We start from the raw sequence: 72,089 nt of genomic DNA, 5'->3' as shown, positions 1-72,089 counted from the left end.
AGAACAAGAAACTGGAAACCACCTAAAAATCCAGTACTATGAAAATGATTATGTAAATTATGATATATATTCATGTGAAGGAACAAAGTACAATCATTAACAATTATATTTATAATGCTTGTTATAATAATGAAAATACTTATGATATAGCATTAAGGAAGGAAAGTAGGTTATAAAATTATATTATCTCAATTATGTAGAGAAAAATGCTTAGTACAAGGCTAAAAAATAGACGTCTTAAATATTAATGATGGTTGCTTCTGGGCAGAGGGAAGAGGTGATTTTCTTCCCTGCTTCACTGAATGTCCATGATTTCTGAATTTTTTATCTTAAGTATTAGTTTGCTAACCCCGAGGAGATTTTAAAAATCATTTTTTAAAGTGCGTTTTGGAAGTAGAGACAGTTTTACATGTAAACCCCAATGCTCCCTCCTCTATATTATATCCTCTGAATTAAAAAATAATAACTCCCTCCTTTTATACTTTGTCATTTGTTAATTTGTCCATCCTGCAAAATACATGTTACACTCAATGCTTGAAATGGGCAATGTGACACATATTCTCTGCCTTAAAAGAGCTCCAGTTTATGGGACAGGTAATCATATAATTAACAGAGTGAATGAAAACCATATATAACACCCAGCGCATATATTTCTATAGGTGCTTGAGACCACAGAGAAAGGAGGGGCTGGTTTTGCTTATCTGGGAGATAGATTTGAGTTGGCTTGTAAAGCTCTCAAAGACATTCACTTGTTAAAGAATCAGCCCTGGGAGAGTAGGGACTGGTAGTCACAGGTAAGAGGAGATACAAAGTTTACATTGAAATTGCATGTTGATGGAAGATAGACTACGATTAGAGAGGAATTAGTCTAAGTAGACTGAGGTAGGTAATTTATGGACTCGTTCACCATAACATGGTGCTTGGGCTTGTTCGATGTGTATTGTGTAAGTGGGAACCTTTGGAGGTTTGATTTAGCAGAGAATTGACATGACCATTTTCTACTTGTTTCACTCAGTTTCACCCTCAGCACAGTCCAGGGTCTGGCACACAGCTGTTGACAGACGTAGGTCTCAGCAAATGGTGGAGGTGGAAGAGGACCTGACTTTGGCCACAGCCATGCTGTGTCTCCGGGGGGCGGAGATCTCTTGCGGGTGTTTTGGAATCGGAGTCTGAAACAAGGATGGACGATAGCTCATGGTTGGGTTTCTCAACATTTTCCTCGTTATTGGCTCCCTAATGAGCCTTTTTAGAGACTTTTTACTTCTGGACATCCCCGTGGAATTTGAATAACACTGTATATTTGTTTAAAAACTGTTTATCTATGCCTTATACATAAAAAATTTGTTTTTTCATCTCTGCTTTTCAAAACCAATCATTGTCCCCTTGGTGGTGATATCATCCCTGTTAGGAGGGTATGAGTTAGAGCCTTTTAATTAAAAGTTTAACCATGATAAAATACACATAACAAAGTTTACAATTGTGACCATTTTCAGGTGTGTAGTTCAATAGTGTAAGTACACTCATTTTGTTGTGCAGAACTCTTTTTATTTTGAAAAACTGAAAATCTGCATCTGGGTAACAATTCCCCATTCTCCTGTCCCCCAGGACCCCACCATTCAACTCTTTAAAAAAATTAATTGAATTTATTGGATTACATTGATTAATAAAATTACATAGGTTTCAGCTGTACAATTCTATAATACATCATCTCTATGTTTTACTGTGTGTTCATCAGCCCAAGTCAAGTCCTTCATCACCATTTATTCCCCCTTTGCTCTCTTCTAGCTCCCCTCATCCCTCTAACCTCTAGTAATCTTCTTACTATTGACTGTGTGTATGAGTTTTGTTTTCTTTTTTGCTTAATCCCTTCACCTAACCTCCCAATGTCCCTCCCCTTGGAAAGCTGCCAGTCTGTTTCCCATATCTATAAGTCTATTTCTATTTTGTTTGTTTGTTTTGTTCATCAGATTCCACATATAAATGAAATCATATGATACTTGTTTTCCTTGGGTTGGCTTATTTCACTTAGCATACTAGTTTCTAGCTCCATCTATACGATTGTGAAAGGTAAGATTTCCTTCTTTTTTATGGCCACGAAGTATTCCATTGTGTAAATGTACCGTACCATTTTTATCCACCCATCTGAATTTGGCCGGTCTTGGTACCTCCCATAGGTAGAACCACACAATATTTTTTGGGACTGGCATATTTCATTTAGTATATGTCTTTAAATTTCATCCCTGTTGTAGTGTAGGTCAGAATTCCCTTTCTTTTTAAAGCCTTGCTAATATTCTCTTGTATGTAGATAGCACATGTTATTTATCCATTCTTCTGTCACTGGATACTTGGGTTGTTTCCACCTTTTGACTATTGTGAATAATGCTGCTATAAACTTGGGTGTGCAAGTATCTCTTCAAGACACTGCTTTTAAGTTTTTTGAGTATATACCTAGAAGTGGGAATGCTAGGGAATAAGGCAATTTTATGTTTAATTTCTTGAGGAACCACAATACTACTTCAGATAGTGCCTACACCATTTTATATTTCCATCAACAGTGCACAAGGGTTCCAATTTCTCCATATTCTCACCAACATTTGTTGATTTTTTTGATAGCCATCCTAATGGATATGAGGTGATATTTTATTGTGGTTTTGATTTGCAATTTTCTAATAATTAATGTTGAGCATCTTTTAACATACTTGTTGGGCATTTACATATCTTCTTGGGTAACTGTTTATTCAAGATTTCTGTCCATTTTTAAATCTTTTGTTGTTATTGAGTTTTAGGAGTTCTTCATGTCTTTTGAATAATAATGCCTTATAAGATATACAATTGGCAAATATTTCCTCATATTCCATAGGTTTACTTTTCACTGTGTTCACTGTGTCCTTTGATGGAGTTAGGGCTTTTTAAATTTCAATGGACGTTTAAGTTTTCCATGGCCTTTGATATTCTTTTCCCATTTCTTCTTCCCCTGGTAACTAGGAAGTTGGAATCCAGATGGTGGTGTCCTGGGCCTGGGCAGACATTGACATTCAACCTGGTACCTAGGGCTTGGGGACCGTGGTGCCTTAGGAAAATTCTAGGCACAGGATCCTATAGATTTCTGTATCATTTAGAGAAAGGTGGATATTATCCAGTGAGTCAACCTAAGCAGAGCGCGATGAGAAGGATGAATCACACCACACTCTTAAAACAACAAGAACGGAGAAGAGCCATGAGTGGATTAAAAGTAGAAGTACCCGGACTGAGAGCAGGCATTCTCTTCTCCATATTCCCTTTTTCACTCCATTTGTTAATTTCACAGACTGTTAACTGTTAGTTTAAAGCTATTTCCACTTTGTCTACATAATCAAGCTGTTAACCTATCTTATTGGCGTTTTCTATATGAACCTGGAGGCACCTTCCTTGAGGTTTTCTTTTCATCTAGACATTTGGTCAGAACCAACAGTTAGAGGTGAGCTCTCTGGTAGACAGCTCCAGTCAAAGCCCAGCCAGAAAATTAATGCCTCTCAGGAAGTGAGGAAGTCTTGACTTCACTCTTAATTTATGCATTAAGCCATCACCTTGTATGAAGATTAAAGTTCTTGCAACAAGAGGGTAAAAAAAATTCTTCTTGGTTATTCCTATGGGAGAGAGGTAATGCATTTAAAAATCTTTCTAATGCCATGACCATAAGATTAATGCTGTAATCCAGTTTGTTATCTGTCTGCTATGTCTCCTTGTGTCTAGCATAAGTCAATAGAGCTTCACTTCTCTAATTGAAATCTGTGTGCTGATGGAGTCTGTTCGTGGAAATGAAAGGTGGCTGCCATAATCTGTGGGGAGTTGAATTAATCCCCTGGGAGTGGGGCTGACCTAATTACTCCACTCAGAAATACTGGGTTTACTTTTGCTTCTGCAGTCAACAGCCACGGGAAAGAGGCCAACCCGCCATTTGGCCAATCTTGAATTGCTCTGAACCCACCTAACATGCCGTTGTGAGACCTTTTCATTGGACAGTGCTAGTTCTTATGATTTTCACCGTTTTATTTGAAGATATCATTAAATTAAATGAAAGGGCCAATTTGCCAGTCACATAGTAATCTATTTCTGCCCTATATTTGTCAAACTCACACATTATTTATTGAAGTTATGCCTCTGCTGCTTAAAAGTTATGCTGCTCAGAGAGATTATTGGGAGAAATACAAAGTTTAAATCCTCTCAGAATCATTAAGTTTCACACAAGTATTGCAACAACAACAAAAATAATTTTTGAGCATATATCATGACTCAGACACTGTCCTGAGCATGTTGTAAATATTTTCTTATTTTATGCTCACAACAATTTTTGAAGTAGATGCTGTTAATATTCCATATATATGATATATGATATGACATATCTATCTCTATCTCTGTATCCAGTTTTAAGAAATCACTGAGAATTTAAGAATCTGCCCAATGTCACAAAGCATCTTAGTCCCAGAACCATGTTTTAAAGTGAGGTCCAACTCCAGAACTAGGCTGCTACATAAAATACAGAACTCTCAGTTAGGTTTGAATTTCAGATAGGCAATGAAAAAGAAATGTTTGTATACATATGCCTCAAATATTACAGGGGACATGCAAATACTTAAGAAATTATTTGTTATTTACTTGGAATTCAAATTTAATGAAGTGTTCCATGTGGGTTGTTATGCTTGTTTTATTTTGTTTTTTGCTAGAGCTGGCAGCCCTGTTTATAGCCCCTGTTCTTAAGCACTCTGCCATAGTGCACTACCCTTGCACAGTGAGGGGCTGAGGGCTGAATGGGAAGCTGTATCACTTAGAGCCCCACAGCTGATTCATGGCAGAGTAGCTCCTCTCATTTCCACTTCACCCTAGACAGAGCTACTCCCTCCCTTTTCTTATCATTTTAGATCCCAGGTTATCATGCTTAGTTCAATTCTGCAAAGACTTTGGGGTCTTTGTCAGGGAGTAGGTATACATTTGCACTTATCCATGATAAATCTCAGTATCTATTATTGGCCTACATTTTCAACATAGCAGGCCTAACATTTGGGGGTTGGTGAACAATCACTATTCAATGAATGTAGCATTTACTTATTCATATAGCATATGAACATACCTATTTTTTTTGTGGTCCTTTGAAGTGTTAAATATTTAAGTAATGATAATGACATCACAACTAGCATAGAGTATCCAACATAGAATGTTGCTTAATAACTTAATGAAGACTTTGGCTTCATTTAATATTGTTCTCTATTCATGTGCTTCACCTCATAGTGATTAAAACATCACATGCTGATCCCAGCTGGGCCCTTAGATTTTTTGAGACCTTGAGCAAGATTCTTCCTGCATCTTAATTCTATCATCTATAAAGTGAAAAGGGAGACTGGGTGTTTCTCTCCTAATGTTGCTTTTGCCCTTGATAGTCTATGGTTTCAGGACCTGAGAAAGACTGGCTCAGGTGTTTCATAACTGGTTTTTGTAACGAGTATTATAATGACATTCTAGGATGTGTGTTTGTTTCATTCATGTGTGGGTCAATCCTTTAATTATGTTCTTAGCCCTAGGTTGGCTCCTTAAATCAGATATTTTGGCCAGTTCGTCCTCTGTATGGACATAAGAATGGTGTCTAATAATTCTATCATTTTCCCCATGGAAATCAGCACAATTCTGGGTAATAGAAGGTGAATGCAACGTTTTCTATTGATCGATTCATTATTTAATAGTCTGTGGGCACCAGACAACTGAAGGCCCCATACAATCTGCCCAATCCCACTTTTCTTTCCATGCTCTTTTGTCACCAATCAACAGAGTGTTTCAGTCAATAAAATGACTTCCTCTTATCTAAATATGTCACGCAGTGTTTTGCCTTTGTACTTTTGCTTGTACTCCTTCATCTGTAGTACCCCACCTTCTTTGGTTAATAAGGGGCTCACTGCATGCCAGGCACTGTCCTGCATTAACTCATCCAATGATCTCAACAACCCAACTAAGCTGGTGCTATTCCTCTTCCCATTTTACAGGAGTGGAAACTGAGGTATAGAGAGATTCAGTGACTTTTCCAAAGCTGTATGGCTAGTAGATGGAAGCAAAGGTTTCTGACCCAGGAGAGCTTGTTCTGAATGCCATTCTCTTAGCCACTGCACAAAATGACCCCTGTGAAATTTCTACCTATCTGTGGTTGCTAGATAAGGGCCCCTAAAGGTGACCTTGTCCCCATCCTCAGAACTTGTGATTGTCACCTTCCATGGCAAAAGGGACTTTTCTGTTGTGATTTAGCTGCGGTTCTTGAGGTGGGGAGAGCATTCTGAACAAAACAGCGTTGGGGCGGGGACAGTATCCAATGTAATTACAAAGGAGGCAGGAGGGACAAAGTTGAAGAAAGAAATGTGACCTTGGAGTCAGGGGTCATGGTCATAGAGAGATAGGTTGGTAGACACTATGCTGCTGGGTTTCATGATGGAGGACGGAGCCGGAGCCAGAATGCAGGTGGCCCCTAGAAGCTGAAAAAAGCAAAGAAACCGATTCTCCCCGAGAGTTTCCAAGAGGAATGTCGCCCTGCTGGCACCCTGATTTTAGACTTCTGACACCCAGAAACAAGAATAAATGTGTGTTGTTTCAAGCTACAAGGTTGGTGGTAATTTGTTACAGCAGCCATAGGAAACTAATATGCCATCTTCTAAGACCCAACTGCAGTGTCTCCTGCTGTGAGCCTTTCCCTGACATGTGCAGGTTGGTCGGCTGCTCCTCATCTGTGCTGTGTTGCTTGGGGCTGTTCGCAGCCCTTATTTATTATAACATACTCACTGGTTTATGCCTCAGTCTTGTGCACATTGATGAGTTATTACTTTTTGATTCCTAAGATCCTGCCCTGCTCTCTGGTATATAAACATAGTACACTAAGTGTTTGTGGACTGACTGTCCAAATAGTCCAGAGAGTGGATCGGGGTCCAAGGATCACAAGGAGAGCAACCCAGAAACTCTATCGTATAGAGAACAGCTGTGTGGCACACGGTCCTGGGTCACTGACAAGTTGTGCGACATTGGGAAACTGCCTTGACTCCTCTGAGTCTCAGTTCCATACGAACTTAAAATATCTCCTTTACACAGTAGTTATAAAATATTAAGAAAAAAATGGAAGCACCTGTCAAGCCAGCCAGTTAGTTAATTACCTTATCTTCTGCGAGAGGGGAGACGCAGTTCAGAGGCTTGGCGTGTGGTAAGAGTGGACAGTTTCTTCCCCTCCCGTGGCACGACCTCCCCACAGCACCAGTATGATGCCAGCACTTAACAGGCTCTCACCGCACAGTTGTCTGCACAGTGGAGAAAGTAGCAATCACTGCCCTTGGCAAGCACATACTAGGAGTAGGAAGCATGGCTTGTTTTTTGTCTTCACTTTGGCCTCTTTGGTGAACAAGGGCCAGAGTTATGTTTTAAAGCCAGAAGGTAATGCTGCCTTTGGAAAAAAAAGAAATAAGGCTTGTTACAAGACTGTGTACACAGCAGGGTTTGTTTTGGTTTGAGGGGTGAGCTGGAAAAAGCCCGCGGCATTTCTGCGCTCAAGTTTCTGGTGGCTCCAGCAGTCTTCAGGAACGTCCATGGGTCAAAGTCATGGCAGGCCTGTGGTTCTGGGCTGTCCCTCTGGCCCTCCCTAATCTCAAGTCCAGTGCTCATTCTCTTCCTTATGTTTAGAAATGAGGAAATTGAGACTCGGTGCGTAGACAGGAGCTACCTGTCATTACTCTGTGCCCTTTACCAGGCTACCTGGGGATATCAGAGATATCAAGAGGCAAGGAGGGCAAGAGGAAGCAAACACCCCTTCAGAACAGGAAGGAGAAGCTACAAATTGGTGAGAAAGGAGAAACAGCAAAGGGGAAGAAGAAGCCAAAAAGCTGGAGTTTCCTTTTGAATGGACCTGTCAGGCTGTTAGGCTGTTTCTCTGTTCCTCCTATGTGACTACGGTTTTACCTATGCCTGCCTCGTACACACACCCCAGTCACCTCACCAGAATAGCTCCTACTCATCCCTCAAGAATCAGCTCAGGAATTGCCCTTTCCTGATCACATCACCTGGAACACAGTGTTCCCCTCACCTTCCTGCTCTCTGCGTGCCTGCCTGTCTTCTTCCAAGGACCATGAACAACTTAGGCGACTGTATTGTCACCTTCAGAGTTCAAAGACCATATGGTCTAATTCCAACACACCTGGTATAATGAATCATTTGGAGATTTCCGCCAACAGCTCCAATATATGTACTCCTAGTTTGACATTATTGCTTAGCATAGATTATGGGATTAACTGCTAGAGTGTTAATGTTACCAGATTCTGAATGGAACAAAATATCAACGCCAGTCTATCAACATTTATTTGTTGGAATTGGCAATTCATTTATTTATTCATTAACAAAATCACTTTTTCAGTGAACGTTTATTAAGCACCAATAGTTTGACTCATTGTGTTCATTCATTTATTCATTCTACATGTATTTGAGTGCCTGTTAAACGCTAAAGCTGTGTATGTGTTGGTGAATATAACAGGAATGTTTCTCCCATGCAAATCTCATAACATAGTGGAGGAAACAGACAATACAAATGGAAACACACAAATGTAAAATTATGAATTGCGGTAATTGCTTTGGGGAAAACTAAAAAGGTGCAATAATAGAAAATAAAACTGAAAGGGTGATTAGAGAAGCCCTGTCTCAAAGGAAGTGACAATTAAGCCAAGCATTCTGCTAGGCAGTGATCTCTGGAGGAACTGAGAGACTGGTGGGCAATATGCACAGAGGTCTTGAGGGCAGTTGTGCCTGCTAGGGACCGCTGCAGGAAACAGGATGCAGATCAAGAACAAAGTGCGGATGCCCAACTCCAGGTCAGCCCTCCAGGAAAGGGCTCCCGGAGGAAGTGGCGTTTCAGATGATTCCCTCACTCCCAGAGAATGGGATGGTGTATTTGAAACCTTCCAGACAAGGAGATTAACATCTGGTCTTAACTTTTCTCCCACCTTCTGCTTCTCTACTTTCCAGTTTATGCTACAAGAAGGAGCTTTCTAAGCCTCATATCAGAATATTTAGTCCCCTAATTAATAAATAGTTTCCCGCCCTCTATACTGAAGATATAGAATAAACAACTTGGAGTGATGTATTTCAGAACACAGTTTCAATGTCAATAAATGTCCCCTTCTTGTCCTCAATTTCATTGTTACTTAGCAGTAAATTCTCACCTGGGCTCCTTCATGTGTTGGTGGTATCCCAAGATAGTCCCTGTAATTTGACAAGCTCCAATTTCTAGGCTTCCACTTTAAAGTCCAGACGAATGGTCCCCTGGGTGACACCCACCCTTGCCACTCCCTTCACCCCATTCCACCCCACACCTAGAGATAGTTAATCCTCCCTGTCTTGTGTTCTTTCATGATATCTTGTACCTACGTCTATTTTAGAGGTGATCTCACTAGACTATAATTATTTTGGGGTCTGTTTTCCTCACTAGACATTGTGCTTCATGAGGGCAAGTGTTTTGTCTTAGTCCTGTTAATCTTTGTACTCCCAGGACTGGACAGCACACTGATTACATTGGAGGTGAGCAGTCAGTGGTTTCTAATTGGATGGATGAATGAAGAGAAGGGGAATGACTTACTGGGTGAATTCTCATGATAACAGTTTAGCTTAAAGAATACAGGCTGGCAGGAAGATCAGAAGGAAATTAAGAAAGACAAAAAAGACTGTACTTAAGGCTATGAGGAATGTACAGAAAAAAAGTAAAAAATGTTGGTTCCAAATCGCCAATTTTCTGAATTCATAAAAGTCATTAAAACAAAACAGGATTAAATATTCACCACACCCATCCATGGTTACATCTGGGAACTAGGTAGAGCAGCCCTATCTAATAGTTATATAGTTAGAGTCTTGTGTGTAACTTTGAATATTTTAGTATCCACATTTAAAAAATAAAATAGAAATAGATGAAATAAATTTTATTTATTTAGCTCAATGGATCCAGATATTACCATTTCCCCACTTAATCAATGTAAAATATTAATGGAATACTTTAATTCTTGGTTTCTTAGTGAGTTTTCAAAATCTGGCATGTATTCTACTCTTACAGTAGACCTCAACTTGGAGAAACCTCATTTCAAGTGCATAATAGCCATATGTGGCCAGTGGCTACCACTTTGGACAGCTCAGAGCTAGAGCATTTGGGTATTTCCAAATATTTTTCTCTTTAAGGAATTATTACTCACCTGCTTGTTTTCATTGCATAGGCAAGAAAACAATTTTTATTTAATTTTTTTTTACCAGAGGCTTTAATTAACATTTTACACAATTGCACCAAGCTGGTTTACATATGCTATCCAATGTCTTTGGAACTCATATTGCAGGACGTAGGGATGGGAAAGGAAGAAAAAATGTAAAGAAGGAATTAAAATTCCCATTCACAGAAACGTCTGAGTAAAGTATAAATTTGTAGATCCTTCCTAAAAAGTTACCAAGAACCTTAAGGATGTTCATACCTATTATTTGGCATAAGGATCTTACTTCCAGGGAACATTTGGAAGTGCAGACCAAGATTTAAGCAGCGAGGTTTTCATTGGCATTTTATTACACATATTAATGGAGATAATTCAAAGTCCAACATTTTTGGAGAGGTAAACTGTGGTACATACTTATAATAAAATATTATTTTGCCACTAACGTTCATGCTTGGAAGATTTTTGATGATGCTAGAAATGGTCTATGATGTAACGTTAAGCACAAAACATAGGAAACAAAATTGTATAGTCAATATTCAACAAGCTGTAAACAAGGTGCAGTGGAAGACAGAAAGGAAATAAAGTAAAGTGATAACAATATCTCAGAATTGTGGAATCATGAGTGGCTCATTTTTTGTTTCTGCTTTGATAAATTTTTTTTACAAGGCATGTGTTTTATCCTACGTCCATAAGCAAGCAGCAGAAACATGGAAAATACATTACCTTGCTCACTTTCCCACAACCTCCAGAGCTCTAGGAATCCTCCTCATACCCTCTCTCCTCCTCACACACATGATCTATGTCCTCCCCCTGCCCCATGGCTTTGAGGATGATGGGGAAGGGAAATGGCTTGACACAGGGGCCGGGCCTGGAGGCAGCTGAGCCATGGACAGCTCACAGGAAGACAAGGTGGGAAACCAGCCTTCCTGTCTCGGACTCCTAGTGCAGATTTGGAATATACCTCATCACCTGCCTGGATCCTACTCGTCATCTGTAAAAAACAGGGATTGTCATTGCAATGGGTTTTCTTAACTCCTCCTGACTCTTAGCTCCTTCAGAGCTCTCTGACAGAAAACTTAGGCTTAGCAATTTTTTCTCCCCTCCCCACAACACATTTTCAGTTCCAGCTTCTCTGATTCTAACATGACCCCCCACCCACTCCCAAAAGATGATACAAAAGCAATATCCACAGCAATAGCTCAAGAATGGGATCTTGTCTAATTATTACGCGCTGTTCTATAATGTCTCTTTTGGGAGACACGGTTTGCCTTTATATTGCTTAATGTCTACATTTTCTCTATACAAATCAAATTCAAACAAATGATTAGAAAAACTAGTCTCTGAAATGCTTAGAGCTTTATTATAGCTCTGTTACCTAATCTGACACATTGTTAATTCTGTGTATGTGTTTATTGACCAGAACTGTTCTTAGATTGCTAGATCCCAACAAATCAAACTTCGTATCTCTTCTGAAAACTGTGGGATGCAAGGCTGTCAGATATCTCTGCCACCACAGTATCATCAGCCTCCCGAGCTTTTGCTCACTTCTTTTACTAAAATATTGACTTATATTCATTCACCAGATATTTTGGAACTATTGCCCTGGTCACTACTTTTTGACAACCATCAACTATAAGGAGACTATAGAGGAACTTTTGGGTTTAGAACATTAGGATACAAAGTCAAGTTCTTCCTCTTATGAGCTGTGTGAACTTGAGCAAGATAATTTATCTCAGACTCAGTTCCCTTTTCTGTAAAATGGGGGTAACACTACCTGTGCCACAGGGCTGTTATGAGTATTCGATGCAGTCATTTGTGTAAATAACCAAGTTCCTGGGGTCACCATGACATTGTTATTTTTTACGTAACTGTGTTTAAGGTAGGTAGAAGTGGTGAAATACATTTTTTTATGAGGTACAAATGTTACCTCTTGTAATACTTGCATCCTGGTGATGAGAAGATGGGTTACTTTCAGCTTTTGAATCTGGGGAATACATGAATGGGGCATAAAATCTGGGACATGGGGACAAATAGAATATTGATATCAGGAAATACACGTTTGATGCAGTGATGCTGTCTTTGGTTATTAATGAGGTGAGTGTAAGGTTACAGGTGCAGGGATCTTTTGAAAGTAAAATTTCAGAAGCAGTAATGATCTAAGTACGGCCTGCTGAGGGAGCGAGCTAACATTGGAACACGGACTTTGTGCTGTAGCTTTCATTGTTAACACCATAGATCCTTGACCACCAGACACATGCACAAACAAGGAAAACAAGAGGCTCAACACTGTTTGTTTGCACAAGGGTTTCCAGCTCCCAGGTGGCAGAGCTGGGCTTTAAATTCAGGTTGTGTGGCTGAGAAACTCATAGTTTAAGTGCTAAAAGCATAAACTCTGAAATTGCTAGTCATGGATATTATAATAAATGCAGATAACATCTAATGAGCACTTCCTATCTGCCAAGAGATTTCTAAGCCTTTTATACATACTATTATTTAATCCTCATCACACTCTATTAGACAAATAATACTACATTTCTCATGTTATAGATGAGGAAACTAAAGTGAAAGATACTAACTTGCCTGACATCATGAACTCAGAAGTGAATGTGATGAGACCCAGACATAGGCATTGTGGTTCTGGGGTCCTCCAACTGAACACTAATGTAATATTTTTAGAAATCAAACCTCAAATAGGGGTTAAGACTTGAGAACTTTATAACCTATACCTAAATACTCACTTAAAGAATCTATAATTTAGAAGGTAATCGTTTGGTAAAGTTTTCTATATTTAATCAGAAGTGAGAATGGAAAAATTTTCAGGGCAGTAGGTAAAACTAGACAACTCTGCAACTGGATCTGATTTGAATACCTATTTTCTGATCAGACTTGTCTTCATCTAATTTTTGTGTTTTCTAAGGAAAAAATGGTCATAGTTGCTGGCTTCTGCCTGCTTGGCTGTGCGTTTAGAGAAAATAAAATATATTCATTTATCTTATGATGGTGTTGGTCAGCAAGTTATGGGCAACTCATCTTGTTGATATCCTCATCTGATTTTACTTGCTCAGGTCATTACCACATTTTTTAAAATCCCCCTTGATTTTTTTCTGTCCATTTTTATTTTTTTATACTTAGTGAAAGTAGGTTTAGAGAGAAAGAAGAATAATAGATTTGTGAATTTTTGAATGACTTAATAAAGATGGTTGCCATGTTTGACTGTATTGGCTGAATACCACAAAACGACACCATTCGTAGTGTCTGTGATGTGAATACCACTTCCTAGAATTGTGCGGTGTGGTCGTGTACCTGCAATGAATATCGGTGTGTGTGCGGGAAAGGTGGCATTCACGAAAGAACATGTCTGTGTATGAATATGTGACTAACGTGTCTAAGGATTCATGAGTGCACATGTGTGAGTTTGTGTGTGTTTGTGTCTGAGTATGAGTCCTGATTGTGTAGTGGGAGAGATGGGGCAGGAGAGACCAAATACCTTAATCTTCATAAAACATGAGATTGCAGCAAGAGGAGTCCTCTGTGTCTTTTGCCAAACTGAAGAAGTGACATTGTAGCGTGAAGTGTGGAAGGCTGCATTGACCAAATGCCAAATCAAAGTACTCAATAACTATCCCAAATTCCTCCATATGAGTTCTTTTTCAAAGAATGCATCACTTTTTAGTCTGAACAGCATGATTTAGTTTTCTTCAGTATAGCAGAATATTTAACCAGAATTGTATTTCTGAGCTTTACTCATAGCTTCATGAGCATTTTTCTTACTAGTACCTGTTCTTCCACATCTGTAAAAATAGTAAAACCAACAACAAAAAGCCAAATATATGTGTGTATTATATGTTATATATAATATGTATAATTTTCTTGTACCTCAAAGAAGAGATGTAAAATCAAATAATAAAACGTGATAAAAAGTCATTCTTAACTTATGACAGGTCATACAGATGTACTAAATTTCTGATTTACTTCTGTCTTAATGTGTCATTAATTCAGTTCATTCATTCTTCAATAAACATTGTCTGAGCAGATACATTCCTCCAGGCATTGTGGTAAATGTTTGAAATACCCACACCGTCCGCAAAGTACTTAGAGCCTATATGAGGAGACACGTGCATAAACAGACATTAAGACAAAACATGGTAAGACAACATTGTGACTTTGATACACTCACATTCTAATTGGGAGAAGAGACCAATAGTGTAGAAATTCTGATGGACTGAGTGCTTCTCACCATTGGTGGCCAGTCTCATATCATAGCAACAGTACTGAAATCAGACAGATATGGGATCAAATCCTGGTTTTGTTTATGCTAGCTGTGAGACCTTGGGAAACAACCAATTCCTATACCTTTCTGTTTGTTCTTATTTCTGTAAGGAAGATACTATAACCTACCTAGGTTTTCTCAAGAGCCTAAAATGTTAGCATGCTTGATATTGAGTTATGACCTGGAGCATGGTAGACATTGAATAAATGTTAGCTATTGGCTATTTCTGTTATTATGCGATGGGTTTATTTGCCTCTATTCATTTAATTAAATCATGTTTATTTCTTTAAATCTCTCTCTGTATTCCTACTATCAGTAGTAGGCTCCAGTTTAGATCTTCATCACCATTTGAATGCCTACAAATGTCTCCTCACTTTTCCAAACTTGAACACTCAATTCTATTATCTATCCTACCTGAAATTTGTGTATCTAAACCATGCCACCTACCACCAGCTTAATTAAGCCCCTGGAAATTTCCATCTTGTTTCTTGGATTAGGTCCATGTGTCTGAAAGTGAATAGCACATGAGAGCAAATGATGGGAATTACCTTTTCTGAAGAAGACGTACCATAGTGTCTTGATGCAGGGCTTTGGACCATCTGACCTCATTAACTTTCTTTTAGACTTGGGAGTCTTGGTACAGAGAAACATTTCCTTCTTTGCAAAGGAGGTCAGGGAAAGGGCAGTACAGTGTTTTCCACTGATGGAATAACAGTTACAGTGGGAGATCACGTCCCTCTAGGAGCCTGGTGCTTATTTTTAGCTCAGCTCAGAGGACTGTAGCCTATTTTAGCCAGCCCTGGGACTTCCCACAGCAATCTAAGAGATGAATGTCCTGGCTAAAAATACACTCACATATTCTAAGTGAAAGAAAACCGTGAATTTTAAAGTAGAGAGATGATACTCATCGCCAGACTATGGGAGGTATGTTTTGACTAAAAAAGAATTTGGCTTTTTTTGGATATTTGGCTCCAAAATTTCTCTGACAGTGTAATGAAAGGCTGTATTGGAGAGTTGAGACCTGGGTTCCATTCCTGTCCACACCCGTTAGCGAGGACAAGATTTAATCTTGCTGAGTCTCAATGTCCTCATTTGTGAAACTGAAACAATGGTTCCCATCAGAAAGTGTGATTGTGAGAACTGAGTAAGATAAGGGATGTAAGATGCCTGTCACATGACAGGTGCACAGGACAGGAGAGGTACTTTCATCCTTATGAGGGGTGGGTTCTGGTGTGGCTACGTGGGTTTTCATGGGCTGTGTTACTGCAACATCACCTTGGATGTGGTGCTTAGCAAGAAGATACATGAAACAAAGGCTGGTCTATCATCTAGATAAGGGAAATTAAAAGTGTCGTAGGCTGGCAGTTCAGGGCCATGAATCTATTTTTTCTGGTGACTGTTTCTTTTCTGATTAAGCCCTCACAATTTGTTTCAGTCTTTGTAAAAAGGGTTTCTGCCTCACCACACCTAGGTCCTGTTCTTCATTTGAAAGGCCAGTTTATTGTAAAGTGCAGGGTGTTAAGTGACCTTAGATACGGAATTTTGTACATCAAGTTCTATTCATCATTAAGCCCAAATTTATACTTTGGGATAGAATCTATGCTCTATTCTTTATCTGGGTTGAATCTTGCTCATTAACCCAAATTTGTTTACCTGTTTTTCCTTCAATAAATTCTTCTGTTGCAAGCTACCCTATAGCAATCTGTGATGGTTACTTTGCTGTAACATTTTCTAAAGATGAAATAAATAGAAAATAAAAAAACCAAAATTTGAAATAAGAGGTCTGTTTTTGACTATGTAAAGATTTTTAGTTTTAAAAATAACTAAATTTTAAAATAACTAAAGTTTTAAAAATATTACTTGGTAAAAATTAAAATTAATGCATCAAACAATAAACCAGGAAAACCATTTGCAGCATATCTGGCAGAGAAATGATGAGACAGGCAGTCTCTTACAAATTAATTAAATGGAGGTAATCAACCAACAGTATAATAGATAAGAGGCATGAACTCACAATTATAAAATAAAATAAAAATAGCAAATAAACCCATGAAAAATTGAGAAGACTTACTAATAGTAAGAAAAATTTAAGTTAGCACATCCATGATACGTATCAGTGATTTTTATTCTGGGTGCTGCATAGACACAGGGTTATGAGATGGTAACTTGAACTTGGTGGCCTTTGGGTCAGTAGAGGTAAGGCTGGGTTTGGAAGAATGAGCAGTTTGACTATGTATCTCTCGTATCACCCAAGATCTCTTTCTTAGAATGTATTGGGTTTGATCACATACCAAAGATAGGAGTGATTTTATGTCAAAAATATACGTATATCAAAAGAGATAAGGAGAATTGATTTGTATCTTCTTTTTTCCAATGTTACCTGGCTTGTGGTAGGTGTTTTGATACAGCGCCAACTAGTAAAATTGTCATGTGAATCTCAGGTTAGTGAGGTATTAACTCCTCTCATGCAATGGACCAGCATAGAACAGAATGGACACAGTGCCAGAAAAGAAACATTTAGATAAACAGAGAAGCGGACAATCCTTTACTGAGCATAGGCTCTCTGCTAAGAAGCTTACATGTTTCCTTACATGATAGCCACCACAATCCTAAATAGTAGGCCTAGTTATCCTTAATTATAAGTGGGGAAAGTGAAACTGAGAGAGATTAAAATGCTTTCTTGAGGTCTAAGAGTAAGAAGGAGGAGAGCTGGGATCACTAATTCCTGGGTATACGACCTCTTGAACGTTAAGCTTATCGACCCAAGTTTTACGTCCACCTTTAGATTATTCTTCAAGACCTCTGCTCCTCAAAGTTTAAGAAATAGTCCTGATATTGTTTTAAGGAAAAAAAAGTATATTTAAATGTGTACTTTTTGAATATAACTAATGATTTTTTAAATCACCTGGCCAACAGTCCCCAGCTTGGATCTGCAGTAACCATGATGTGCCCTCTGCAATAGCCCTGCCAGCAGGGACTGTTTGCTGAGCAAAAAGTGTTCTCCTTTGAAGTTAGACTCTGCAGGGTTTTTTTCTAAGAGTGACAAAGATTCCATGTGATAAGTAAATGTCCACTTGAAGAAAAATTGAATTATAAAACAGGACATTTTAAACTTTCACCTTGGCATCTTGAAAAAGCATTCGTGTTGAGCTGTAATCACGTCAAACTGTATTCTAACAGAGAATTTTGTGTTGGAGAGTATTCTTTATTACTATGATAAAAAGCTATCTTCAAGAATCCCAGTGAAGAACAGTCTTTGGGACCTTAGTGATGAAGAGAAGGCGGGAGCTGAGCACGTCCAACTCCTTAAGAGAAGGAGATTAGACTCAGGCGGGCCCTTAGACACAGTAGATATTGCCCCTGGGTTTTCTGCTCAGCCCATAAGCCACACCTCCTCTTGTTAACTGACACCTTCCAGCAGGTGCGGGCCCTGGCTGCTACCATTTTACTACATGACCCTATTTCCCCAGCACCGCCCTTTATCGCTTACAGACCGAGAGTAGGCACAGAGCCCAAAAAGGGTCAATGATAGTCTCTTAATTCAGGAATTCAAAGATGTTAGTCAGATTCTGCTGGTCTCATATGAGAAACATGTGACCTTTGGAGGTATAAGGTGGCTGTCTTTTGCCACACACCCAAGAAAGGAGAGAAAACCAGTTTGTAGAAAGAGAAGTGTAAAGGAGACATCTAACAAAACATGGGGTGGGCATGATGTCATAGAGGGAGGGACTGAGGAATTTTTGGCCTTGATGTTTTTGACAGTGTTTTGTTTTGAGCTTTTAGTCTTTTCTGGGTGTGTTTCCTTTCTTTGGGTTCCATGGAATATCCCTTTCTCCTTTTGATAAATTTCACTTTTCCTAGTTTTCCTGCTTAAGTTCATTTGTTTAGCGTTTTTTGTTTTTGTTTTTGTTTTTTGGGGTGCAGCCAAAAGAGGCTTGATTAAGACCCCAGGCTGTCACCCACCTAGACGCCAGCAGAGGCTATTGCTCCTGGAATGCCCATGTTACATAGTCTAGGAAATGAATCAGCCAGGAAGTTGTCTCCAACTTCAAGGCAGCAAACTTGAATGTTGTTGAGCGTGGGCTTAGCTGAGGCTAAGATTCAGGGAGTGCGACTCAAGCTGGAGTCCAAAGGCAAGGACGCCGAGGGATTTCTGAAGTGGCTTATTTCCCAAGGTTATTGTAAAGTCGGTGAGACAATATACATAAAAATGTCTCTTCCTGGTAACGGTGGAGGTAGTTTAGTAGGTTAGGGCACAGATTCTACAATCAAACTCCTGAGTTTGAATGTTGACTCTGGTGCTTTCTGGCTGAGTGACCTTGGGTGGGTTCAACTCTCTTTGCCTCAGTTCCTTTGATCTGTAAACTGGAAATGGTAAAGATGGTTCCTACTTGATAGGGTTTCTTTGTACATTGAAAGAATTTGTCTGTATGAAGTGCTTAAAAGAGACGCTGGACTTGATATGTGCTGTTAATTCTATGGAAGTCTTTGCTATAATTAGATTTTATGTAACTGTATTATTGGCCTTCGCTGTCTCAAAGACAGTATGATACTTGCTTTATAAATAACCATGGCATTCTACACTACAATCTACAGAGCACCCTATATGTGATAGTAACATAAAAGCTAAAGTTAGGTTTTATGATACTAAAAAAAATAATAGAATAAATTTTAAAAGTATTTATTAAGCTCTTATTTCATGTCAGGCACTGTACACATACTATGTAGTTTAAGCAGCAGCAAGAGGCCTGGGCTGCATTTAGTTTTATTTTCACCATCCAGATGAGGACACTGGGGAGGAGACAGTTTGAATACCTTGGAGAAAATTTCAGAGGTGAGACATGGCAGAGCCCACTCAGATCTAAACCCAAGACTGACTGACTTCAAGTTGGCAAATCTGTGGCTTTTATCTCAATGAACATTCATAACCTCACATATGTAGGGTCATGTAACAAACCTTTATGAGGATCCTCTGCTTTCTCAAAGTTAAAGGCAGTTTTTCCTGCAAGGACTCCTATAAGTAAGCCACACTCTGCAGCTGGCTTCTCTTTCCTTTACCTGGGGATGAGCCATAAAATACGAAATTAAATGATCATAAAGTGCTGAGGAACTGTGGCTGAGCATGAAAAGGGGTCATGGCAACCTGAGAGAAGATCCGGGAGGGCTGGGTGTTGCTCAAGATATAAGGCAGATTGGGGAGCATAGGAGAGTTTCACAAGCTTTTGCTACAAGGGAAAGCTTTTTATAATTGTTAGAAAGGCTTATCTGATCCAAAGAGGAGCTATGGGAGTTGGGAAGCTATGTAACTACCATCTTCAGATTCTCCAGGACCGAATGCGATGCAGGTCCACAATTCATAATGGAAAACATAACCTATTCGTAATGGAAAACAAATTTTGGTGGATACAGCGACATTTTTATAATTTTACAGACATGGATCAATTGATCCTAGCATATTTTTCTAAGTCACATCATACCCCATGCGTTATGACTCAGTCATACATACTGAAAGAAGATTTGAGGAGTCCACCACAATTCCTTTGCACCTCTTTGTGTGGAAGAACGGTGTTCCATCTCCAGTTGAGTTCCAGTAGTTCAGTGGGTCAACCAAGTGAAGTAGTGACACAAAGGATGGCTTTGGGAATGTTCCATGTTCTTTATCACTACTCTAAGATATGCAGGCAGTCACAGGATGCAGCCCCGGAACTGGCTTACCCCAGGCCACCAAGATTTGTTTTCACTTTTTTTTTCCTCCCAGCTTTGCTGAGGTATAATTGCCAAATTAAATTGTAACATATTTTAAGTGTACAATGTAGTGATTCGATATATAACATTGTGAAAGGATTCCCTCCAGTGAGCTAATTAACATATTCATAACTTCACATCTCCCCTCCCCTGCCTTCCTCTGATGAGAGCTCTGGAGTTCCACTCTCTTAGCTAATTTCAATTTTACAATACAGATTTATCCACTATAGTCACCATGTTATACATTAGGTTCTCAGACCTTATTCATCTTACAAGTGAAAGTTTGTACCATTTTACCAAACCCTCCCCATTTCCCCAAACCCCCAGACTGGCTTATTTCACTTAACGTAATGCCCTCATGGTTCATTTATATTGCAAATGGCAGGTGTTCCTTCTTCCTCATGATTGAATAGTGTGTGTGTGTGTGTGTGTGTGTATAAATATATATATATTTAATCACATAAATACATATGTATATATATTTAATCAGAGCTTCTTAATCCACTTGTCCACTTAGGTTGTTTCCATACGTTGGCTGTTATGAACAATGCTGCAGTGAACATGGGAATAGAGATACCTCCTTCAGATAGTTATTTCATTTTATTTGGATGTCTACTCAGCAGTTGGATTGCTGGAGCATATGGTAATTCTATTTTTAATTTCTAGGGGAAACCCCTTACTATTTTCCATAGTGGCTGTATCAGTTTACATTCGTGCCGACAGTGTACAAAAGTCCCCTTTTCTCCTTTTCCTTATGAGTATTGGTTATCTATTGTCTTTTTGATAATAGACATCCTAGCAAGTGTGAGGTGATACTCATTGTGGTTTTGATTTACCTCCCTAATAATGAGTGACTTTGAGCACCTTTCCATGTACCTGTTGGCCATTTGTATGTCTTTTTTGGAAAAATGTGTATTCAGATCCTTTGCCCATTTCAAAATTGAATTATTATTTTTTTGCCATTGAGTTGAATCAGTTCTTTGTATATTTTGGATATTAACCCCTATTGGATATATGGTTTGCAGATATTTCCACCCATTCCAAAGGCAGCTTTTCATTTCATGGATGGTTTTCTTTACTGTGAAGATAAATTTTTAGTTTGATGTAGTCTCATTTGTTTATTTTTGCTTTTGCTGTTTTTGCTTTTGGTGTCAAATCCAAAAAATAATTGCCAAGACTGGTGTCAAGGAGTGTTTCCAGTGTTTTCATCTAGAAGTTTTATGGTTTCAGGGGTTTTACGATTCAAGTATTTCATCCATTTAGAGTTGATTTTGGTGTGTGATCTAAGATAGGGGTCCAGTTTTATTCTTTTGAATGTGGGTATCCTGTTTTTTTCCAGCACCATTTATTGTAGAGTCTATCCTTTCCCTATTATGTATTCTTGGCACATTTGTCAATAATTAATTGACCATATATGCATAGATTTATTTCCTTTTAAAGTTTTTCCAGAAGAAGAAAGAAAAATTAAAATTGTGGAATAAACAAAGTAGCCAATTGTGGCTTATTTTCTCTCACCTTTGTCCCTAACTTCAGGCTGTGTGGTTCAGATGTACCCATCGCATTTGGGAAATAAAAGCTTTATTTTTACATTCAGCAAATACTTACTGAGTATGTGTGCCAGACACAAGACCAGGCACTGCATAGGAAGTTATTTGCAAGGAGATGGGCAAATGAATGCATTCAGTGTTTTCCTGAATCTTAGTCTCTTAAGTTCTAGGACTCCCAGAACCATGATCCCCAGATCTTAACCTGAAAATCCATCCCCCTTTCTGATCTCTAGTGCCAGTCCCACTTCGATATTTGCCTTTTACTTGCCAACATCTCTTGCTTCTCATTTTACAAATATTTATTGAGCACCTACTCTAAGCCACGTACCTTTCAAGGTGTTTGACATGTATCAATTAAAAAAATAAGATTCCATATATGTTCTACTGGTGACACAGTCCATGAGCTCATCAAAACAGCATCGAATACTTATTTTCCTCAAAATATCATGCTATTTTTACCTCCTTGTCTTTCCTTTATAAACCTTTCAGTCCCTTGTCTGTCTGATAAACACCGAATAATCCTTCAAGACTCATTTAAGTGTCTTTTCTGCCATGAAGTCATTCCTGAGTCCCCTCCTTCAAACAAAACTAATGTTACTTTTCTTTGAGCTTGCATAATATCATCACATGTTTTTTTGTCTGTTTTCCACTTTGGACTGTGAGGTCCATGTGGAAAGAGATGATTGTTATTGTTAAACCTAAAGACCTACCATAGACATTTATTTAGGTTTAACAAACATAAAGGACAGAGAGAATGTCTACTATTCCAGGTATCTAGCTGAGCCAATTTGTAATATAAACAATTTAAGCATATAATGTTTTAAAACATTCTTGTTTATGCTTGACTTCATTTTAGTAGTGCTTCAGAAGAATAGTATTAATCACACTAATATTCAGGGAGTATCTGAGAAATGTGGGAATGTTGACTAAATCCAATATCGTTCAATATGAGTCTATGAGAAACCCTAAGGAATTTGCATTTGAACTTGAAACAAAAGAATAAGTAGCCTAAGATGCAGAGGAGGTAGGTGGTAATCTTCAAATCTCTTTGGAATGCATTCATTTGGGAACCATTTGTCCCCATCCTTCCTGGCTAGATTACACGGTGTCCTGATCTTATTCAGTATGTTCAGGACAATGTGGTATTCTCCTCTGCCAGCACCTAGTTTAGTTCTGGCACTCAGTAGGTGTACGATGTAGAAAGGAGATATTAGTCAAACAACAGGTTTAATAGGTATTTGTTAAACCAACCAGCTATTCCTACAAAGTGCCTGAATTACCACAGTGCCTTCTTACCTAGGCCCTATCCAGGCATTACAAACTGCTGTTGCAGACTATAGTCAATTATTTAGGCAAATCTCAGATGCCAAAGAAAATGAGCTGCCATAGAGGAAATATGCTTACTACATGAAATATGAAATGAGAGGATATGTTATACTTTATGTTTAAGAAAACCTTGACTATGATGAGGAGACATAATTTTTGTTGGACTAAATCTTTCAATATAAAAACAAAAAGTTTATTGTCCAATAAAATATTTAAAAAAACATCTTGGTTTTGTATCAAATGGCAGACTCACCACTATAAAACACAGTTCCCACTAACCAAGTTGATGCATTCCAGCAAGTATTTACTGAACACCCACGTGTCCGCTCATGTGATATAAAGATTCACAAAGAAGCCCCTTTTGCTCCAAAGTGAGTTTCAGGTTAATGCAGTTGCTCCCGGCGTGAGGTGTGGCTTAATTAAGAGACAGCTGAATAAGTGATTGATTGGCCATGCCATTTAGGAAATGCACCTAGCATACATTTCTTGACAGCTTTCTTGTGCCCAACTCTGAGCTGGGCTTTAGCCTCAAAAAGTAGCCAATGCCTGGAACATAGGAAATGGTAAGTAATTGTTGGATGTGGGAATGAATGAAGGAATGAATGAATGGATGAAGGTAGAATGTCAAACAGTTCTCTGTTTCTGCCTTGTTGATTTCCAGGATTTGGTGGAAAAAGCATGGTTAGAGAACAATGAACAAAACATTATTCTGCTTGAATAAAAGTCAAGGAAGTCTCAGAGTTTTGGCCTAAACTGTGTTCTGAAAACACTATGTTTTTCTCACACATGGGTGGTGGGAATGTAAATTGGGAAAGCCACTATGGAACACAAGATGGAGGTTCCTCAAAAAATTAAGAATAGAACTACCATATGACCCAGCAGTCCCTTTTCTGGGTGTCAAAAATTTGAAAACACTTATTTGTAAACATAGGTGTGTCCCTATGTTCACTGCAGCATTATTTATGGTGGCCAAGATGTGGAAACAAGCAAGTATCCTTTGGTGGATGGTTGGATAAAGAAAATATGGTACATACATACAATGGAATACTACTCAGCCATAAAAAGATGTAATATTGTCAGATATAACATGGATGAATTAGTGAGGTAATGAAAATGGAAAAAAGACAAGAACTGCAGGATTTCACTCATACATGAGATGTAAAACAAAAAGCCACAAATGAACAAAACAAATTAACAGATATATAGACAACAGAATGTTGATTATTAGAGGGAAAAGGGGGTGGGGGAGGACAAGGGTAAAAGGGGTCAAATACATGGTGATGGAAGGGACTGGAATTTGGGTGGTATGCACACATTGGAGTATACAGATGTTGTATTATAAAGTTGTACACCTGAAATTTACATAATGTCATTAACTGATGTTGCTCCAGTAAATTTAATAATAATAAAAACTGAGTTTTCCAGGAAGGTTGGCTATTTAAGTCAGAGGAAACAAAGGCCTAAATGTGTGAGAGATCATGGTAGTGTCTGGAATATGTGAATCTCTTGGATTGTCTGGGTAATAGGGCAGGATGCATGTGGCTAAGGAGGGAGCTGACCCAAGGGAAGAGACTGCAGGTCTGGCTGAGGAAAACGTGTCAACTTGCTTGTGGATGCTATTGACACTCTGGAAAACAGTTTGACTGTTTTTTATAAAGTTAAACCTATACATATAGTTTGACTCATTCCTAAGTATTTGCCACCAGAGAAAGGAAAATGTTTGTTCACATAAAACTCTATATGTGAATGCTTATAGCAGCTGTATTTGTAATTGGTCAAAAGTGTAAACAACCCAAATTTCCTCTAATAGATGAATAATGAACTATGTTATATCCATATGATGAAATACTCTTCATCAATAACAAGGAATTAAATATTGATGGATACAACCACTAGAATGAATCCCACAAAAATATATTTATTATTATTCCTTGAACTCACATTTTAATCATGTTTCACCAAGTGCTAGCAACATTTGTCTTGTTGCCAGATAATATATTCTATTTTTTAACTTTCTTTTTATTGTTGACACTATTACAGATGTCCCTATTTTCCACCCAATTGCCAGCCCCCCTTCCCTCTGGCCATCATTGCACTGTTGTCTATGTCTATGGGTTATGCATATATATTCTTTGGCTAATTCCCTCTATTTCTGACATGATGCTTCATAAAGACTACTCACCTTTCCCCTAATTTTTTTTCTCTTTAAAAGTGATACAAATTGTTCCTTGTATTTCTAATTTATAAATATGTGGGTATTAATAACCTCTTGTGAAGAGTTCGTGGGAGTACAAAGATGTGGGAAATGTTAGACTTGGGATGTGCAAATATTCATGTATGAAAAAAAAAACCCTTTTATGTGCTTAAATTGGATGAGGACTCATAGGAAAACAGCTTGGGAATGAGACTGGAATTTCCCTGCAATGATCCTTCGGCACTTGGCCAGGATGTGGAGATAGATCTTCATAGACTCTTCGGTGATAATCTCTTGCCTTGAACCCTGACTCCCCAGTCCAGAGATTACATGTACTGCTCTGCCTTGCTAGAGCCTCATTTACTTTAGGTATTTTTTTATTTAAAAACTTGTAGAAGGGTGAAAGAGCAAGAGACATTAGATCTCATCTTTTTGCAGATGAGAAAACACAAGCCTAAAGGGGCCAAGTTTCTTGCCCAAGGTCACATGCAGACCAGAATTAAAACCCAGTTTATCGAGGTGCCTGGTTGAGTATTCTCTGCTTTATACTCTGCTGGTATGTATTTTTTGAGCAAACATCCCAAGACTTTGTGGGGGGGGAGGCAGGTAATCCCTTACCTATTATAAAACAGCCTGAAAAACAAAGAGGAGTATACAATTCATTAAGCCCACATTTTGTAGAAATAAAATAAATTTAAGTAGACTTTGTTCCTACTAGTGGGTGTTTATTAAGGTTGCTTAATGTGAAAGTTCCCGTGTGAGGGAGGAGAGGATCTTTGAAAAGCAGCCAGACCTTGATTTGATACTGACTATTTCTTGCACACAGAAAAAATGCTTCTGTCCCTTTCATGGGGTGAGTCTAGGCCCTGAGCTGCTCTTCAGAAAGTGGAGATGATTGGCATTGCGCCATGCACACTCCCTTGCCCAGTTTTGTTTATTGCACGGTGGACACATTTTCCAGATGTTTTTCTTCAGTTGTGATCAGTGGGGTGATGTCCCCATTTCAGCTTTGAAGGGGCTACTGGCCCAACCGTTAGTGTGAGTCTGACATAGGGTAGCTGAGCACATTGGAAAGGCAGTGGCCTAGGAGTCCAGTGACTTGATATGGATTGTGATTTTGCCACTAGTTTACCATGTGACCTCAGGCAAATTATTCCCTTTTGTAAGGCCTCACTTGTTTTATATGGAAAACAAAAATTTGGACTAGATCTGAAACGGCCTGTGAGCTACTCTTTCCCAATCTTGTGACAATAAACCATGTCTTCCCTGAGTCCCAGAGTCTTTGTTTATGGTAATATAATATTGCTATAAATATTATGTTTATTGATATGTCATCATTAACATGTATTTCATTTCAAAATGATTTTGGTGAGATGAGAGGTTATAGAAGTAAATTGAAATTTGTGCTGGAACCAAGTTACTTTCTGACATCTTGCCTGACTTACGCACCTGAAGGTGACTGCATTCTCCTTCCTGCGTCCTCACCTGGCACCATGACACCAGCCCCAACCCACTGGTGATTGTCCTGCCTTGTGTGACTCTTGTTTAACTTCTCTGAGACTTGTACCTATGAAAACCAATGCAGAGTTTTTCATGGCTCTTTAGACAAAGCCCTTGGATACTTCAAGGACACTATGCACAGGATGTGCCTCACACAGGAACTGGGACATGGTTAATAGCCTATTATCATCATCACAACCACTACAAATTGTTATTACTCTTAATAATTTAGAAAAGAGGCTTCTGCTTATCTATTAAGGATTATCATTAAATATGTATTCTTTAGCATCTGTATCTTTTTGAGAACAACCAAGTCTATTGTAGTTTCCAGATTCTGCATATTTACTCTCTACTTTCTGCGGATGGTTGAACCAAGCCCAAATCCACTGGAGCTCTTATTGTTTCTGAACTCTGCTGATGAGAAGTAGTACATGAAGCCTTGTTGTCTAGGATTTCTTTAAAATGGGTTGTTTTCACATGTTTTTTTTTTTTAATAACCAAAATTAAAAAAAAGGTGGGGCAGGGAAGGAGAAGGAAAGGAAGAATCCATGCTCTCCTACTAGACTGCTAATTCTTTGTTTCTAAGAAATACAGTCATTCTCTGAGGCTTTTTCTATGCCCCGACTCCAATATAAGATAAGTCTTCCTATTATTTTTTCCATTGTTCATGTATACTTCTTTCATGGTTATAATACATCAGTTGGTATACATATCTTTTCCTACATTGACATGTAATCTCTATGACAGAAGAGACTATGATGAGAATAGATGAGGTGAATAGGTGCTTAATAAATATCTGGTAAAGCAATGATCCTAATGTGAGATGAGAGGTGGAAATCACTAGAAGAAGCCCTGTCTCCCAGAATGAGAAGAAATTGTGTCGATGTCGTTTTGAGAAGCAGAGGTACAGGTACTCACCCAAGTCCATTTCTCTTCGCAAATTCCTGGCCCAAGCCTTTAGAGACTATGATGGTGTCAACTTGATTGAGCCAAGGGATACGGAGAGAGTTGGTTACACATTATGTATGGGTGTGTCTGTGCGGGTGTTTTCCAAAGAGATTAGCATTTGAATTGGTGGACTGAGTAAATCAGATGGCCTTCCCAAATCTGGTAGGCCAATTTTATCCAATCATTTATCACTTATTTGTACAAGCCATGGAGGGTCCAAATAAGACCAAAAAAAAAAAAAAAAAGAAGAGAGAGAAAGAAAGTAAAAAAGGAAGAAGTCTAATTTACTCTGTCTGACTGCAGTGGTAAGACAATAATCTGTCCCCATCCTTCAGGTTTTCAGGCCCTCACCCACACTGAAATCAGCACCATTGACTCCTTGGGCCTCAGGCCTTTGAACTGTGTCACTAGCTCTACTGAATTTGCAAATGAGATTTAGCCTTTGTAATCTCACAAGTCAGTTATATGTATACATATACATATGCCTATGTCTATCTATCTATCTATCTGTCTATCTGTCTCTTTGAAGAACCCTAATACGGAAACAGACCTTAAAAAATCATTATTATTCATCTGATCCTTTCTCTTCTAAGTGTTATATCTCTTCTTTTTCCACTCAGAATATAGTTAGATTTTTAGAGCAACAAAGCTGAAATGCAACCTCTGCTAAAGGCGGATGATGCTAAGCAATATAACCATATCCTCTGCCTCCCCATTTAACCATCAGCAAATTCCACTTTTCTAAGTATTGTTTCTGGAATCTAAGTCTATACCTATCAGTCTATCTATCTATCTATCTATCTATCTATCTATCTATCTATCGTCTATGTATAAAAATGCAATAATAGGCTGCTATTAATCTCAAGATGGAGAGCAGGACACCGTGGTTACCTCTGCCACACTGTGTATTTCTGTTTACATATATTATCATAAACCCTCATTCTGTCCTGGCATAATAGGTTTTGCTCCAATTTTGCACATCTGAGGATTAGAAGGGACAAGCAATGTGCCCTAGGGTCTAGCTTAGTCATTGCTGCCTCCTCAAGATGTGTGATGTTATAGAACTGGGAAAGGGAATAGAATTTCTACAAGAAGCAAGGCATGAATGTGTGGAAGAGCACAGCGTGCCCAGGGAACCTGCAGCTGTAGAGGCTACAGGGAGGAATGTGTCAGGAAACGAAGTAGAGTGGTACCTTGTGGGTCCAACCACTGACTTCCACGTCTGAGCAACAAAACAGTGATGGCAACCTGGGAGCTGTTAACACCACTGTCCTCACTTTGGAAACAATAGGGTAAAATCTGCTTATTCCTAAGAAAATGCAGTCTGTTCTTTCAAACTTCAGCTGTGTAATTGATGATAGAAATAATAATCAAAGGGTTTAGAATCGGCTAAAATTCATAGAAGTCTTAAAAAAAAATTCCATGGTAATCCATGTTATATCCAATCCCTGAGTGGATGTGATGCCAATTACTGCCACCTGCCCCATCTTGTCTCAGTTACAACGCCCCAGGGAGAGCCAGTCTTAAGGCCCTGTCAAAATGTCAGCTCTGCTTCTGGGGCCAGACTCAATAACTTCCCTTGAAGACTGCTGGGGCTGGGGCCCGCGTGAAAGGCAGCATTAAATCTTCCCTTAGGCTAAACCGGGACTGCCAATCTAGCACTCCGTTTTCAGCGTGCATGAGGAGACTGAATATTTCCCTCCGAAAGGAATGTGCCAAATGCTGTACCAGGCACTCTAGATAGGTTATTTCCTTTTGTCTCCAACACCTGAAAGCCTATGCATCATCGTTCCCAATTTATACATAGTAATACTGAAGCTCCAAACTCACCACTTGCTTTATGTTGGTAAACAAGGGTTTTAGCGTAATCATTCTCATCCCCACATCTGTTCTCTACCTCTCCCATTATAGATACTCAGAATTGGCCTAGATTTCTTTTGCATTTTTAATTGGAAGCCATCAATAATTTTCTCCCTGTTGTCTTTAAAATTATTTGTTTCCCTCTCTAGTTCCTGCCAAAAATCTAACTTCAAGTCTTGCCGACTTAAAATACTCATTGCCATCTTGGTTTTTCACAATGGTACCTGTGGAAACTATTAGCATTGGGGAATGTCTCCGCTGAGAGGGCCCCACATGACAAATATGAAAATGAGAAAGTTATGGGACATGTTTGTAAGTTTTAGCCAAAGAGCTGTTAAAAAGAATGCAAATGATAGTTACCAGTTCCTGAAAATGATGGGATCCTTCATCTCCACGAGCTTATACACTGGATGAGCACTTGACATTTCAAGGGACTTTTACAGGCAGTATGGCATTAGGTGTTCACAATAGACCAGTAGGCAAATTGCTTAGGAAATACAGTTGTCTGTCTGTAAAGTTCCTTGTTCAATGTCTCAAAGCTGCAGGTAGCAGACCCAAAATTCAGTTCTAAGTATTCTGACTACATCCAGTGTTGTTTCCACAGCTTTCCAAAGCTTGCCTAATACTTAATTATTTAATATTTATTCATCCCTATACTGTTTCAGGAATATTAAATTCTTTTCATTGGCCAGGCATTACACTGAATGTATGAGATTAAAAAAATAGGGAGAGTGAGTCTTTGTTATCAAATAGCTGACAATCTTAAATGAAAGACTGGCATGTAACTAGTAATCATAATTTAGTGCAATAAATAAAACAACCAAAAATTGAGATCATCACAGGGAGCTACAAAAGAGAGATGGAATTTTTAAAATGCTTTGCAGAAGCTCCTTCATGTTGCTTTTGACAGGTGATAAGTTTACACCAGGTGGCTAAACATGTAAAAAACTTGTCATGTGAGTTTTGCCTAAACATCTATTATATTTCATTAAAGGAACAATGGCTTCAAAGACATATATGGATATAGTAATATCCATATCTTAGTTCAATAAGTCAGACTTTTCTATATCACAGGATAACATTTAATTAGACTAGATCTTCCTTGAATCTAGATACCGTGCCCATTGCTGGGTATAATTTTTACACATTTGCACAAATACATAGTATTTTATTTAAAAGATCATTCTCTTTGTTAATCATTTAATTAAGTGTTTCTTTTCTTATTATTAATATTAAGAAACGTGAGTATTCTTTTCCCATTGTAGGAGTATTTGAATTTTACCTCAGGGAACTATGTAGTTCACATACAATTTCTTGCATTAATCACATCGATTGATAGCAAAACCCTTCTGAAAGGCTGTGATTGATGTTTGGAAATCAGAGACTGCACATGACCATAGATAGTGACATAGACACATTAGATGGTTGTACAGCACTTGCTGTGTGAATTAGCTATAGTTCAGTCACTAGCTTTGACATAGTTATAAGTTAGTATATAGCCGTAAAAAAGGGTAGGAGAATATGTAAAGATCAGGTATTATTCTTCTCAAGGCCCTAAATGAATGTTCAAAACCATACAGCAGCTGGGGCCAGGCATATACTTTGAGTGCAACAGGCCCTGTGCGTAGGGAATGGGGTGTCCCATCAAGCCGTGTAAGTCAGCTACAGAGGATTGTTGCCGTGAGCTTTGCAGGAACATGGGCTATTGTTGCCAGATCTTCTGATATTAAAGAATAAATAAAGAAACAATATTTTTATGGAAATCTCTGAATATTTCCATGTTAGTATATTATTTGTTCATCATTCATTTATTTAAAATAATGAGCTAAGCAACACATAACAGGGCTGGTTATGGTCCACTGGCCAGTCGTTTAGGAATTTAGCTCTTGATGCTGATGCCAGACCACACAGGGCATAACCAAGTGCCCAACACAGGAGAGTCCGCCGTGGGCCATCCTGAAAGGAGGGCCATCACTGACCATTCAGGCTCGATTTCTGATTGCTCGCACTAATGCTATATCTTTCTAGGGGTCAAACCAAGCATTTCTTAGGCACAGATTCGTGTAACATTGACCCCACAACCCTTGACTGGGTTGTTAGTGCTTTGGGGGAAGAACATCTAAAGGGAGCAGCTGGGTGGGCTGAATCTAGTCTCACTGCTGCACGTGTTGCATCCTCTGCTTCTCAACTATATAATGCGGCGATACCTTGAACAATCTTGGAGATTTTATCCAAAAGATGCATTTCTACTTAAGTAATAATTATAGAAGCCTTGCTAAGTACCAAATTACATTATTCTGTGTCTTAGATAAGTATGAGTAAACCAAAAAATCCCACTCTTACTCATTTTATATATATTGTTTAACTGAGTGGGCACATATAGATAGCCTAATCAATAAAAAATGATGTAACTCCCTAGTCTGACCTCCTGCATTGTGTTTACCTTAGAAATCATTAACTGTAACAGTGGACTGTTCTGTGTGTGATGGTTTTGACATTTCTTTGTTCTCTTCCAGGTTAGTCTGTATGTTCTGGGGTAATTACTGTCAGTGTGAGTTCCTCTAGGTCAGAGTTGTGGCGTCTCTTCTTAATTCCAGGGATCTGAAGGCAGGATGGAATTCAACATTCAATAGCATAAGCTCTGAAGCCTGGCTGCCTCAGTATGAATCCCAGATTCACTAAATTGTAGCCAGGAGTTTTTGGCAATTTCCTGGACAGCTCTGGGCCTCAGATTCCAAAACTGCAAAACAAAAAGATGTGGTGAGAGTTGTTGTGTGGATAAAGTAAGTGTCTGGCACATAGTAAGTGTTCAGTGAATGACACTTTATTGATTATGTGCCTTATAGCGTAGATGCCCAGGGGATAGCCAACTGATGGATTTTCTCATGTCTAATCAGTGCTTTCAAGACCATGTTGATAAAGAAGGTGGGATGTAAGTGGATTGAATACCTGCCGTGAAAAGCCACCCTCAGAGGGGAAAGGACAATAAAATATAGAGGCTTCCCTGATGATCTTCCCCAGCACACACTGTGGGCTCCAATCCCAAGAGACCATCTCATATTCCACACCTTCTACTGAGAGATTGCCTCTCTACCTTCATGGTCAGCTCAATGCCATTGGCTTTGTGTAGCTTTTGTGGAGTTGCTGCTTCATGCTGTCTCAGCTCAGGTAACACTCTCCATGATAACATTCAGCCTGTTCGAGGGCATTACTCTTTAGTCTTTCCTTGATGCCCTGTGTGTCTTCCAGAGTAGAGGTCAGGTTGGGTGTTTATATCTCCAGCACTTTGCGAAGTGCCTCCACATCAGAGAGACTCAGAAAACATTCATTCCATGAAAGAATAAAGAATGTTTAATTGCAGAAAAACTGATAGAATTGATTAATGAATGATCAAATGAAAACAGGGATTCTACAAATTGTTGGCACCCAGTTCAAATTGTGTTTTCTTCTTGGTTTTCCTTACTTTAGAACAATAGTTGGCCTAATCTAATCGACCCTTTTAAAAATTAGTCAAATTCTGTTGCAAAATGATTACAAATAGAAAAGGGAACCAGATTAGCTGCTCACCATCAGCTACAACACATCCCTTAGTTAATTTCATATCCTGTTCACCTCAAGGCCCCTGCTTAGCCTGATCTCCTCGCTCGTACTGCTCTGTCCTCCCATGGCCTTTCTCCTCCTCTCCACCTGCCAGAGTCTTCTTATTCTCTGAAGCTCAATTTAATTCTCACTTTCTAAAACTTGCCCTGCCCATCTGGATTTCATTAATACTCCATAATTATCATAATTACCGTAACACACTATTTTATATTTTTTATTATCTCCCTGACAACTTATAAATTTCCTGAGAAGAAGACCCACATGTTCTCTTTCCCCATATGTGTCTTATATTGACAGAGACTATAAATTTCTAATAGCTACTGGGACAAATATTGGAGCAAAGGAGTTTTTTAGTTATATGGGAAATTGTAATAAGTATGCATATTAAATATCACTTAGGCCTTTTATTTTACTAAAGATCTAAAAAAAAGTTTCCTAACTTCTATCACACACCAAAATAAATTTTAGATATATCAAAAGTTTAAGCAAAAATAATAGAATTATAAAAGTGTAACAAGTATTAAAGGTAAACATTTAAGATGCTGATATGGAGCAGAACAGATAAAGAAAAATATTGATGATGGAAATATTGAGAATAACATTTTTGTGCACATAGTAACCTATGTGTCAGAAAAAATTATATCCTGGATATGTAAAGCATACTTACAAATCAATAAGAAAAATGAACATATCAATAGAAAGTTGAATAAATAGCTAAATGGTAAAGAATAAACACAACATCAGATACAGTATTCCTTCTTCCTAGTGATCCAAATGAAAATTAAGTGAACACTGAGATGAAAGTCAAGACTGAGGACAAATTACCACCATGTTTCCAGACAGTGCCGGGTGGCATGTACCAAAGAGCCTCGAAGAAGCCCTCTCTACCCATCTAGGAGTTCCACCCACAGAGCAGAACAGCTCTGGAAGGCTGTGCTTGCTGACATTGCAATGGCTGTTTCCTTTTATTTTTTGTCTGTTTTTTTTCTTTTTCTTTTCCTTTATCTTTTTTCTTTTTCAATAACACATTTTCTATTCTCTATATAGAGAATGTAGTATGTATTTATACTATAACATGAAATAAATCTTAAAATGCTATTAAAGAAAATATATGCAAACTAAACACTATTGACTATATCTTCCATGTGTAACCCAGGGTGAACATAGAAGTTCTGTTGTTTTTTTGTTTGTTTGTTTTTTTCAGTTTACATCATGTAAAACTATGAATTTTATTTTAATCTATGATGAGAGACAGAGCATTTTTTTTTTTTAAGCCAAGGCTTTTAAAGTATGGACTTGAATTATGGCTTCACTTCTCAGCTGTCTGGCTCGGGGCAGTGCCCACAGTCCCTGGGAGCCTTTTCTTATTAGTAATGAAGGTTTCTAAGGCCTACCTTTGCAGGTTTGTTGTGAGCGTAAATTAAATAAACTAAGTAGAGAATCTGGCAGAGTTCCTGGTACTCAATAAATGGCAGTCCTTCCATAAAATGTAACCCTTCGAGACATGAGCCAGTTAGTTCTAAGTGGAGGAATGGTTCGGTCAATGCAAATGTAGACATGTGTTCCTATAACTTGAACAGGAGACCCCTAGGGAAGTGGGAATGTATGTGCTTTGCACGTGAGGGATGCTTGAAGTTAGTTTCTTTGGCTATAGAAGGTGGGCCTGGCACAGCCAGAGGCTGGGCTTGCACACTGACCTTCTTGCTGCACTCCTACCACTGCTCAAGCAAGCGTCTTCTGCTAATAATCTTTCTGCTGCATTTCTTCACTATTTACTTATCGGGTGCTGTAACTTAGGGCCAGGCGTCTCGTGGTGCGGCCGTAGGGCTAATGCCCATTCTTAGTTCTGAGTGAACAGCTCTGCTGACAGAGAACAGAAGGAAGAAAACAGATGGAGGGAAAGGAAGCTTCAATGCCTGACTGCCAAATCTTTGCTCATAAACTTTCCCACGAAGAAAACCTCTCTAAAGCCACCCTTCCATTTTCTCTCTTTTTAAAAATCGAGTTTGACAGTTACTCTTTATCACCCTCTCTGAATGATCTTCAGATACTTAGAGCCTCTTGAGGCTTTCCCATATCTCCAACGTGCATGTCCTAATCCTCTCCCAATCTGGCAGGGTTTTTCTCAGATGTGCATGATGGATGCTCAAAGATTTACTAACAGGTGGGGCAGGGATCAAGTCCTCCAGTCTCTGGGGACGGGGCAGGGCAAACAAAGGCAGTGGGTCCTGGTAGGATTCACTGCACTGCCTGCCTGCGTGTCGAGGACAAGGAACAGTCCGGCGGGGGCTTTTCAATGCTGCATTTCCAGCATGTGACATAGGAAAGGTGTTCGGAAAATGTTTGCCAACTAAAGGTGAGTCTTGCCATGAAACCTGCCAGACTGTGCGCTTATAGTCCATGATCTAATAAAAGGCTGTGTTCTCAAAAACAATTTGTAAATCTCCTTCTCCTCCTCCCCCCTGGTCAAATGATGTAATTGCCAAGATTCCTATGTCCCTGCTTGAATACCTCCAGGGCAGCCCCACCATGACAAACATACATATGATGTGGAAAGAAGGCTAATTTTGGTTACAGACTGAGCTGGGTTTAAGCCATCCAGGTTAAATTAGTTTATTCATATAAGATGCAGGAGGTATGGGAGGCCAGAAAGGAATCCCAGTTCTTACAGAGAGTGTCCTAGATACTCCACTGCTGCCTCCTCCGGGAAGGTCTGCCTGCTTTGCACCGTGTGCAGTTTACCGCCATGTCCCAGATACTGGCTCCCCTTGTCCGGACATTGGTCCCGTCAGTGCTGTTGCTCTGTAGGTTTCCCTGCAACTTACTCCTCTGGACCTGTCCCAGAGCATGTGCTCAATAAACAAAAACTTCTGGCCCAGGAGCCTGGGCACAAGGTGTCGGTGGTGCGCTGATTCCCAGGACACATGCAAGGCTCATTGTCTTCATCTGTGTTTCTTTTCTTCTTGGAGTTTCCGGGGTGATCCCTTCCAGTTCTCTCACAACTGTTTCCATCCTCATCACCTTGGCTCCGCCCTCCTTGCGGTAGGGTGGAACGGTTTGGATTGAACCCACATGTGCTTTGAGGTAATTCAGAGACTTACCAAAAAGATAATCCTGGAAATCCCTGGGGAGATGACATGGGGGATAAAGCAGATTCCAGGGGTACTGCGGATGCCGATGACACCCATCTTTGGGGACAGAGAGCGACGTAGATGGGGGATAGAAGTGGGACTCTGTGGGCCCCCATACTTCCTCTTTCTCTGCAGGTTCATTCCCAGTGACTTGGGGGGAGGGGTGGCAGGGATGGGGGCTAATTCTAGAAACTGGAATAGGGAGATAGGACATGTGCAGCAGGAGCCAGCAATCTGTCCAGTGTCAATAGAAATGGAGAGAGTGACACCCTTATTTTCTACTTACTAGCTGTGTGGCCTTGAACAAATTACTTCAATGCTCTGAGCTTCAATTTCTTCATTTACAGCGTTCTTTTCAGTTGGATATGGGTGAATCACAAAATTCAAGGAAACACTGAAGAAGCAGGACCTGAAAAAGAATAGAACCTGTGCAGCTCTGGGAGTCTATTAGAAGCCCCGGAGCTTTTCTTTTTCCTTCTTTTTTAATGCTCTTACAGAGGCATCAGTCAGTGCCAGTTCTTTCTCCACCTCTGCATCATTTGGTTTAAGACTCAAATTCCAAGGGAAAGACTCACATTGGCTCAGCTGAGATCATATGCCCACCCATGTTGCTCTGATTGTCTTACTAAGACTTCAGTGGATGACAGAGGATGTTGGTCTGTGGAAAGAACTGCTTGATAGGGACTTGACCGCTGGAAAAGGGACTCAACCAGCCCATGGTGACCTGACACAGAGAGGACTGCAGTAAGAAGTTGCTTGACCTTGCTCCTTTCCAGCCCTTTATATGTCTTCCTAGTGCCTCCAACTAGCCAAGCCAACTGGCAGCTTGAAGGCAAGGAAGCCCATTGATAGAGTTTACATGAAGTCAGGCTTCTAAGAAAAACAGCAGCATAGAGAAGAGGGTGTGGAATGTCCCTAATACATTTATAGTAGTGAATTCTTTCTTTCTTCTTATTTAGAAAAACACCCATGACTTCTCTTATCCCAGAAGGAAAAATTGTGTGCTATCCCTGGTTCAGGAAATTCCTTGTGATTTGGAATTGGCCAAAGCCGTGAGTCAGCGGGTTTCTCTCCTCTGCTTCCCTGGTGAGCCTGGTGTCAGCAAGGCCTGGCTCCAGCTGCAGGGTCCCCCTCCTTGAGGGGCCTTGAGGAGGCTGTGGGTGGCAGTTTCCCCTACGCTGGTGGCTGTCTGAGCTCCTGCCAAGGCTGAAGGAAGCCACTTCAAAAGATGCTACCACCACCACTGATAAATGGAATCAGAAGGGCCCTGTTTCAGCCTAGACTGTTTCTAAACACTTTTTGCCAGGCCCCATTCTGGAGGGTATATTCTTCTTCTGAGTGGGTTTGGGTAATGAGCAGGGGCGTCTTTGCCAGGCACCCATTTATCAAGTACAAACCACCCCATGGTGTTAGTAGGAATGTGGAGAGATGAGGAGTTCCACTTGAAGGGAAAGAAAATAGGGCTTTTGCCATGGAGTGTCTGTGGGCTCATTCCCTCTTGTCCCTTTTTGCTAAATAAGGTTGGAATACTTTTCAGTTTATTCTCAGAAAAAAAGATATTTTGTAATCTCTGAATGCATTAAAAATAGACTGATGAGTTCAAGTTACATTTTTAGTCCATAGTTTTCAGATGAATTCAATTGCTGAGATTCCATGATTAGGAAAATAGACAAAAATGGATACTTGTAGTAAATGAGTATTTCATTTTTATAAGGGCAGCATGATATAGTGAGGGGAAAACTGAAATGGGTTCCTCAGCCTATTAGTGTCAGCTGAACTTGAGAAAGTTGTTTCTCCTCTTTGTGTCTCAGTTTCAGGATTTGCAGTGAGAATTAGTTAGATGAGGAAGTGAAGATTCATATAGGCGCTGTGATCCAATATACATAGAAATAGCTCCACAGCAGACGTGCTGGAAAGGGATGATGCCTGTAGAATGGGGAAATGCATTGTGATCATAGAGTGGTGCCACTACCTGTGATTTTGCCCCCAAACCCCCAGTTTTATTGAGATATAATTGACATGTAACATTGTCTTAGTTTGATGTTTACACCGTAATGCCTTGATCTATTGCAAAATGATTACCAGACTAAGTTTAGCTAACATCCATGGCCTCACATCGTTATAATCTTTTCTTGTGATGAGAACCTTTAAGGTGTTCTCCCTTAGCAACTTTCCAATATACAGTGCAGTGTTGTTAACTGTGGTCACCACGCTGTCCATAACATCCCCAGAACCCATTACTCTTCTCGCGGGAAGGTTGCACCGTTTGCCCACTCTCGCGAGTTTCACCCACCCCACCGGCTCCCACCTCTGGCAACCACCAAGCTCTTCTCTGTATCTGCAGTTTAGCTTTTAAATTTCCTGAGTTGAGTTGTGGCTTTCGAGGTTTCCATTGCATTTTTCCTCATGCCTGTTTATGCTTTAGTATTTTCACGATAAAGAAACGAGGATAAGATGGTTTGTGTAACTGGTTTTGCTTTCAGTCACAAGGTGATGGAGCAGTGGTGTGCAGTAACATGAGGAAACTCTGGGATTTGGATTTAGGCCCAAATCCCCAAATTTCTGCACCCTGTCACTGTGTCCTCTCAATTATAAGAATTAAATGGTGATACTTACTTCCTAGGATTTCTCTGAAGAGAAAGATGTAAAAGTACCTAGGTCATTCAATAATGGGGACACTTCTTATCTTTTTTGTTCATGGTTTCCTAATGACACTCAGGGCCCTTAGGCGGCTGAGCCACTCTCTTTTGACCTTAATTGGCTGTTCTCTGTTGATCTTGATCTTGCTGCAGCTCTTTCTTCTCTTGCGCAGTTAATATTGCATGTGCCCCCGAATGAATGAGCAGACTTCTTATTTTCCTCAAATTGTTTTGAGAAATGGTAGCAGCCATACCGGTATCTTTTTAAAATCTCAGTTAAAATGAAAAACAAAACAGACAAACAAAACATTTCCACGGGAAAAGTAGGACAGGAATACATCAGGAGGTGAAATTAAGTCAACATTGACTTTGAAGCCAACTTTGTGCCAAATTCCCTTATCTGAACTAAAAAAAGCACAATGCAGAGTATAGAGTAGTGGTGAGTGCATAGACTCTAGAACGAGATTGCCTAAGTTTGAACTTGGACTTTTTATTTCTTGACTAACTTTAGACAAGTTGTTTAACCCACTTCTGCCTGAGTATCTCCACCTGAAAAATGGCGTCAATAATTGTATCAAACTTAAAGGTTGTTCTGCCAATTCTACACATCGATATTATTTAAGTGGTCAGAATAGCATCTGGCACATAATAAATGGTACATAAATGCTTGTTAATAAAAGAGGAGGCCAGATGGTAAAATCTCTGGTTCAGGAAATTCCTGGTAATTTGGAAGTGGCCAAAGGCATAAGTCAGCGGGTTTCTCTCTTCTATATTTTTAATATAGGTACTTGAAGAGAAAGTTCCAACCCACGGCCCACGGGCTGCATGTGGCCCAGGATGGCTATGAATGCGGCCCAACACAAAATCATAAATTTACTTAAAACCTTTTTTTGCCCATCGGTTTTCATTACTGTTTGTGTATTTAATGTGTGACCCAATACAACTTCTTCCAGTGTGACCTAGAGATGCCAAAAGGTTGAACACCCCTGCTTTAGATTATTATTCATGGGCTTAGGAGTCAAATTCCCTGCTATTAATTATTATTAATGAACCCAAATGTCATTTGTGGCCCTTTGGTCCATAAGGATGCTAGTAACTTTGGCTTCATGTCTTAAGACTGAGTGATTAGGATATGTGTAGAGCCCTCTCATTGACTTTTGAACAAGTCTGATAAAGTGCATTTCTGTGTCATGTAAAAGGGAGTTTGACAGAAACTGTCTCAGTGTAGTATGGTGACTATCCTATCAGCCCAAACCTAGATTCCATCTGCCATTCAGATCCATTTTATAGCTTCCAGTCCAGTCCCAAAGTCACTGCATCGTCCCAGATGGCTGCCACTGGAACTTCAGCCATTGCATCCCAGTTGTGGGCTAGAAGAAAGAGTGAAAAAAAAAAAAAAAAGTGAAAGCGAGGAAACAAAACATATTAACTCTTTTAAGGGAGGCTTGGCAGAAATTCTGGAAAATAATTCTGCCTTTACCTTTTTGACCAGAATTTAATCGCTTGTTCTTACCACCTACTAGAGAGGATCAAAATAGTCCTTCAGATGAACACAGTGTCAAGGCATAGACAGCAGGGGCCAATTAGACATCTTTGTCATATAGGTGTCCTGTCGTTTCTCCCCAGAACTCTCAGTCCCATGTGCAGACCCAAGTGTATATTCTCTCTTGCCAGCTTCAGGAGAAATCCATCCTATACTGTTTTTACAGCCTTATTGAAGGTCATCATGGGGTTAGTGTTGTGGGGATTACAGATGAGTCACTTGACTATTTAAGCATATGCCACTGTCCCCCACACCACCTTTTTCCCCCATGTAAACCTCCCCTGTCCTCCCAACAATGGTTTTTGTAAAGCTAGAGCTTCCCACCTGTGACTTTTCTGCAACACACAGACCCCTGGAAGATATTACTAAGCTCCAGCCCTGTTTCCTCTCAGCCTTTCGAGGGACTCCAGTGATTAGCCAGTTAGAAAGCTGGAGAATCAGTGTACGGGTGGCATCCATTTATCACGTGTCTGCCAGGTGCCAAGTGCTTCTGTTACATAAATTTCATTTACCACAACCTATTGAGGAGGCTGCTGTCATCCCATTGTCTCCAAGGAGGACATTCAGGCTCAAGAGACTCTAGTCAGCAGCACAATTTTATTTCAACAGTGCTTCCATTATTTAGGCCATGTATTCATTCACTTATGTGTTCTTTCATTCAATATTTCATTATATTTTCACAAAAGCTCAATGAAAACATAAATGACAGGTTAGAATTACAACAAGGGTTCCAATAGTGGAATAAAATCTATGTTTCATGTGATTTTCTGTCTAATATTCTTTTCAAGTCTTTTCTCCTCCAAGACACATAAGCTCGCTTCCTTCAGCTCTCTCTGCAAATACAACAGTTCCCAGATCCTTAATTGTAAGAGCCTCCTCTTGATATGTTCTGGTTGACCAATGCCATTCTCGAACGCAGCACTCAGGCTTGAATCTAATTCCTAGACGTGGCAGTCCAGCAAAAACAAACCCAAAATACAGGCACTCCTTCATGGTAGTTTTAAGAATAGAAAACAGACAGAAGAGGAAAACTAATTTAAAAAGTTCTGTTACTAGCACCACGTGCTGAGCCTGGCATAAGTAGAGCATTGAATTTGTGAAAGTGCTTGAGTTGTACAGAACTGTCCACAGATGTCTCAAGGGTTGTCATGTGGGGTTGAAATTAAAGTCACCTTTATGGCTTGTACTAACATCCTACAAATCAGAACTATTATTTACAGAGCACTTTTAAAATATCAGCTACTGTGCTAAATATATGACTTGGAGTATCTTTTATTCCTTATACCAACTTTATTATTTAAGAATTATTATTTCTATAAAACAAAAGGCAGTGGGGGTTTGGAGAGTCAAATAGCCTCCTTAGGACATTCAGAAATAAATAGCAATAGTGAGAATCAAATCCATGGCTCTACTGACTAAACTCAAAGCACTGAAATTACTGAATTTTGTACCATTCTCATTTCTGCCCAGGGCCTCAGTTTCTCATCTGTAAAATAAGTGGTTTGAGCTGTAGGGTCTGTATAAGCATTAGTGTCCTGGATCTGACTCTAAAATAGAATAGACAATAAAATTAAAAACATAAAAAGAGCTGATGGTTTTATTTTCCGAAATTTTGTGAGCCAGTTTTAAACATAGCCATCATTGATAATTAAATTATATAGACTTGAAAGTAAGGATATTTCATGAAAATGAAAAACAATAAATATTCAAAACTTATTTACTAATCATTTGAATTTATTTGACTGTTATCTATGCTTGCGAGGCTATTCATATCTATCGTATCTATGTGGTGAAGATATTCTAAAAGGATGGGCCACTGCCGTCTTCTCCCAGCTTTCTGCTCACTGGGGTCAGGTTAGTAGCTGGATATCTTCCAGGCAGGAGTATTTACACCATGAAAACCAGCAAATGGTACAAATCAAAGCTGGGTTTATTGTTTTGTTCATTGTATAGACTTATGAAAGTAATAAAAAGTATTAGTAATACAGATTAAAGTAAAAAGTATGCTATATCTATAGATACTGCATATGAGTAGCCCCCCCCCCCAAAATAGAGGAGTAAATAGTCTTTAATATTTGAAAACTACTATCCAATTCAGAAAAGAGGTCATCAACATAATTGATGAACACATGTTTTTGTTGCTTTACTTTTGTCTCATTTATTAATATAAATGAAAAACATTAACCAATATTCGTTGGTTGTACCCATGGGTTAGCTGTAATGAAAAGAGTTCAGTAAAATTATTGAGAACATTCAATAAGAATTGATTGGGTATATGGAATTTATAGTAAGGAATATTATATTTTTATTATTTATGTCATACATTCTTTATAGCAATAAAGTTAAATATAAATATTCAAATATAAATGTAAATGTCAGTATTGTGTACACACTTACAAACATATAAACCACTGAAGAGCTGGTTGTTCAATGTGTACTAGCACATCGTGGGTTGTGAGGTCTTTCTCGTCTTTGATGTTTTAGGTGTCTAACTAGGGCCCTTAGGTGGGGACCACAGGGAGCCCACCACCAAGAAGAACTTGTCTGATAGTTGAAAATGTTTGGAGTTGGAATGGGCTGCATAGGGGAGTAGTAAGGTCCCTGTCACTGTACTGATGCCAAAGGCACTTCACAGGGGAGAAGAAAATGCAGGGGGTAGTGAATATTCTTTTCCAATCAGAAATTTTCATAATCCTAAGGAGCAGGATATCAGTGTGAGAGGTAGGAACAGTGTACTATCAAGGCAGTAGCTGATGGTTTATGAGACCAGTTCAGAATTTGTCAAGAGTCATATCAGCTTATCAATATTCCTTACTAAATGGAAACTTCCTGGGTGGACACAGTCAGAATACATTGCTCTTTGAGCCCATTTTTTCCCCTCCTGTGTGTTCTTCCCCGATGGCTGTGTGCATGTAGGTGTTTACATTTTAGCTTCTCACATGAGAGTTTATGTTTCTTGGGGCTGAGGACTGTGTCTGGGCATAAATAAAACAGTTGCTCAAGAAATCATTTTCTCTCTCCAATCTGAGTGAATTTTAAGGGAAATCAATACAAATTCAATCTATTTTTCCCTTTTCAGTTTCTCAAGCTGTAGAACTGTGCAGAGGTTACAGGAAAACCTTTTTTTAGTGAATTCTCCAAGAGCCACAACCCCATTTAGAAAAACATAATGGTTTGATTTTCTTTGATAGACAAACTCCTGACATGTTACGTGCGTATTACAAGGTTTAACGGTGAAGGTTTCCTCAGAACCTCAGGAATGAATTCAACTGAAGCAAACCAGTGATATGGTTTTTAAATTAACCTGGCATTGTAACTTGTTTATCATTAGTGAAAAGCTGAGTAGAGAGATTTTGAATGTAAAGAAGTACCCATTTTGTGCCAGAATTGTGCTAAACACATTTCAGGCCATTCGGTAAGGGAAGACATTGAGACTAAGAGGTTCGTGAGCTGGCTTGCCCAGCACCAAAACCAGAATTTGAACCCCATTCCAAATGCTGTTGTTTTTCAAATAAATCCTCTTTGCCAAAAGCTTCTATTTGAAAATAGGTGTTTCAACATTTATCTGCAGGTAAACATCATTCAACCTGTATTCCTTAATTATCGATGGGAATAGTTTATCACTGTGGTAAATGAACAGGAAAAGGGGAATTTGAAAAATAAGGGAGAGATTGCTTTTTTTCCCCGCAGATTCAAAGACATGAAAATGGAGCACCAAACATGAAGAAAAAGATAGATCCATTCTGGGCATGAGCCTTTAAACCCATGTGACCAAGGTGCATATCCTATATTTATCAGTCAAAAAAGGTATTGCTTCTCCATACACAGGGTTTCTTTAACCATTGTGGCTCAAGGTCTCCTTGCCCCGATTGAGTGTGGCTTCTTTTATTCATGGTCCATGCTCTCTGAGTTATCCGTATATCCTCTTTCTTGTTATGTGTCCTCTCCCCAGGGTATCTTGGCAGCCATTCTAGCCTTCAGAACCCTAAGGCTCGCCCCAGTATCCCAGGAATTAGCTTGAAGCCACTGCCCGCAAAAGATTTCCTTTATCCATTTCGACCCATTTTCTCTAGACTTTTTGTCACTGCCCTTGAGGGTGTAACCTGTGTCCTCTGCCACCATTCCGTGAATCAGAGCCTCATGTTGCCTGCACAGGACCACAAAGGAGCAGGAGCCAGCATGGGACAGCTCTCTGTAGCCCTCATAACTTTCTTATTTATAGCCACTTGCTGCATTTCCTCGAACTAACATTAGCTCTTAACATCTTGCAAAATGATATATGTGAACTAATTAATAACTGAAGTCTCCGGAAAAACAGAAACTTAAAAAAAAAAAAAGTGTTGCCTGAGGATAAGAAACAAGATCCCAGAACTGCTGAAATGAGTTTGTGTGTGCGTTCACACACACACACACACAATACATTTTTGGGAATTCAGTAATGGAGCAAACAGATTTAGATTTAATCAATAGTCTTAAAAAGTACTCTATGGTGATGGAAGGAGCCTTGACTTGGGGTGGTGAACACACAATGCAATATACAGATGATATATTATAGAATTATACACCTGAAACCTATGTAATTTTATTAGTCTGTCACCCCAATAAATTCAATAAAACAAACAAACAAAAATGATTATGCCTTTATAACAGGTTCTAGGAAAAAACTCCATATACATCGTTTTTTTTTAATTTTATTTTAATTTATTTTTTCAAATATATTTGTCTCTGCCTCCCCGCCACCACTTTCCCTTGCCCCCTCCCTCCTTCCCTCCCTCAGCTCTTCCCCTTTGGTTTTGTCCATGAGTCCTTGCTCTATGTTCCTTGACTTTCCCCTTCCCTTCCTTTTCCCCTCCCCCGCTCCCTCCTTCCCTCTTGTCTCTGTTGATTTCTTTTCCTTTCAGTGTTGCTGGTCTTGTATAAACTTAAATTATCATAAATCTGTATTTGGGCAGTACTCCGCATGCATAGGTTTCAGGCTGCTTTCCTAAAAGTGAGCTGAGAAACCAGCAACTATCTTTAAGAAGGAGGATGACAATATTTGACCTATACCTTAGGAGCTTATCAGTGATGGACACAGCATAATTTTGAGTAGTGTTCACAAAGCATATAGCTACTAACATTTAACAAATAATGACTAAGTCAACTGGTGAGTTTTCCTGAAGACATTTTTAAAAGTATTTTTGAGAGACACAAAATAAAGAATTAGAAAATAAAACCTCTCAAAGTAGTTACACTTTATTCTCTCCCTTGAGCATTTCCAAGAAGTGATTCAAAGCTAGTACATTATAGCATACAAATCTGGGCTTTGCAACTATCCCAACTACTGAGTTATTTTCTTTTTTGAAACAACTTGTGTCTGGCAATTCATTCTCCCTTTTAATTATTACAGCGGTGACTTAGAATAATATTTCTTTTCCCTTGAAGGCTGTGTTCTCATTGCCCACTGAATTGCTCTTCACTTTCTCACCATTTGGTATTCTACAGCAAGCACAGGGTCACCACCATGCCACACGTGGAAGGGACCCTCCATTTGTAGGAAACCCACATTCTTTTTGTGTACAAAGACACAAATGGGCCTACTAGGGAGACGCTGCACCAGGGGTTAGCAAACATTTTTTGCAGAGTGTGAGATAGTGAATATCGTAGGCTCCTTGGTCCATCAGATCTTCATTGCTGCCCCTCACTTTTGCCATCATAGCATGGCAGCGGCCACAGACAACACGCCACTGAATGAGCATGCCCGTCCAATAATATGGTATTTATGGATGCGGAGATAGGAATTTTCATATGTCACAAAATATGATTCTTTTGGTATTTTTCCAGCAATTGAAAAACTTAAAATCTATTCTTTATGGGTTTACCAAAACAGGCAAGAGGGCCATATCTGGTCTGCAGGCTGGGTTTGCTGAGCCCTGTTCTTCAACAAGGTGGTTAAAGTACAAACTCTTAAGCAGACTGCCTGGGTTTGTTTCCAAATGACTCCTTTGGCCAGCGGCACATTGCCATGTCCCGGTCAAAGTAAACTGACTTTGATCCTGCTTTGTTCTCTTTATTATCTTTCTATCCTTCTCTTTTAGGCAAATGTCTTAAAAGAGTAAGCATACTCCCTATCTGTGTCAAATTGCATTTTACAAAAATGGCTTCAACAGCATTTTCAGTCTCTGATGCTGTTCCAGAACTATGCACCCCCTTAACCTCCATCAGCAGGTGGTAGTGATGTTCCTCCCCTTGAAACTGGACAGGCCTTTGTGGATACCTCAACTACTAGAGGGCTGCAGAAGCCTTGTCCAAGACTCACGAGCTGGGTCCTAAAGGGCAACGCAGCGTCTGCCTGCCTCTCCTGGCGGGTATGAGCCTGTGGACCCCGGCACTGCCCTGTAAGAAGTATGGAATGATGATTATTCTTTTTCAAGGCTTTCATTAGGCTTCTCTAAAGCATATCCAGTCACTGGCAAAAGCAGAAAGGTATCCATATGTGCTCTACGACTGGAGTTTAAGGTTAGGGGAGGTGGGGGCTTAGGCCAGTGATGTGTGCAGAGCCATTTCAGAGGGGGTTTAGTAACAGGGTAAGGATCTTGGACTGGCTCATAAGGGCAATACAGGGCATGGGAGAGTTTTACCGGTAGGAGTAGAACAGGCAGATTTCTGTTTTAGAAGGACCGCTCCTGTTGCAATAGAAGGAAGCAACAGTGGGTCTGAGACCTGGCCAGAGGATTCTGACGTGGTCTGGATGATGAGATTCAAAGGAAGGCAGTGGTAATGGACATGGATAAAGGAAGAGAATCAAGAGAGGGTCCCGAGATGGACTGGAAAGGAGAATAGTGTCAGTGTAGCTAATGGGCAGGTATCAAAACAGTTGACATTTGTAGTACCATCTGCCAATGTCTTGTTAATAGAACAGATCCCTCTTTGATAGAGCCAGGCCCCCCCAGTCTGCTTTTTCTTGCACGATGCTTCTTTTCTTTCTTTTCCTCCTGTCACTATGCAGTACAGTTCCCATGTGGCTGGTTCATCTCCCTTTTCTTCAGCAGACACGGGAACGGTTCCTTGAAAGCAAGATGGCACAGATAAGCTCACAGCTGGCCTGACGCCGGGGAAGAGGGCTCCTCTGCGTTCCACCTGCAAAACACCTGCCCCCGTAGGCCACAGACCGGGTGTCCTGAAACACCCTGGGAACCCTGTCCCAAAGCGTCCTCCCAGCTCTTATCTCTACCCAATCGCTGTGCTTTGGGTTTTTAATCTGGGAGATTAAATCTTTTCATGCCTGAGTGGAAAGATCATATCCTTGTAATTTTTCACCTGTATAATTTCTCAGCTGCCTTAGTTTAACCTGGTGTATTTATGGCCCAACTGTAATTTAGGAGAATACTTAGAAAATGCCAATTTCAAAAGACAGCTCTTTCAAATTGCCACTCAGAACAGCTTTCTGTGTGAGTGTAGTGAACTGTAGCAAAACCGATCATTTCAGTCAATTAGATTTTCAGGCCAGTCACTTTTTATTGTTCTGAAAGAGAGAAAGAAAGCAAGTGAAAGCTAGAATCAATCAATTACAGTCTAAACATAGAAAGGAGGAAGAAACACAATATGTATATGTATGTATATTTTTGTACAGGTGATTTTTATAGAGGTCGCTTGAATTCTCTTATAGATTATTTATTTTGCATAAAGCAGAAATCACCATTAAAAATGCCCAAGAAGATCCTTTGGATAGAAATTTTGGTCAGAGAATTAAAAATTTGAGACTGGAGAGTAGAAATACCTCTGTTAGGGAAAGGAAGAGCTCATGAAATGAGCACCTAAGCAGATCCAATGAGGTAGGGCTTTCCCATAAAGGCTTTATTGACCTGGCTTAGAAAGTTCTAAGAATTAGTTTAAAATAACTGAAAGATGGCAGGAGACCACTGGTTCTGAGTAAATGTAATAGATCTTTTGTGACTGTTCATTTTTCTGTATCCATCCCAAGCCTGGATCACAATGTTTAGAGATTCTAAACAGTCCAAGACATTGTGCTCTCTCCTCAGACAATTCAAAATCAAAGCGTTACTGAGAGTAACGTGACATTAGAGAACATAAAAAATACTCTGGTCATCTCATATTGTATAGCTGGCAGTTTCAAATTAAAAAATCTTTTGAAATATTTTCTCACATTAAAACCCAGGGGATAGCCACAGTAAAAAGAGGACATAGGCCAGAACTGGACTTGGGCCATCCACAAGCACTGGTTATCATGCTGTTTGAACCGCCCCAAAATGCTCTGTCTTCAGACCCATCCCAGACTTGAGACGTTGTTTGAATGATACCTTTTCCTCACAGCCGTCCCTGACCCCTTCAGACCATTACAATTACTCTCCCACTTGGCCTACTACAGAAGTTGCCCACGCCATTCACATAAAACCCTCTTTTAAACACCAGTACTTGCACAATCTAGCAGAAGGAGCACCAGATTTCAGGGAGAAGGTCTGGATTCAGCTCCGCATCGTCTTACTTCCAGCAAGTATGTTTGGGTAAATGTATCAGCCAGGAGAACAGAGTTCACACTGGAGAGATAAACAGAGATGATTTAATACAAAGGGATGGGAGCGTTGCTAAAACAAACAGGAGATGGTGAGACAACAGAAGAGTAACAAAAGCAGGAAGCCACTAGCCGCAGGGGACTTGGAGGGACCAGGTGAAAGGTGGATCTTTGGAGCACAGGAGGCGGAGCAGTCCGGCAGGAGCTCAACTGTGGCAGGGCTGCCCTGTGGGAGACTGGGCCAAAGAGGAGGGGGTTGCCCGGGAGGGGTTTGGAGCCACATCCGAGGAGATGCAGCCACTGTCAGAGGTGCTGTGTGAAGCAGAACAAGAGGAGAGAAATCCCCCCATTTCTCCCCTCTTCCAAGTTTCCATTTTCTACCAGTGCCACTCAAAGTCAAGACTACCCGAGAGCCAACTGACAAGGACTCCTCAAAACTGTAACCCCCAGTACTTCTGAGCAGGTGGGTCAGGGGATGGATTGGAGGGCAAAGTGCAAATCATTGGCATAGTAAATCATTCTCCTTTTGAACGGTCGTACCCTCCTCGTTCAGAAATGCCTTTCTAATCCACTTCTTCAGAGCATCATTGAGGGTATGTAAATTTGTTTGTGAGGGCTAAAAATGGATACTTTTTGTGGATACTTTTGAAAATGTTTTAGAGATTTAAAATGTTAAATGGTGGCAATTTTACTTCTAGGAAAATAGAAAGTCATAAATATGCACACAGATGTAGGTGCAAAAACATCTATCTCAGTATTTATAATACTGAAAGTCTGAAGCTACCTAAAATAGATGTGATATATTTAGGGCTTTAAAAAAAGAATTTCTGCCTTCAAGGATATTGTACTCATTCAGGGCAGCGTGCACCAAGAATCATGAAAATAAGATAAAATGCTATGGGGAACCAGGGGCAAGAGAAGACCGTGAGTATCTGCCCTGATTAGGCTTCCAGTTGTATGATACAGTGTGTGCGTTATATGGAATACAGAAACATTAAAGGGAGTTTTTAGTATTTATATCCAAATAGAAAAATTCTTCCAGATGAAGACAAAAAATAATCTGTCCTCCAAATTTCAAAACTCATGCAGAAAAAGAAACACCAGGAGGCAATGTGTAGGTAGAGTAGCAAGAGGCAACATGAGCAGAATTACAATCCAAGTGACCCGGGAGATCTTTCCTGTTCTGGTTCTGATTCCAGTGGTGACCTCGTTCGGGCCTCTTCTCCAGTTTTCTGGTGTGAATAATGAAACCCAGGGGCAGACCGTGTGTGCACCACTGCTGAGCACTTTGCAGAGGACTGAACCTGCTCCCCCAGGATAGACGTCTCCGTGGGTAACGCAGTCCCCAGCCTGACCGGTCTCTCCTCTGTGTTCGCCCCGCTGACAGCGGCCAGCACAGTCAGTCTCCGTCATATTGGAATCACGTTTCAAACTTGCCCCCCCAAATTAAGCTTAGTTGCTTCGATTTGTATTTAACAACCACCCCTCATCACACCGAAGTGCCCTACAAGCTTTATGTTTCATAGTCCACAATGCATTATCCTTGAAAAAGTTCAATATGAATTTTGAATTCTAGCTTGATGGCTTTGTAGCTGTTTGACCTTTTGCAGTTGACTTAATCTCCTTGATTAATGAGCATGAACAACAAAAGTGAGGAGCTTGGTGCAGGTTTGAGGCCATGGTAGGTGTTTAAAAAATTTTAGTGTTTTTTAAGTTGTTCCTTCTTCCGTGTCCTTGTATCCCAGGCAAAGGTACTATGGGACTTTCCTACAAAATATCTCATTTGTTCACCTCTGCATGTCTTTGCTCATACTATTCTTTTTGCCTGGAGTGTCCATTCCTGTCCTTGGTGTGCCATTCAATTGTGGCGTTTTCCACGAAGACTTACCTGGTTAACCAAAATAGAAAAGACATTAACAGAAAAATCAAATAGCCGTTTTTCTGAACCTGATGAAGGCACCAAGTCTTTTCAACTTTGGACTATATCTTTTTAATTTGTATTTATCTTATGTTCCAACTTCAGTGCTGAGACCGAATGAAAAACTGTGCTAATAGAGAAAGAGAAGAGACTTTGCAGTTAGATAGACATACCTGAGTTTGGATTGCAACATAGAGTAAGTGTTTGAGATATTTTTGTTGAAGAGGATGTTTTCCTTTCAGCAGGTTTGGATTATTAGCAGAAATGAAAGAAATACCCTAGACAAAGGAAGAACTATCCTACTGCCAGCCTCAAGCTGGCATGGTTTTAGTCAATTCCCTTTTCTTGCTTTGCAAGCATTGAGCTTTCTGCTTCTGGTTTGGACCTGAAGTGGAGGTTCCCAAATACCAACAGGAAGGTCATACTTGTGGTCTCCCACCCTTGCTGAAACCTCACTGAAACCTGAAGCACTGGAATTTCACGTGGGTGTCACTTTCTCAAGAGATTCCCAGCTGCACTTCCCAGACCAGAGGTGGGCCCCTGTCTGCTATTAGAAAAGTAGCAGAGAGGGAGGATGGTTGCGGATCTAGCATTCCAATATTATCTTGCCGAATGTGGGTTTAATAATGAAGAAGAGTTCCTGTGCGGAGTGGTGAGATTTTTAAATATAGGCTAGAATCTCAATAACTTGGGTCTCATTAGTGGGTTTCTACACACAGGCATGGGAAAGGACAAGACTCATCCATCCATTGGTCTATTCATTTATTCATTCACAAATGTTGAGCACTCAGGATGTGCCAGTCATTGTCTTTAAGGGGGGGCCTTTTTAAAACTAATTTTGAGAATCTACTTCTATAAACTGTAGGGAGTCAACTTAGAAATTCAAATGGATAAATCATATTAAATGAATTCATTAGTTCTACACATGGCTATGAAGACCTTATACATGTCAATAAACTGTGGTAGTCACTGGTGATATAAAGAGGAGCACTTGTCCAGTGCTAACCATACTCTGAATACTTTTGCATATGTGATATGAATTAATATTCAGAACAATTGCATGGATAGAATCATCATTATGTTATAGTTAATAAAAGTAAAGCTTGGCAGAAGTTCTGTAACTTTCACAGGAAACGCAATTAATCAGAGCCAAGATTCAACTCATTTTTTGAACTTTTATATCTACTGGTGAACATTTGGATAGTTCCCAATTTACAGCTATTACAAAAAAGTGATGTTATGATCATCTTTGCTCTTGTCTTTTGTGTGCATATGTGACGCTTCTATTTCATATATGAGGTCTGTACAGAAGGTATCTAGCTAAGTAATATGAAAAATAGAGACATTTGTTGAAGATACAAGATACAGGAAACATTGTACAGAGGACAATGATGCCTCAGTCCCCTTCAAATTAGGAACCTTGGAACCTCACACAATATTCCCAGTTGCCATCCACTGCCCTATCATATTTTCCTGAATCTCATTGACAATCTGAAATATCTTGCCTTTCAAAGGTGATTTTAGTTTTGGTAAAAGCCAGAAGTCACAGGGCGCCAAATCTGGGCTGTAGGGGGGGGCTGAGTCACCTGGGTGATTAGATGTTTTGCCAAAAAAGTCTTCACGAGATGTGATGCATGAGTGGGTGCATTGTTGTGATGAAGCTGTCAATCACCAAGTGCCCATAGCTGAGGCCTTCTGAATTATCAAATAGTTTCCATGGAGGAATGTTCAAGCTTAATGCAAAATTTGATGCAGATTCATTGTTCCACTCAGTCATTTTGAATGCAACAGCCACACAGTACACATGCTGGCTCAACGGTGCCTACCACCCCGACTAAATAGTACAGTAAAGTTGTCATATTGTTCATGCATGTGCATTCCAGTCCACTCTCCTTGGCTGCCAAGTTAATCCGTGTCGCACAAACTGTTCTCATTACATTAAGAATGGCTGGACTAATAGAATATGTGTATGTTAAGCCATAGTACACATCACCAACCAGTTGATATAGTTTTTCTCTACAACATTTTTTTATAATTTGAGTTCACTTTTATAATATAATGTAGCAAATTCTATTTCCCAAAGATGGTCACAACAGTATCTCCAGTTCCACAAAATTTTCTCTTTTTTAAAAGTATATTTTATTGATTATGCTATTACAGTTGTCCCATTTTTTTCTCCCCTATATTCCCCTCTGCCCTGCACGCCCCACCAGCATTCCCTCCCCGCTTAGTTCATGTCCATGAGTCATACATTAAAGTTCCTTGGCTTCTCCATTTCCTATACTATTCTTAACCTCTCCCTGTCTATTTTGTACCTACCATTTATGCTTCTTATTCCTTGTACCTTTTCCCCCATTCTTCTCTCTCCCCATCCTTGTTGATAACCCTCATGTGGTCTTCATTTCTGGGATTCTGTTCCTGTTCTAGTTGTTTGCTTAGTTTGATTTTGTTTTAGGTTCAGTTTTTGATAGTTGTGAGTTTGTTGTCATTTTACTGTTCATAGTTTTGATCTTCTTTTTCTTAGATAAATCCCTTTAACATTTCATATAATAAGGGCTTGGTAATGATGAACTCCTGTAACTTCACTTTATCTGGGAAGCACTTTGTCTGCCCTTCCATTCTAAATGATATCTTTGCTGGATAGCATAATCTTGGATGTAAGCCCTTGCCTTTCATGACTTTGAATACTTTCGGTTTCTTTTGAGAAATTGGCTGATAGTCTTATGGGAACTCCTTTGTAGGTAACTGTTTCCTTTTCTCTTGCTGCTTTTAAGATTCTCTCCTTATCTTTAATCGTGGGTAATATAATTATGATATGTGTTGGTGTGTGCTTCCTTGGGTTCTTTTTCTTTTGTTCCTCAAATGCTTTTAAAAATATTTTAATCTTGACGCTTCCTCCAGCAAGTGATGGAGTTTAGGTCCTTCTCCTTGGACCCGAGGGGACTTTAGTTACGTCCTAGTTAAGGGTTGTTCAATATGCCATTCTGCAATTACGAAAATGTTCTAGCTGGGTTGTCCAACATAGTAACCACAGCCACCCTGGGCACTTGAAATGTTGCTAAAATGATTATAGACTGAATTTTAATTTTATTTAATTTTAATTAGCTTAAATAGGCACATGTGTCTAGTGGCTCTTGCATTGGACAGTGCATGCTTAGATGAATAGAATATGGTGGAATTAATGCTTTGTGATTTCTGAAGCTAGATCATTAAAATGCCATACACTCTGCCTGGTTTTCTTGGAACACAGCTGCTATGTTGTAAGGAATTCTAATGAATTGTGAATCCCAAACATACTGTGGGAAGTCTCATAGAGAAATACTTGGGATTATGGATCACAGACACAGCTGAATCCCTAGGACAATCCAACCCAACCCACCAGCCAGGTGAATCAGCCATCCTGAAAATAGTATTTACCATGCCCAGACGAACTGTTGCGGCTGATGCTGAAAGTATAAACAAACCACCCCTGTTGATCCCTGCCTGAACTACAGTTGCATAAGTATAACAAGTGTTTTTGATTCTTTTAAATCATGACAGTACAATCAGCTTATTAAGCTCTATGTCCATTTGGACTGTGACTTTGTTTATATGTGCATTAGCTCTTTGCATTAGATTCTTTGCGTCTCTCATCTTTAAAGTGTATTTTCTCCTTTGACAACATTTTGCATTCTGGAGTGGTGATATCAGAGCTTACCCTCAGGACAATGAAATATTTAGCTTTTTCTTATAGTGTACTGCTTTTGCTGATACTCCAAATCCCTTGATCAGTTTGCGTGCCTTTTGTGAGTTCAGGAATAAACTAGGAATGATAGTTTATTCAGGACCTACCTCCTACTTTTTTTTTTTAAACAGGAAAGCACTTTTAGTCTTTTATACTTCCAAAGCAGCAACTCCTCTCACCTAAAAAAAAAAGAAAAGTAAAAAGAAACAAGGAAAATTTATTTTTCAAAGACATAAAATACAATTTCTTGAGCTGAAAAAAAATCAGAACATAGAGACTGAAAGAGCTTACCATATTCTAGGTAAAACATTAAGAAAATTGAGCATGTATGTAAACGTATTTTGTGAAATTTTAGAATTGAAAAGATAATGAAAGTAATTCTAAAGCATAATGCAATGAGTGGTGGGACAGGAGGAAATATTATCTTCACAGGGACCAATCAGCCTGTCTTTGGACTTTTCCAGAAAACCATGGAATCATGAAGGATAAATATTATACGAACTCTATATCAAACCCATATAGTATTGTATATGTATGTGTGTGCTAAAGCAACAGAAAGACATTCTCAGATACCCTAAGATTCTGAAAGTATATCTTAGAAAAAACTTCCCTAAAATAAATTTGAAGTTACATCATTAAATATGTAAGACTTATCTTAGTGTCCCATAGATAGACATTTAAGAAACTGCTTTGTATGTTCTAGTTGAGAGACCTGAAGTCTCTCCATTTTCTCTTCAATTCCCAGGTTGATGCCTCCCTCATGCTTTAATTATTCATGAACATGTCTGCTGAGCTAAAGTCTTTGAAGGTAGAGAGCAATACCTTCTTGTATTCTACCACATGCTCACAGTGCCAAGGACATCATAAATGGTCAATAAATGTAAGATGAATGACAGATGCAATGAATTATTACCAATATGCCCACCTTCTTGAAATGTGTTAGAACTCAGGTGTTACTAAGAAAAATAGTCAAGTTTTGTTTCTTTGAAAAATATATTTAAATAGGTGTAATACTATATAATTCCAAGAGGAAGACATTAATAAATATAAAAATAGACATTAGAATAAACAACTATGTATATTGAGGAAAGTAAGAATTATAGGAGTACCACTTTACTTACTATTATGCAAATAATTTTTTAAAAAATGACTATAAAGTAGAATATTCTAGAAAATATATAGAATGCAAAAAAAGATTTAAGTTGTTTGAAAGTATAGAAAATACTTTCTAAGTATAATGAAAACTTCTAAGAGATTTTTTACAAATATAAGAAAACATAGGTACAAAACTTGATAAAGGCAACACAATAAATGAAACTACAGGTGAATTTTACTTACAGATATTTATGCAAAATTCCTAAAATGTATTAGCAAATTGAATTCAGAAGGTTACCAAAAGATTGAGAGATATTATAAAGGTGTGATGCATTTAATGGATTCAATATATCAATATATTTTTTATATGTTAATTACAGGTCAAGGCAGAAAATGTATTATTATGTCTGATGATGCTGATAGTGCTTGATAAAAAGCCAGTATCATTTTAAATAACATATTGATGAGTATGAATGAATTAATACTTAATTAGCAATGGGCTTAATCGTGAAATACAAAAATATTCCCATTAAATTAAGAAATAAAACTAAGAAAGACGTTGATTATCAGTCCTATTGTCTAAAATTCTGTGGAAAATCCTTTCCAATGAATTGAGGCAAGATAGATATAAAGTATGAAAATTTTCAAAGATAAGGAAAAAATTTTAATTTTTAAGTGCCTTGATCATTTTATAAGGCTGAAAACCCCAAAAGAATCAACTGAGAAAACCGTTATAAATAATGTAAACATTTAGTAAGGAGATTTAAAAAATTAATATTGAAAACTGTTTACTATGTTCAGATAAGTTATAGTTACGGTACCTAAAGAAAAATCCATTAGACAAAAGCCATAAAGTATGAAATAAATGCCCAGAAACAGTAGTAAGCAGAAATGTGCTGGATTTATATAAATAGACTTTAAAATGCTTTAATAGGACTTAGAAAGAACGTTTAAAATCTCTTAAGTGACCCAAGAAACATAAAATACAATTTGAATTAATAGAAATTAATGCCTGGTTCTAGTTAAGATAATGCAGTGCAATAAAGATGCTAATTTACACTATATTAATCTATAAATTGAATGTGATACCAATAAAATTACCAGTAGAGCTGTTGCTCTGAAACCAGACCTGCTGAATCTACAGTTCAAGTAAAGATCAGGTAGGAAAATTGTGAAAAGATAAGGGAACAGACTATATTATTACATACTATTATAAAACTTCCATAAGTAACACAGTAACAGAGTTTGGTACTATTGCATGAATAGAAATGTCAAAGGAAAAGAGCAGAGTCTTGAGTATGACTCAAATAATATGAAAGTTTAGATTATGATAATATCATCATTCCAAATCCATGTATTAAAGGCAGGCTATTCAATAAATAATGTTAGGACAAGCTACTGAGAAAAGAATAAATTAGGGTGAGCTCCTAGTTTATCACTTATTCAAAAATGTTAATCTAAATGGATGAAAATTCAAAATTAAGATGAAAATGGATTTTTCTTGTAATTTTGCAGCCGTAAACTTTTTTCTAAGCCAGATATGCAATATAGAATTTTCAAAAGACTGGTAAATATATCTTTATGAATTTTTAAAATTCGTTCTTGCCCAGAAATGCTATAAACAAAGTCAGTATATATAAACAAAGTAGAGAATATCTGCAGCAAATATGATCGACAAAGAAAGAAGATCCTTAACTTTTTTTTATTGCTGTTCAAGCACAGTTGTCCCCATTCTCCCCCACAACTCCCCCGGTCCCCACCCACCTCTACCTCACACCCTCAATTCTACCCGTCTTTGGCTTTGTTCCTGTGTCCTTCATATATGTTCCTTAAATTTATTACAAATCCGTTAACAAAGACACTACCTCAATATAAATACAAAGGGCACAAATATATTCCATAGAAAAAGAAATGCAATTGGTTTTTTAAACATAGCAATGTTTAACTACCTTTAGAATTAGAGAGATATAATAAAACAAAAGAATACTTACAACACGAACATGATGAAATGTTTTTAGTACTGGTGAGACTGAAAACCCCATTCTTCACCCATATCATGAGTGGGAGCATTAATGGATATAATCCTGCTAGAGGGCAATTTGACAATGTCTACAGATACTCTAATTAAGTAATTTCTTTTAAAGTGCATAATCTAACAACATCATTTTCATCCTGCATGCAACCAGCACACACAAAAAAGTGTTATTCATATCTCATGAGTTTTGTGGCCATATATTTCTTGGTTGCAAGAAAAAATGTTTAGAAAATAGTTGAAGGTGTATGAACAGGGACTGATGAAGGGCATTATTGCTCATTCATAATGTGGGAAACTTTGTAGGACTCAGTTGGAATAATCCCCATTACTAAAGAACCGAATATTTCTGATAGGCATAAAAATTATGATTCTAGTGATTTATTTCTATGATTCCCTTAGAAGGGAGCACAGGTTTGGATGGAAGGCCTGTCATCACTTTAGAGCCATTTTCTACTGCCTGATGGACATTTACCATGACATACATGTCATGTCCTGTATTTTTCTCTTAGGAACCAAAATTAGTAGAAAAAGCTTCACCTCCCCCAAAACATCTCCCTTTTTGGATGGACACACTATCAAAAATTCTCTTTATGAATCAAGCTTTGGAGAAATTTCAGTATCTGATTCAAAGACAATGTTAAAAAATTATGAAACTTCAGGCTCAGCACCTACCAATGAACTTCACATAGTAGCCACTGGTATTTTCTTGCTACATGTCCAGACTGACCAGGTCTGCCAGGAAAACCCCCCTCCCACATACAGGGTCTTCTCTGTTTCCTTTTCTGGGGTACATCTCTTCTATTTTCCCTGAAGATGGTTTGTGAATCTCTCATTAGCACCATAATCTGATTTATCTCTCTGGCCCCAAAGTATCTCTTAATATTCTTTTACATTATGGATATTCAATAAATAGTTCTTAATTGGACAAGTACATTAAGGTTTTATTTTTAAAATGAAATTCAATGTAGGGAAAGAAAAGTAGCTTTGTAGCACTGCCATTGGGCTTACCACGAGCCAGGCAGTGTTGCAAACACTTTGCATACAGTATAAAAATATATGTAATATATGTACATATATTAAGTTATATCCATTACATATGTAACTGATGGGTGGTACTGGGTATAGATGCGATTCAAATCCATGCAGATTCTGGCTCCACTGTGAACAATGAATGTACTTAACCATGAGGCTCCATTTTTTCACTGTTCATCAGCCTTTCCTGTTCTCTTGCCCTCTTAGACTAGCTTGGGTTTCATGACCCATTTCTTTTCTCACAAAGAGCCTGCCTCTCTAGCCTCCCTTGCTCTCATGGTTCTCTCTGGGAAAAACCCCAGCCTGGCCAAGTTCAAATTGCTGTCTCTTCTATATCTGTCCATAGAGGCTGAAGGGCAAAAGCACGTAGCCCTTCCCATGGATCATACTTTCCATCTATAATCCCAAACTGCAAGAGAACCCTTGGTTGCTCCTTGCAATCCTCCTGTTCCCCTCTAAACATGTCATTCTCCTTCCCCTAGATGATGGTGTATACCATTTTGTTCTCTAAACCATCACCTCTTCTCCCAGCCTCCCAGTTGGCTGATGATTTTGCCTCTTATTTCTCTAAGAAAATGTTCAGAGTGGCCAGGTAGCTAACAGAACCTGAAGCATTGAATAATAGGGCGTGGTGGGGGCTCAAGCTGCCTGCCAAGTGCTAAGCCCAGAGGAGTGGAGTGACTGCTGCTCAACTCCAGTGTATCATGGCCGTGAAGGGGGCCAGCCTGGTGTCACCAGAAAGTGATACTTTTCAAGAGAATTTGCAAATTCAGATATTGATGTAAAATTTTCCTGATGTTAAATACCTTCTGGGGAAAAAAAATATTGCAGCCCCGGACAGTGTGGCTCAGTTGGATGGAGGGTCATGCTTTAAGATGAGAGATCAAGGGTTCGATTCTCAGTTAGGGCGCATTCCTGCATTGCTGGTTTGGTTCCCAGTCAGGGCACATGTGAGAAGCAATTGATCAATGTTTCTTTCTCATATTGACATTTCTCTCCTTCTTCCTCTCCTCTCTTCCCCTCTTTCTAAAATCAATAAACATGTCATCATGGGAGGATAAAAGATGATTTTTAAAAATATTTCAACAATCTTGGATGTAATTTGTCGGTATCCCCAGTTTGTAACTCTGTAGAGAAACTTGAATCAAGAAGAATCATTCATGATTTTAATATAATTTTAAAGAAGGCAACAAGATTTCTCAGAATCATTTCAATTTGAGCTACCATTTATTCTCAAGCATTTTCTCTTTGAATAGCTGGGATCAGTTCAGGGTCCCAGAAGGAATTTAGGATTATTGGAGTCTTTAATAAAAAGATTATTTCTAATGTTGTGGCTGTAGAGAAACCATGGAGGTTAGCACAGTGCCCTGGAGCTCAGCACAGGATTGTTCCCACACTAACAGGGGTCTTATTAGGTGCAGAAGAGAACATTCATACATTTGTAAATCTGCGAGTGAACACTTTTCTTCCAGGAGCACAGCCAGCCCTGAAACCTAGGAGCAAGTGAAGGGACCAGATATTGGGACCTTGTTTCCCCACCTCTCAGCCACTGGCAAAACCCAATTGGCTTATCGCTGCTGCCGCCCCTGCCTGCTGACCTGCCATTGCACAGAGCAGGTGGAGAAGAGAGGGGACTGGGCTTGAGGAAGAAAGTGAAAAATCAAGCAGAAACCCCACCATGCATCCTATAAATAGGTACTATAACTATTTTCTTTATATAGTTGAGAAAACTGAGATATATTTAATCCCTTCACATCCCAAATGCTAATTGACAGAGCAGCCTGGTCTTCATCATTCCAAAGCTTAAAAACAGGTTTCTATACTCTTTTTTCACCATGAAATTCTATAGTGTATGTAAAATGTATTTGAAAAAAATATGTCACTGAAAGAATTCAATGTGAGCTCTGCGTTACACAAATAACTTATTCAGTGGAACTGATTTGTGAGAGGGCTGCAGATCTATACACGCAACACGTGTTATCTGAGTGTCTGTGCTATGCTCAGGGGTGATAGGACAATGTTCCTGCTCTCAGAGAAACAGAGTTTGAATCTTGATTAAGAAAATAGAGAAATAATATAAATACATAAGGAGATTCTTTTAAATAATAACAAGTGGTGTGTAAAACTAAATAGAGCAATGCTGTAGAACAAGGGTTCAAACTCTAGTCCACGGGCGAAATAGAGCCCACTGCCTGGTTTTGTATGGTATGTGAGCTCAGAATGGTTTTTACATTTTTTTAGTTGTTGGAAACATATCAAAGGTAGAATAATCTTTTGTGACACATGAAAATTATAGGAAATTCGAATTTCAGGGACTGTAAATAAAGTTTTATTGGATCCCAGCCATGCCTCTTTGTTTACATATTGTCTGTGGCTGCTTCATGCTACAATGGCAGAGTTCAGTAGTTGTAACAGATACCATTTGGCCCGCAAATCCTAAAATATTTATTCTCTGGCCCTTTATAGAAAGTGACTGCTGGGGATCTGGACTACTTTAAATTGGGTGGCCAGGAAAATCCTCTTGAAATGAATATGTATTATGACATAGAAGTCAGAGGAAAGGGTTTTATTCCACATTTAATTGGGTTGTCCTACAAAATTTTCTTAAGAAATAGTCTAAAACCATTTTGCCTCTTCTGGTACCTCCTGAAAGGAAAATAAATGGCATATTTCACCATCATGCATTCAGAGGCCAAGTTTCCAAAATATAGAAATTTTGGCTCCAACAGAAATGTTTCCAGGTTATATAAGAAAACAAGGAGAGGAATTATTGTTATAGTACCACGAGTGAGCTTTTTCAGCCAAAGGTTGCATATGTTATTTTTATTTTAGTCCATTGGATAGATTAATCAGAGCCCTCTATAGGGGTGTTTGAACCAAAGGAAACTCATCCTTTCTGCCAAAAGTCTACTGAGTCATTAACTGAATATAATTAAGATCTGAGGCTTTAGTTTTGGAAAAGTTGTCATAAAATCTCCCCTGAAGGAACATCCATCCAGGAACTTTTGCAAATTCCACCCATATTTTAGGGGGAAGACGGGGTTAGGCTGCTGTGTGCGTTGAGGAGGCCTGAAGAAACCTTCTCTGTCAGCCAACTAATGTTTAATTAGAAGAATCCCTCCTCAAGCTGAGGCAAATAATGACCTAAAAAGGACTGTCACTTTACATATACTATCTCATTTAATTTTCATATGAGGCGAGAACACATACAGTCCTTACAACCTTCAGTCTGAGAATCATAGAGAAAAGAAAAGTTAGGTTCTAAGAGGTAATTATTACCATTTGTCTTTTTATAGGTGAAGAAAAAGAAGCTCATGAAGTTTAAAAATATTTTCCAGGTTTTTATGATTAATGTAGGAATGGCTGGAATATGAATCCTGCGTGAAAAGTAGTTCCAGGAATCCTTTAGCGATAACACACGTACGTGAGCACTCGAGCGCGCACTCCCCCCCCCCAACCCCCACCCCCCCCCCACCCCGCCAGGGCACTGCTGATTTCTGGATTTTGGCAGGTAGGAACACAAATTCAGTCTTTTTAAGCATGGGCTTCCTAGTCTATCAGGCCTGGACTAAAATCCTGGCCAACTAACCAGTGTGAAAATTCTATGAGTTATTTAACTATTAACTTTTAGCATCTTCATCTATATAAACTATTTTTAGCATGCCTTATCATTCATTCATCCTTATTGAACTGTCTTTGTTCATCTGCCTTTTCATAAATCTATCTTTATTCAATATATTCAAGAAAATTTCCTTAAGATAAAATGAGAGTGACAAACCAAAAATTAAAAGACCAACACCCAAATAGAAAAAAAGTAGGTGAAAGAAGGTGAGGTCCCTCATTTCTCCCCCCAAAAAGAAAAGGTTGATGTACTAATACAAAGAGGATTGACCACAAACTGAAGTAAATATAATTTGGGGTATATCTGATGGGCAACGCTTTGCAAGATAACACTAATGATGTTGGGAATTTGGTAGGAAAATTGGCGGCACTTTGGCTAGCACTTTGGGACTGACATTGGTATATTTCAGGCCAAGATTCCCATCTTGGGTTTCTTCCCATTCACCATCTGCCTATTCATTGTCCAGCTCAAGAAAACTGCTTTTGGCTAAGTACACATGTTGAGTAAAGGATTTTATCTCATTTCATTTTATTATCATATCAGTCCCATCAAGTGAATAATATATTCATCCATCATTAAAAAAAAAAAAACAAAAACAACCCAGTGAAGTTAAGTAACTTAGCCAAGATTTCACACCCAGTAATATGAAAATCAGTGTTTACCTGACACTGATTTGCTAAATATCTTTGGTAGAAACTTCTCTACCTCTTCTGACATTGATTCTACTATTCTCTTTCTAGCCAATATATTCTTATTTGTCATAGAATAGTCTTACTCTGTCTCACCCTTGCTATCAAGCATGGTTATTTTACAGGAAGTATACATATTATATCAGCTTTTCCTGATTGGAGTTCAAAATTCTGGGATAAAAGAAGTAACCAATTTCAAACATTGACATTTTTGAAGGCTTGGTGTTTGTACCTTTAATTTAGTTAAGAAATGCATATCACTAGAGTTGATCTTGACTTATTTTCATGGTCTGTTAGGATAGCATATCAAAATTACTTAACCAAGATTTTCTTATCTCTAGGAAATAATCAGGGAGAATAAAACAGGTTTTCAGATAAAAACAAAGAGATCACAGTTTGCATGGAAATAATACTTGCAACACAGATATTTCATCTAGAAAAAATTGTGAATTCAGATATATTGGCTTGGCCAAAAGGTCCATATGGTTTTTTTTACCATAAAAAAACACATTTTTAATTTTCACCAATAACTTTATTGATTTGGATATTTTAATATGTCAGCTATTTCCCATGTGGTATAATGTTGATTGATCGCTATCAACTTCAACTGATTTACCTGACCGTGGAGCATTGTCCAGGGAGAAATCTCCAGCATGAAACTTCGCAAACCACTTTTGACATGTTTGATCAGTCATGGCATCTTCTCTATACACTGCACAAAGCTTTTCTTGTGTTTCAGTTGCATTTTTATCTTTCTTGATATAATAAGCATAATATGCCAAAAAATGTTGAGTATTTTCTTCAACATTAAAATGCCTACACAAAAATTCACCAATTTTGATATTATTTTAATGCATGCTGATATGACAGCTATCACAATACAATCTAACAAAATTGTTTCAACTGATGTTAAAGACAACTAAGCACTACTAGAGCCATCTTATGGGGGAAAAAAAGCAAATGAAATTTTAGGTCGACCCAATAAGTCATGCAGCTGAAGAAAAAATGCTGAAACTGACCGTGTGTCAATAAATATAATTGAAAACTAATTGTGTAGGCCATGGCTGTGGCTCCCGGGCCTGGGGCTCCCCTCTCAAGCACAAGCCTGCTGGCTGGCAGTCACCTGTGCTGCTGGGACTGCAGACGGTGAGCACCAGTGCCCGGGATGCACAGTCCTGGGGTCCCCAGAGCCTGCAGCTCCCACACCCGAGCTGCTGGGATGGAGGCTGGCTACAGGTGACCAACGGGGGACTGTACCTGCAGCGGACTTTGCCATCAGCCCACCTGGACCTAGGGAGGAAGAACCAACAGTTTCTAACCCCTTCCTCTCCACCACTATTTTGGATACACTGCAGAGACTATTGAGGGGGCAGAGGAAGGTGGTTTCTACTCAGTTCTAGGAAGGACACCTATCCCTCTATGGCCCCAGCTCCATGGATACGTGTCTTTTTCAAGGTGACCCTTTTCCCAAAGTGGGAGCTCTCCAGGAATAGAGACTAGAAAAGGTACATATAAATGATGAAAGAATAAATCAAATATCTGTTTAATTGGATAAGCAAAATAAATTTAAAGAAACTTTAAGAAATATAGGAATATAATCAAATGGCAAAATGCCATGTAACCTAAAGAAGCTCACTCACAAGTGTACAAGGAGTCTGGTTTAAGAGTGTGTGTTATGGCATTGTTTGTAATACGCAAGTAGAATACAACCTAAACAGTCTTCAACGTGAGACTAAATGTCACTATTATAAATTGTGTTTTCAACTTTGCGACAGCATGGATGGAACTGGAGAGCATCATGCTAAGCGAAATAAGTCAGGGGGCGAAAGACAAATACCATATGATCTCACCTATAAGCGGAACCTAACCAACAATGCAAAGAAGCAAGGAAAATATGACCAGCAACACTGAAAGGAAAAGAAATCAACAGAGACAAGAGGGAAGGGGCGGGCAGGGAAAGGGAAGGGAAGGGGAAAGTCAAGGAACATATAGCAAGGACTCATGTACAAAACCAAAGGGGAAGAGCTGAGGGAGGGAAGGTGGGAGGGGGCAAGGGAAAGAGGTGGGGGGAAGGCAGAGACAAATGTATTTAAAAAGTAAATAAATTAATTAAAAAAAAAAACTAAAACAAAAAAAATAAATAAATAAATTGTGTTTTCAGATAAGGGAACACAACACAGCAGTTAACACAAAAAAGAAAGAACTACAGTACATGTATTTGCAGTCTATATTTCAAAAGCAAAGCTCCTCCAAGAAAATAAAGCAAAAACAAATTGGAGAATATGTACCATATGATACAAAGGAAATACAATTTAAACTATGCAAAATAATTTCAAATATGTAAGATCAACATTTTTTAAAGTCACAGGAGTGAGAAATGCAAAATTGAGGATCATGGTTAACTCTGTTCATCTGGGGAAGGCATGAAGGAGGAATGTCCTGGAGATCCCACATACATCTGTAATGTTTTATAACTTAAAAAATTAAACAAGTATGGCAAAATATTAAAATTTTGATGCTTGTTACTCAGACATTATTTACATGTAATTTACTGCTTGCATGAACTATATTATAATGAAAATGTTTTTAAAAAAGCAATTAGAACTCTATTATCCAAATGAAATAAGTTAGCTACTTCAATCTGGCCCCAAATCCACAAGTTTTCATTGTTTTTAAAAGTTTTTTGACCTACCGGGAGTTTTTCCCAACTATTACATAGCAAACTATTGCTCAGTGGAACTCCTGCAACTAACTCTCCAGGTTCAGAAGAACTCTGTGTCTAGCAAAAATGCTGAATTTCTATTTTAGGAATTAATTCTTTTTAGAGGCAATCAAAGATGAAGGGGTTTAAAAAATTGTCTAGATGACTATTTGTCAAAACATTTTTATAGGAAAGTTGTGCTTTATTTTTAAATGCCTTGTTACACAACCTCCTATAGGCAAAGCATATGTAAATGCATCTGCTCTGCTCCATGAAACCCCTTCTGGACTGAAAGGAATCAGGGCTCCTTGGAGAAGTGGCAGATTTCAGTCTGAGGCAGGGAATACACTGGAAGAGCCTGGACATCTTGTGCCAAAGTAAAGAGACACTGGAGCACTAATTTGTCTCATCAAAAGGACACAGGAAACAATTTGCAGGAGTGTTCACTGGCCTAAGACGGGACATTTGGGAATCAACAAGAATAATGACTTGAGTGCATTAAAACACATCAAACACATCACCACCTGCACCTTACAAATGATACTAAAAACCAAAAGGAGGACAAAATATCGTAAGTATCAATAGTCCTCTGTGGTGACCACAGAAAGTTGCTTGAGCACAAATGCACCTCTGAAAATATGTAACTAATGGGAATGATTCCAACACAAACTAAAACAGGAGACCCAGGTGCCTACTTCCTTAAGTCTTTCTTGTCCAGACAGTCTCTGGTTTGAAAATCGCTGATACAGGCCATCCTTCTGTCGGACACCAGCATCTCTTTTAAGGACGTTCAGCTGCTCACGCTCTTAGTGTCTGCCAGTGCTGGGGCTCCCACCCTGTCCTCTGAGCTACCCATTGAATCTTTAACAGCGTTGCCTTTGAACATACTTTTCCTCAAAGAAAACTATAATTTGTGTTTCTACAGCTTTTATCCATTGGGCCTTTTTACCCACTCAGGCGTTATAAACAAAGAGCCGACCTTCTTGAACATGGCCCTCTTTAGGTGTGTGCAGGCAGCTTTCAGGGGTCTAGCTGTCAAATATAGGTGACACCCCTTCACCCACTTCCTTTAGCTCCTGACCTTAGGGCATAGATAATGTTCCCTCCCTATCTGGGCCCACTGGATAGACTATGTTCCAGTCAGTGCTTCCATCCTTTATATCATGCATTTAGAATTAAAGAGGAAACACCCTCCATGTGGAACATGACCAGTGCAGCGTAGAGGGGAATTGCTGTTCATACTTGTTAACATATCCCATATGACCATTTGGCTATATAATAAGTTCACAAAGAAGAAGCACCGGGCATAAGTTTTTAGATTTAGAAATCTGGTGCTACTCAGTAATCAATGTAGAGTTTTGAAAAGTTACCAGTAAGAAGAAAGAATGATTTCACCCCCGGGAAGTCGTCATGGGTACATTTTACACACATTGCAGGAGGATAAAAACCTGATGTTCGGACTAGGGGTTTGCTTTCCTTCATGCCGTGCCGTTTGTGCCTGAGACTTAATGCTGTGTGCGCGATGCTGAGAACAGAGCCATTTTCTATACTTCCTGGAAATAATTTGGCAGGCTCATAGTGCAATAATTACTGCACTCCTTTGCCTTCATGAAAAATTGATTGGTTATATTTTATTATTGGTTTTTATATGCGTAAATAAGAAATAAGAACAATATGGAATTGAGATCATTGTAGGTGGTTGAATATTCTCATTCTGGGAATCTTTGAGCGTTTTGTTGGTGTTAGAAGATGGCCCCATACTCAGCTGAACTTCAAAACAACGTAAGAAATTATGTTGTTTGGTTCCTCAGCATATGCTATCCTTAAAAAAGATGAGGGTTTAGGTTTGGGAGGAAAGTAGAAGTTGAGAATAAGTACCTCTTATGAAGGAGACACCTCATATATGCTCACTGTTAAGTTTTCTATTCTCATTACAGCCTAAATAAAGGGCACCAGAAAAAGGACCACCTAAGATATATTCTGAGTCATAATAGATTGTGCCCATACTATCTTTTACACAATTTTTCACATGCTTTAAATATTTAGTTATTATTTGATACTGTCTAAGCACTATATTTTTTATAAATTTACTACTCTGCTTTAGGTCCTTATAAATGAAAAAGTAAAGGCTTTGGAAATACATAGCAGTAGCAGAAAAAAAAAGCAAACTGTGTATTTTGAAGGACTGAAGAATTAAAGGCTATAGTGTCATAAAATGAGCATAAATGTGAATGTTTTGTTCATTCAACAGTTTTTAAAATTAAATGAATCCTCTGAGCCAGGGACTGTGCAAGAATCAGGATATAATAATAAATAATGAAGAAGGTTTGGTTGTAGCTTTTATACCATTAATAATCCAGTGAAGAAGATAGACATTGAACAAAAAAAATTTAAATAAAACATTGATTAATTGTTGTGTGCTATCCATGATGTAGCTGAACTTTAGATTTCCGATGACGGTGAAAGCACGGATTTTAACCTAATCTAGGATGGAAGGTGACACTGATCTCTTCTTGGGTAGCTCACGTGACATAGAGTACAGTGGACCAGCTCAGGAAAGGTAACTTCTGCAGAGGAAGCTTTCTGCAACCAGATAGAAAAGTCTGTGTCAGATACCTGAGATTCATATCCAGAACAGAGTGGAAACCTATAAATGAGACATAAAGTAAGGCTGCAGGGACAGGCAGGGGGCCGATCCCCAGGGCTTCCCAGGCTTTGTCTTCAAAGCAGTGACAGTCAGTAAAGATTTTAAGTGATTAACACTTAAAGCATGACATTTACAAGTTTACAAATATCATTTTGGCTATAAGGGCTGGAAGGAGGGGAGAGTTATGTTTTGTGTTGTTAATTATTTTTCTATTGAGTGACCTTGGAATTCAGGTATCTGAGTGTTGGTCTACAAAACCAAGGAAGAAAATTAGATAATTCTGAGGACATCGTGGTTCTTTAAGCCTGTGACCTGAATTACCCTGACATTTTTCCTTTGTTCCTGTGGCTCAGCAAATTTGATTTCCTTTAACTGTTAGCAATAACTCCTACACCAGCTCTTAAGATAATTTGCTTTTTGAGAACCATGTCTTGAAATTATAAATGTCAGATGCAGTTATGAATTGGAAAAGAGGGAGCAAAATTATCACTTATGCAGATGATGTGATTGTCTCTCTAGAGATTCTAAGCATCACTTAAAAAACAATAAGAACTACACAGAGCTCAGGAAAAAAAAAGCTAGGTACAAATATCTTCAAATAATCAAGAATTTTTTTCTACATAACAGCAATAACCAGGAAGAAAATAGACAAAGGCAATTTGTAAGGACAAAATACACCTGTGGTGGGTAAATGGTCGTCCTCCAAAATATATGTTCACCTACAAATTGTCGATATGGCCTTACTTAGAAAGTGTTTTTGCAGACAGATCTTGAGGTGAGTTTACCCTGGGTTATCTGGAGGCCCTAAATTCAATGGCAGGCTCTTTTATAAGAGACAGAAGAGGAGACGTGAACAGAAAGGAGAGAGATGTCATGTGAAGACAGAGACAGAGACTGGAGTGATGCAGCCATAAACCAAGGGACGCCTCGAGAAGAGTCTTCTGCCCCTTAGAGACGTCGGAGGGAGACTATTTCCACTGACACCTTGACTTTGGACTTCTGGCCTCCAAAGTAGATTTCTGTTGTTTCACGTTTCAAGGTTGTGGTAATTTGCTGCATCATCTACAGGAAGCTAACACAGCCTCTACGGTCCCTAGCTCCTCTCCTCTTGTGTCCCTTATCCTGATGAAGAGGAAAACTAACCCTTTGGATTTTTTGGTTGCTATCTCTTTGCTTAAGGGACTGAAAGAACCCATGTGTGGCCGAAATGATTCTCTCCTCAAAGCCCATTGCAGAGGGCTCTAGGTTATGGGATAGTTAACAGTGAGCTTAAATAAAGTAAATCACGCTCTGTGTAAGAGGCAGTTCTTTGGCAGCCATTGTACAGCCCTTGACTCTGGAGCTTTTATCCCCTCTGCGCTACAGTGAACACCATTTCGTTCTGTACAAGGACATGTGAGAGTTAGATGGTACATATAACCCAGACTGAGCAGCAGTGTGTGTGTGTGTGTGTGTGTGTAAAACAAAGAATCTGGAGGTAGAAAACCTGCCTTTGGAGTCCTGCCTCTTGAATGAAGCTGCTTTCTTTGCCTTATTCCTTGTAACATTTGCTTTGACTCCTTGACTCTCAGATTTATTGTCTATGAGATAAAATTACTCTGATTTGCTTATGAAGTTAGTTTGGTAGAATAAGAGAATTAATGAAATTGAATGTGCTTTAGAAAACTATGAAGTATGAAGAAACCTTAGTTAATATTATCTATTTAGTTATTATTAATAGTAATTATTATCCATGTGCTAGAAACTTCTACCATAACTTCAATTTTTGGTGGTCAGATACATATAATTCAAAAAATAAATAGTGTGAGAGTAGCTTTGAGAAGTGTAGAATCACAAATCAGTGTTGCCATGTGTTCGGGGAGAGAGTTACTCTGGGTCAGTGCTTCTCCAGCTGGCTGGCCCTTGAAATCATCCAGGGAGCTCTGGGAAACTACTCCCAGGCAAATCTAATGGCAATTTCTTAGAAAGGGGTTCACCCTTTGGTGTTTTTAACAGATCCCTGGGTAGTGCTAGGGTGAACTAGGGCCAGCGAGCATCATGCATTGGCCACTAAGGCCTCTGAAACTCTCATGTTCAAAGTTCCTTTGGCTTTTTGCTATTAATATTATTTCCGTACCTTCTGTCTTGGTATTGCGATATTGTGGTTGTCTTGGCAAAATTACAAAATCACTTAAACAGAGCAGAAAAAAATACAGTTATTCTGAATTCTCCATCTTATGTGATAATAAGCACCCAGGTATTTTCAATTATCTAGATAGTTATCACTGTGGTTGATGAGGCTTCTGGTTGTTTGTGTGGGTTTTGTTTTCATTTTTCATCTGAAATAAGGGAAATAATGAAACTAATAGTACTTCCTATGCTTCTGCAATTGCCGAACACATTTCACAGGTGCTACGATGCACATTTCTCTCTTTTTCCTTCTTTTCTCCTTTCCTCCTTCATCTTCATTTCTTATCCTCTGCCCTTTCCTTTCTCTGTTCCCGTTTTTTCCTCTCCTCCTGACTTTTCCTCATCACCTCTTTTTTGGTTCTCATAATTTTCTTCTTTTCTACTCTTTCTTCCTCCTGACCTCACTTCCTCCTGGTCACAAAGTTATGCTAAGTTCTTACTTCATGCTGGCTATTCCAGAGCTATGGAAACAAAAACAAACACAAACAAACACACAAAAACACAAACAGTGTGCTGCCCTCAAAAAAGGATTTAGTTCTTATTGGGTTATGGACACAGAAATAGATATTTACAATGTCGTTTGGTACCTTGATAATGAATTCACAAAGTAGGAGCATGAGAGGGGAGGAGTCTAATTCTCTATGGAGAGCCAGCAAGATTAACCAAAGGGATTGCAAGTGGGCAGTGGAAGTGTCCAGGAAAAGCTTTTCCAACCAAATTGATTTGCAAAGATCATGAGGACATCAGAGAGGAGTACCAGTTCAGGGAATTGCTAGTAATTCCAGTTTTGCCAAAGCATGAGTTATAGGGTACAGAGTGAGAGATTAGATTATCAATTAATTAGGGACTAAATAGTAAGGATGGGGATACCATAAAAAGGGGTTTAGACTTGAATTATTCACATCAAGTTCTCTGAGCCTTGGTTTCTTTATCTATAAAGCATGAGCACAGTGCTCACCTCAGAAAGTTATGTGAAGATTGAAGAAGATACCTGACAGGATGTCTGATGTATAGTAAGTGCTCATTTAATATCTGCCTTCCCTGTAACCATACCTTAACATCTTTAGGTCTCAGATTGTCCTCTAACCTCTACCCTCAATTACAGTGTGTTGAAAAAAATAATCCTCTTTGAGCAGTAGGATAATAAAGCATCAAGACTTACTTCTCTTTTGATATATAATGAACTAAGTATTTTCCCACTTTTCCAGGTCACCAATTGGGTAATGAGGTAGAAGAACTCTTTGTATCTTTGACTCTGGGCAGAGAGTGGCTAAGCGACGGGAGGGGAAGAATGACCTTTCTGAGAAGTCTGTGCTCTAACATAAGGGCTCCCTTTCTGAGCACTGTCATCCTGGGTTTTGCTACCGTTTAGTGTGTTCAGAATGGCCGTGCTGAGGGCATTGCCCT

Source organism: Pteronotus mesoamericanus, unplaced genomic scaffold (genome assembly GCF_021234165.1).
Source record: "Pteronotus mesoamericanus isolate MK-2021 breed Mesoamerican mustached bat unplaced genomic scaffold, CSHL_Meso_final scaffold_174, whole genome shotgun sequence".
NCBI classification, from domain to species: Eukaryota; Metazoa; Chordata; class Mammalia; order Chiroptera; family Mormoopidae; genus Pteronotus; species Pteronotus mesoamericanus.
The sequence above is the reverse complement of the archived record's forward strand: the minus strand, read 5'-3'. Positions refer to the sequence as shown.